Below are 72,089 nucleotides of genomic sequence, written 5' to 3'. Positions count from 1 at the left end.
CTGATCGGTTGTTTTTAGACCTCTTCTCACGATTTCAGCGTGGCTTGAGTGTCCCCTTTCCTCACACGATTTCAGTGTGTTTGGAATTTATCTCAGGTTACGTCATGCGCGCACCTGGGCGGTTTGTTTTCGGACCTCTTCTCATGATTTCAGCATGGTTAGAGTGTTCCTTTTCTCACACGATTTCAGCGTGTTTAGAATTTATCTCAGGACGCGTGAAACGTGGCCCTGGGCATATTTTATCTCGGCGCGAGCATGAGCAGTTGTTTTCGCACCTCTTCTCACGATTTCAGCGTGGTTAGAGTGTTCCTTTCCTCACACGATTTCAGCGTGTTTGGAATTCTTCTCAGGTTGCGTCGTGCGCACACCTGGACGAAATTTTTTGGGCCTCTTCTTACGATTTCAGCGTGGTTTGAGTGTTCCTTTCCTCACACGATTTCGGCGTGTTTGGTATTTGTTTTTTCTCCTCTCATAATTTCAGCATGGTTGGAGTATGTCACCCTTTGCATCTACTGTACTATCTGTTGCATCGCACTATTTTGTGCAGTTTATCACTCGCACTGTTTAGCGCATCGCGCTTTCTTGTGCACTCGCACTATTTAGCGCATCGCACTTTCTTGTGCACTCGCACTGTTTAGCGCATCACACTTTCATGTGCACTCGCGCTGTTTAGCGCATCGTGCTGTTTAGCGCATCGCGCTGTCTTGTGCACTCGCGCTGTTTACCGCATCGCGCTTTCTTACGCATCGCACTTTCTTGTGCAATCGCACTATTTAGCGCATCGCACTTTCTTGTGCACTCGCGCTGTTTAGCGCATCGCGCTTTCATGTGCATTGCACTTTCTTGTGCACTCGCGCTGTTTAGCGCATCGCGCTTTCTTGCGCATCGCACTTTCTTTTGCACTCGCGCTGTTTAGTGCATCGCACTTTCTTGTGCACTCATGCTGTTTAGCGCATCACGCTTTCTTGCGCATCACACTTTCTTGTGCACTCATGATGTTTAGCACATTGCGTTGTTTACCGCATGGCACTTTCTTGTGCACTCGCGCTGTTTAGCGCATCGCACTTTCTTGTGCACTCGCGTTGTTTAGCGCATCGCACTTTCTTTTGCACTCGTGCTATTTAGCGCATCGCACTTTCTTGTGCACTCGTGCTGTTTAGCGCATCGCGCTTTCTTGCACATCACACTTTCTTGTGCACTCATGCTGTTTGCCGCATCGCACTTTCTTGTGCACTCACGTTGTTTAGCGCATCGCGCTCTCTTGCGCATCACACTATCTTGTGCACTCACGCTATTTTGCGCATCGCACTGTTTTGTGCAGTTTATTACTTGCGCTATTTTACGCATCGCACTATCTTGTGCATTTCATTACATGCTTTCATCTTGCATTGAAAATTCTTGTATTCTGTTGCGTTGAACTTGCATCATTCGCGCTTTCTTGCACACCTTACCTGCACTTGTTAGTGCCTTGCATTGTTCGTGCTTTCTTGCACACCTTACCTGCACTTGTTAGTGCCTTGCATTGTTCGCGCTTTCTTGCACACCTTACCTGCACTTGTTAGTGCATTGAATTCGCGCTATCTTGCGCACCTTACTTGCACTTGTTAGTGCATTGCATTGTTATGCGCACACTTAGGTTGCATTGTCATGCACCCCTCCATCCGCATTGTTATGCGCACACTTCGGTTACATTGTCATACACCCCTTCACTCGCGTTGTTGCGCATACTTAGGCTGCATTGTCATGCACCTCTCCACTTGCATTGTTATGCACACTTCACCTGCATTGTTATGCACATTCTTCACTTGCGTTGTCACGCACTATTCACTTGCATTGTTATGCACCTTCACCACTCGCGTTGTCACGCACTTTTCACTTGCATTGCTATGCATGTTTCCATCGGCATCATATATGCACGCGTTTATCTCGCATTAGAATTGTACCATGTTGTAACGTGGGGCATGCGTTTCTAACTATATTGTACCTGTTGAGTTTCTTTCTTAAGCAGGCACGATATTGTATGTGCGGTTCATTTGAGGCTGGTGCGACCAGACAATATTGTATGTACGGTTCATTTGAGGCTGGTGCGACCAGACGAAATTGTATGTACGGTTCATTTGAACTTCTCTTCCTTCTCCGCGTTCCGACGCAGTGAGAATTGTATAATTTTCTTACATCCTTTCTGTATGAGATGTAGTTTGGTTCGTATTCATTCGCTTGTTTAAACAGTTGCATTTATTTTGCTTAAATTAATTCATTACAGCTTTCTTTGCATGTTCATAAGTTATGCTTGGCTTTGTGCATGTCATTTGCATTTTGCCCCTACCTGCAGGTGCATCTCTTTATTATCTTGCCTGTTTGTCTAAGTCTTTGGCCTTGTCAAAAATAGGTCGTCTTTGGGCTTTGACATTCACTCCCGTCACTTCTTGACTTCTGAGTTCTGTCAAAGAGGGGCAACTGTAGACACCCCATTTTTAACCAACCTTAAGACTTAGACATCATCGATTGAGCGCTCGGTGATAGTGCATGTTGTGCTCGTTCGAGTTTCCGGAGTTTTCGGCTGAGTGCCTTGCCTCCGGGCCTCCGAACTCTTTGTGTTTTTGCTCGGTTTGCAGACTAAGCCTTGTTTCCCTTCCCTGGAGGAAGGGAGAGGTCTTGTAGACCACCTCTTTGTGGTCATAGACCACTTTTCTCGCTTGGAGACTAGTTTTCGATTTTCGGAGCCTTCGGCCGCGCGCCTTGTCTTGGGACCGCTTAACGTTCTCTGTTTGGCTTGGTTTTCGGACCATGCCTTGATGCCTCTTCCTAGACAGACACTGTGGTCTAGAAGACCACTTTTGATGCCGGTAGGCTAGTTTTCAAGGCTCACGGCTGTGCGCCTTGCCTCCCGAACTTTCGTCTTGCATCCTTTTTGGTTTGTTTTTGGCACAAACCTTTTTTTCCTTGTTTGGAAGCTGGTACAAGGGTGGGAGACCAGTTCTTTCCCTTGGAGAGCAATTTCCTCCCTGCCAGCCAGTTTTTTGGTCACCTAATTGGTTTTCTTGGCCTTTAGGCCAGCTTTTCTGGTCGGCCACCACACCACTGCGTTGCTTTCATGCTGTGGACCATCTCCCCCCATGGCCAACCACTTTCTCCCCTAGGAGACCACTTCCACTGGTCAGCTAACCAGTGTAAGTAGCTAGCCGACCACTTCAAGTGGTCAGCGACTTTTCATCACCTTTTTGGAGATATTTTCTCTCTAGCTGTCACAGCTAGAGGGCACAAAAACCATCCTCCATACGTGTATGGAGGGATGGCTTTGAGCCCTTAGCTTCCTCAACAAGCTTGAGGCTTGGTTCTCTATATAAGAGAACCTCCCCCCTCCTCCTCTAGGTTCAGATTTTTATGCTTGAGAGTTATACATACACCTTTGTATCTATCTTTCTCTTTGCTTCATATTTCTGCTTTAAAAATGTAGTTTGTCATACTTTAACACACAAACACACACTCAAACACCATCCTTTTGTTGCTGAGGCTCTTTGAGGTTGGTTTTGGAGTTTTTGGATTGGTTTGAGCTCAGAAAGAGTGCTGGAGTTGCAGCTTTGAAGGTGTTCTCCAAGGGTGAGCTTCTAACCCTTAAAACCCTTGTTTTGGTTTAAGCTTTTGAACCTATTTGCATGCTATTTTTGGCTTGAATTTTTACTGCAAAAAGTTCTGATTTTTAGTCATTAGCATGTTTGTTTAAGGTCAATTTTGTGTTGGGGGTAGTCTACCCCTCTTAGGCCTTGTTTGGCCTTGTTCTTGTGCTATCTTTTTAAGCTATTGGGACCACCTTGTTTTGTCCTTCTCACCACTGAAACTTAGAGGAATTTCAGTGGTGGAAATGGTTTTTGAGGTCCCAAATAGGAGAGGGTCATCCCCTCTCCTTGTGTTTTGAATGCTTGCTTCATTTGCCTTATGTTTGAGCATGTTTTTTAAGCTTATGTTGACTCCATCTTAGCATGTATTTGGGATTATTTCGGGATGGCATACCACTGTTTTGACTTGGTTTTGTCACCTCATGCATGCTTCATACACTTGTAGTGTATTCCTGACAAACTAGTCTTGTATGCTTCATGAAGTAACATGCCTTTGTGTAGCTATAATGCATTCTAGCTTGTTAGCTTTGTGTATTGAGTCCACTAGCATGCATTACTTGGCCTATTTGAATGATTTGGCATCATTTGAAATATGATTTCAGTACATGTAGTGTGGTCACACACTCACATCTTTCACTTATTCCATGCTTTGAAGGGTTGGTCCTTTATACCTTAAACAAGAGTCATTGTGTATGCCTTCATGCCTAAACTTGCGAGCTATCATTTCAATGTGTTTTTGGGGTTATTTTGCCATGATATAACTCTGATTTTGGTTGGCGAAGCCATCCCATGCTTGGTCTTAATAAGTGTAGTGTAATCCTCCTTATTGGCCTTGCGTATTCCATGCTGCATGCTCACCATGCTAGCTTATTTTGGCTTCTTTCCATACTTGTTTTAGCATCATTTCGACATGTTCTAGGACTTTTTTGGGTTTCCTTGGTCATATGCTTCATGTATTGCATAGCTATAGTACAAATGCCTATGCTAGCTTTGTGTTTTGATGCCTCTTGCATGCTATCTTTGAGCTATTTGAATGATTTGACATCATTTAATACTTGATTTCAGAGCATGTAACATTGTCATATTCTCATGCATATCACTCTTTAATTGTCGTTCAAGGGTTGTGCATTGTTGCTTTGTTTGTGGCCTACCATGTATGCCATCTTGCCTAGGCCTTTGAGCTCTCATCTCAGCATATTTTCATCTTTGTTTAGACCCATTTGAGCTCTGTTTGTGGCTGGTTCATGCATTTGTCCCATGTATTGCATGCCCCATTTGTAGTCCTCTTTACTAGCTTTATGCTTTAAGGACCCTAGCATGCTATACTTGTGTTGTTTGAATGATTTGGCATCATTTCATACCTTATTTCAGAGTTTATAGTGTTGTTACACTCCCACATTTGTCACTCTTTGAGCACTCTTGAGAGTTGTGCTCTTATGCCTAGTTGATGGGCCATTGCATTGAGCATGCTTGTCTTGATCTTAATGCCTTAGTTTCATCACCATGGCCACTGATTTGAGCATGACTGAGGTCTGTCCATTTTGGTTTAAGTCTATCGAGCATGTTATGTGAATGTTGTTACATCGCATCATGTTGTTGCATGCTTATGTTACATTGCATTGAGTATGCCATGTTCTTAGCATTGTGCATGCCATATTGTTTGCATGCTTATGTTACACTGCATTGAGTATGCCATTTTGTTCATTGCAATGTGTATGCTAGGTTGTTGTTTGCATTGTGCATGCTTAAGTTGCATTGCATGTTTGCATGTTGTTGCTTGCATTGTGTTTGGATTAGGTGTTAGTCTAAACACGAGAAACGAGGGATGTTTCATACTTGAAGTGATGAAACGTGCTTCAATTCTCGGTGGCCGACACTCTTGATCACACATGATAGAGTTCAAGGCTTTATGTGTTATGTGTGCATTCATTTCATATTGAATTGTGCAATCTCGGCTTCTCAGCCATCATGCATCGAGATGTGTGATTGGTTGCCCGAGGGTCGAGAACCAAACTCCCTTGAGATCATGAAATAATAGGAAGGGTGGTTCTGCATACATATCTTGCGAATACATTGCCATGCCCTTCCTTGCTCTCTGTTGCAGTAAATTGGAGAAGTACAGCAAAACTGGTCGGCAGACTAGTAAAAGTGGCTAGCCGACCACTTTTTCTGGTCTACAACAAAAAAAGTGGTCGGCAGGTGGTTGGAAACTCCAGAAAGTGGTTGGCTATGTTCCTACAGATTCCAGTGGTGGAGTTTAAGCTTTGTGGAGCTTGGTGCAAGGTTCTGAGAACAGTTGCAAACAGAGGCAAATCGGGGCATCGCATTGGATTTCTGAATGAGGCGACCGAGCATGCATGCAGTCCTCATCCCGAGGGCCTCTCTTTACTGCTTTCCTTAGCTAGTTTATGCTTTGGTTCTGTATTTAAGTAGTTAATGCGTTTAGCTGCTTATTTGTGTTGTAATAACTAGTTAGTTAACTTGTTAGTTAATTAGCTTCGTTTTGCACTTAATTAGTTAGCTTGTTAAGTTAGCTAGTTTTGTGATGTAATAATTAGCTTAGATTAGCTAGTTAGCTTCTTATTTGGACCCTCCGTCGAGAGGGCCAATTGTTGTAATAAACGTGCGTATGTGTGATGCATGTCTTTCAACCCCCATTTCTTTCTCCCTTTTACTTAACCGCTTGCGATGGTTAGTTTTAGGGCATATTTCGATTAGCATCCTTATGCTTTGCATGTGTGCATCCATTCATCTGTATTGCATGTACCGGGCTCGGTGCATCATACTAACTACATTGTACTTCAATACATTTACTTGAATACGTGTTCAACAGCATGTTATCAAGTTGCATTCTTATGCCATCTTAGAATAGCCGAGCCTATTTTAGTTGTATTTTTGCATGTGTTGCATTATCCATCTTAACATGAACTAGGATCACGCATGATTTCTAACTAGTTCTCTGTTTTAGCTCAGAGTACACTATGAATGTTTACGCTTTAGCATATTGCATGTGCGTTATTGATTGCCATGTTTAGCATGCTTTCCATGAGGCTAACTACTTAAGTATTTAACTGCCTGAATGCCTATAGATGAAGGCTGGATTGCTTGAATTGGAACAATTCATCAAAATCTACGACTTAGCCTACTTGCGAGTAACAAACTTTCAAATTGTTTTCACAAACGAACATGCAATGTTTTGTTCCAACTCAGGCGATCTAGTCTATTCTTGTATGTTGTGCGCATCACATAGTAATTCTAGGTTAATAACCGGAATTAGAACACATGTGTTTTCAAAAACAAAATATCATGCTTAGTAAAGGCCGATCTTTGATCCGGCGAGCGGGGATGCTTATTGCATGACCTTCCCCTCTCGTACCCAAGTTCCCGAGCCGAGGCAACTTTGGTGATGACGGACACGTGGCCTTAGGCGTGAGTCAGGGTTTCCTAAATTCTCCCAAAATAAAACATTTAGGTGGTGACTCTGTATCGGGCAAAGCAGTCCATGTTTGGCACTTCTTTATAAAATCAGTTTTCTAAAATGATTTGCCAGATTTGGACTCTTTGGTGATTTATCAGTCTCACATTGCACTTTGTGAGATTAGATTCAGAACCATGACACGAGTCTGAACTTGTAGTAGCTAAAGAACAAACTGAATTTGAGCCCTTCGCGCACGGAACCGGGACTTCTCGGGGCAGTCTACAAGTGGCAAATCATGTTTTAAGCTCACTATGTTTGGTGGCAAAGCCGCATCTCTAAGCCCACTTGAGGTGGCAATTTCAAACCATTTTCGCAAACAAACTTGACTTGAAATGTTCCAATTCTTGCGATGTAGTCTATACTTGCTTGTGCGCATCACATAGTAAGGTTAGATTATTAACCAGAATAAGAATACATAATGTTTAGAAAACATCATATCATGATTAGTAGAGGCCGATCATTGATCGGGCGAGCGAAGGTCCTCATTTCAGGACCTTCCCCCTTCGTACCTAAGTTCCCGAGCCGAGACAACTTTGGTGATAACGGACACGTGGCCTTTGGCACGAGTCAGTGTTTCCTAAATTTTTTCAAAAACAAAATATTTAGGTGGCGACTCTGTATCTGGCAAAGCAGTCCAATTTTGGCATTATTTGATTTAAAATCGATTTTCCAAAACTATTTGCCGGGTCTGGTCTCTTTGGTACTTATCAGTTTCACATTGCACTTATGAGATTAGATTCAGAACCACGGGAGACGAAACTATGAGGCCTTTCTTTTCAAACCTTTTCCAAAAGGTGGGGCGCGGAAAAAGGCTAGTCCACACTGAGGTTCACCGTTAAGCCATTCTCTTTATAACATATCTGTAACTCTTAGGTTTGGTGCTCTCTCTTTTCATTTCGCTTCTTATTACATTCATTACATATATACATGTGTATATATATATAAATCTGTTTATTTTGTGGCTCTCGCTTGCAGATCTATGGAAAATTACGGTTTTGATAGAAGAATCTCCTTGGATTTTTCATCATCAATTTCTATAAATTTTGATTCAAATTCGATATTTTTAATTGTTGTTTCGTTTTGATGTGTAATTTTTATCTATCATTGTCTTTAAGCAATTCGACAATAGAGACTTAGAGGATCGTAGAATTTCCTCACAAATCTATTTATTTTGTATACATACACACAAACATATATATACATATATATGTGTGTGTTTGTGTGTATATATCTGTATGTTAATGTGAGAGCCGAATACATGAAACTCCATGACCATTGGGCCGTATAGGATCAAGGCCAGTAGGCCATGACTAGGTTACCGAATAGACATGAAGGCCCATATACCGAACAGTTAATCCATAAGCCAAAGCCGAGTAGTCCAGGGGAGACAGAAGGGCCCTATTGGATCAAATCACTAACCCATCCCATAAAAGCGTGGTGACAAGCAAAAGATTATAAAAAGAGGGGAGGAGCCTGAAATAGAGGCTTGCAAAAAAAAAAAAAAAAAAAACTTAAACCCTAAGTAAGATAGAACACTAAGGACAGATGGATACAACTGAGTAATCTCTCAGAGTGAGAGCTCCGGCACCATTGACCGAAGCCATATACCCATTGCAGGCGATATCCAAGTGATCTTGGAGGCCAACTTGGATCAAAGGAGTATTTCCAGAATTCACTTCTCCATAATTGGCGCTGTCTGTGGGAATACTCAAACCTGTCCATGGCTAATCCACCATAGGATCCTAGGTTCATCGCAAATGATGTTGTACCAGGAATAGTATTCAGTCCAGCAAACAATCCCGCGTGAAAAGCTCTGAATTTTGACTTAGTAAGTCTTGTGCCTTCAACTTCAGCGAAGGACACCATGCAAACTCTGATAAACCACGCAAGACAAAATGCACAGCAACTGGATGATATGGCAACTGATAATGAGCATTTATGCCAAGAGTTGGCAAAGTCCTAGCAGAATGCGTCCCATAGAGACTGAGGTCAATCGCTGGAGAAGAAAGTCACAAAACATCGTCGGTACTAGAGACATGACAACAGTACATCAGATTTATCACCCGAGGAGCCCAGAAAGAAAGGCCGAGTTGGTACCTCTAGTTCATCCGAAAGAAGTCCTTATGTCCAGCCTGGGCATAAGAGAAAAGACGACAGTTCGGAGTCAGACGACAAACACGATCCTTTTATGCGACGAATTGCCAAAGCTGTCTTACCTAAAGAGTTCAAATCACCAACATTTACTCTATATGACAGAAAGTCAAATCTTACAGACCACATTCGTCACTACAAACGAGCAATGATGTTACATGAAGATGATGAGGCACTCATGTGCCAAATATTTCCCAGCAGCTTAGGACCGTTAGCTGTCCGATGGTATTATAAACTCGAATCGGCTTCAATCAAGAGTTTCCATCGGCTTTAAAAGTCTTTCAGGGTGAGATTCATCACTACTAAGATCCAGCCAAAGCAAGCAGATTCGCAGTGGGCAATGAAAATTAAGCCAAATAAAACCTTGCGTGCATATTCGGCATGCTATTAGGAGTGCTTTAACCTGGTCAGCGACAATTGTAACGATTCCATGGCCATTATCACTTTTAAGCTGGGGCTACACCCTGATAGCCCACTTAGAAGTTCGTTGACCAGACAACCCCCCAAAACAGTTTGGGCCCTGATGAAAAAAGCTCAAGAGTATTGCAAAGTGAAAGATGATACGATCGAATTAAGGATGGCGAACAAGTTGTGGAAACGGCAGTACCTACTCTAGTGCCACCATTAAGCATCATGCCTCAAACAAGAACCAAAAGTCCAGAATTAAGAGGTCGGCCAAGAATCGTTGAGAATCTCATCAGCCGACTAAATAATTTTAGGTGGAAGGCAGGCGCCCAAGGCGTTTGAACAGGGTAAACACAGTCCAATTACAATAGTCAACCGCACCGAATCCACAATAATCGGCCAAACGGCCTCAACTGACGAATGAAATTAGTTTCTCTGATTTTGACCTCAAAGGAGTGACCCTCCTACATGATGATTACCTAGTGATCGAGTTGCGTGTAACTAAGTTTGCCATTGAGCGTGTCCTAATTGATCATGGAAGCACTTCTGAGATATTGTATTATAGGACCTTTCACAAACTCAGCCTTAACGATTTGAATCTTCTCCTAGTTGATTATCCCCTGTTCGACTTCAATGCCAATCCTGAATTCCCTTGGAGAGGATTACGTTACCAGTGCGCGCAGGTACCAAAACACTGGATGTGGAGTTCCTGGTTGTCAAGCTTCCATCACCTTACAACGTAATCATGGGATGAACCTGGCTGCACGCGATACAAGCCATACCAAGCACTTACCATCAGCTTCTTCACTTCCCATCTCAGTATGGAATCTAACAAATTCGAGGATCTCAGAAGTCAACAAAGGATTGTTATCTCATTGCCTCAGCGAAGAAGCCCCGAGAGCTGGAGGTAAACTCAATCGAAGTATACGACCGAGAGAGCCTCGGAGATGTGGGCAAGACCCGATCGAGAAGGCAACAGAGGAGTTGGGTCGATTTAATATCAATGATGATCTAGAAAAAAATTTCCTAGTCAACACCTGTCTTAATATAGCCGAGCAACAAGAGCGATATTTTCGAATGGTCACCTTACGAAATGCCTGGGGTGGACCCTAACGTAGCCATGCACAGCTTGCATACTGACCCGAAAGTCAAACCAGTGGTTCAGAAGAGCCGCCGATCTGCCGTTGAGCATGATTTGGTCGTAAATGACGAAGTGGACAAACTCCTAGAAGTTAAGGCAATTCGGGAAGTAACCTATCCCACATGGTTGTCCAACACGGTGATAACAAAGAAGAAAAATGGATCATGGCGTGTTTGTGTGGACTTCACTAATCTCAACAAAGCTTGCCCCAAGGATTGTTTCCCTCTACCTCGAATTGACTAACTCATGGATACAACAACCCAACATTAACGTTTGACCTTTTTAGATGCTTATCAAGGCTATCACCAAATTGCCATGGATCCTGCCGACCAAAATAAAATGATATTCCTCACCCCACGGGGCACCTACTGTTACAAGGTCATGCCTTTTGGACTGAAAAATACCAGGGCAACATACCACGACTAGTCACTACCATGTTCAGAGAACAAATTGGCCAATCCATGGAAGTATACATTGACGACATGGTCATCAAATCTAAGGAAAAGAGTGCCCATCTAGCTGACTTATTAGAGAAATTTGGCATCCTCCGAAAATACAAAATGAAACTCAACACTTCCAAGTGTGCATTCGGCATCGACTCAAGAAATTTTCTCTCCTATATTGTGCATCAACGTGGGATAGAGGCCAGCCCAAAGCAAATAAAGGCCGTTTTAGAACTCGACTTCCCAAAATCAGCTAAGGGTGTATAAAAATTAATGGGGATGGTTGCCGCCCTTAACAGGTTTATTAGCCGTTCATCGAACCGATGTAAACCATTTTTTCAAACGCTTCAGTAGGGAAAAGCATTTGAATGGATCCCCGAATGCCAGGCCACTCTAGAAAACTTGAAAACATACCTCAGCTACGCCCCACTTTTGGCCACCCCATCTCCAAGCGATGTGCCTATCTTGTACCTGGCAATGTCTAAGCAAGTAGTAAGCGTCGTATTACTGAAGGAGGATCTTGGCGAACAGAAGCCTATCTTCTATGTTAGCAAAGTAATGGTAGATGTCGAGACTCGATACTTACCCCTAGAGAAACTTATCTTGGCTCTTGTAGTAGCTGCCAGGAAACTAATGCATTATTTTCAAGCTCATACCATCAAAGTGCCAACCAATTTTCCCCTCTGTTCAGCACTCTGTATTACCGAGTTAGGGCGAGTGTCGAAATGGGCATTAGAGCTCGGCCAGTATGATCTTCAGTTTTCACCAAGAATGGCTATTAAAGGGCAAGTGTTGGCCGACTTTATTGCCAAATTCATTAGATGCCTAGAACCAAACCTTAACCAATCCATCCTCAGACCTCAACCGAATTGGAGAATGAATGGTATGGACATCTGGCAGATATATTGTGATGGATCATCGAACCAACGTCGCAATGGGGCAAGAGTTGTAATTATAACGCCCGATAGAGTAATACTCGAACAATGAAGTCGAATACGAGGCTCAACTAATCGGCCTGCAACACACATTACGACTGGAGGCTAAGCGGTTACAGTTTCTTGTGATTCTAAATTGGTCATCGACCAATTAAAAGGGAAGTATGCGACCAAGAATCATCGCATGGCAGCTTATATGAAGTTAACCAGCTCTTTACTCGCGAAATTCGATACTCATGAATTGAATCAGATTACCAGCGACCAGAACACAAACGTAGATGCTCTTGCCTGTTTGGCTTCAGTCGTTAACTCGAACCATTGAAATGGGCTTCATTCCAGAACCAAGCATTGATATCCCTATTCTCGCTGTTGTGAATTCCATCGAAAGAAGGTCGAGTTTGATGGATCTAATTATTGCGCTTCTCTCTTCAGAAAAACTACCAGAGGACAAAAATGAAGCCCACAAGCTATGAAACAAAGCGTTGCGGTATTATTTGGACCCCCACAACAAACTTTGTAAGAAATCTCTCTCTGGACCTTATTTGGACTGCATATATCCAGATCTAGTTAAAGATTTCTTGGCCGAGATACATGAAGGCAGCTATGGTGTCCATACTGGAGGACGGTCCTTAGCCCATCAAGCCGATACTCAGGGATACTAGTGGTTGACAATGCGAACTAATGCCGAAACCTACATGAAGAAATGTGAACAATGCCAGAAGTTCTCCCTTTTAACCCATTGCCCGTCGAAGAATTGAATTCAGTGACCAGCCCTTGGCCTTTTACTCAATGGGGTTTGCACATAGCTAGCCTGTTGCCAAGGGCCCCGGGAAATAAACGATTCCTCATTATTGCAACCGACTATCTCACAAAGTGGGTTGAGGCAAAACCACTGGCAACCATACGGGACATAGATGTAAAATGTTTTGTATGGAAGAGTATTATTACCTGATTCGACATATCCAGAGCACTTATTTCTGACAACGACACTCAGTTTGATTGCGGCATGTATTGGGAATTGTGTGACACATATGGTATGCAGCCCTATTTTTCCTCTCCGACTTATCCACAGAGCAATGGTCAAGCCGAAGCCTCTAATAAGGTGGTCCTAGACGGTATTAAGAAACATTTGGAGAAAGCTAAGGGCAAGTGGGTTGAGGAATTGCCGATGTGCTATGGGCTCATTGCACTACTCCAAGACGGTCTATAAGGGAAACCCCATTTGCTTTATGTTTTGGCACTGAAGCCATCATTCCTTTGGAAATCAATTTGTTAACCCTCAAATCGCAAGCTTTTGATACCGGCCGAAACGACATGATGCAAGCCTTGGATCTAAACTTACTTAAGGAATGCCGAGATTGGGCTCTCGTGACTATGGCACGGTATCAGCAGCAGCTTGCCAGATCATATAACCAACGAGTGCAGCTACGCCGATATACCCCTGGAGAATTAATCCTTAAAAAAGTACTACTCGCATCCAAGGATCCCGCAAACGGTAAACTTGGCCCCAACTGGGATGACCCTTATCAAATTGACTCAATTGCTAGCAGAGGTGCGTACCGACTCTTAGATTTGAACGGAAAAAGATTGCCTCGACCTTGGAACTCGACTCATTTATGATAGTTTTACTATTAACATGTTCCTTAAATGATATTTTGGCTACCTTAGTTGTACATTCAGTTTAAATGCGCTAAATTATATGTATAACCTCTTGAATGATGTTTCTCTACTTTACAATTTATTATATCATTTCATACCAACTTCTTGATGTTTTTTCACTATGTGTCCTTTGTGTTTGGCACAATCGGCCGACAAAAAGGCTCTGAATTCGAAGCGTCCTTTGTGCTAGACACAATTGGCCAAAAGACTTCAAATTCGAAGCACCATTTGTGTTCGGCACCATTGGCCAAAAGCATCCGAATTCGGAGCACCTTTTGTGCTCAGCACAATTAACCAAAAGACTCTGAATTGGGAGCGCCGTTTGTGCTCAGCACGACTGGCCAAAAGCCTCTAAATTCAAAGTGCCCTTTTTGCTCGACACAATTGGCCAAAACCATCTGAATTCGGAGTGTCCTTTCTGCTTGAGACAATTGCCCAAAAGCCTTCAAATTCGGAGCGAGATTTGTGCTCGGCACCATTGGCCAAAAGCCTCCGAATTTGGAGCGCCATTTATGCTCGGCATAATTGGCCAAAAGACTCTGAATTCGGAGCGCCATTTGTGCTCGGCAGGACTAACCAAAAGAATCCAAATTCGAAGCGCCCTTTGTGGTTGGCATGATTGGCCAATTAAAAGTCTCCAAATTCGGAGGGCCTTTCGTGCTTGCACGATTGACTAAAAGCCTCCGAATTCAGAAAGCTGACTTCAAAGTGGGCAGGCAAACACCTGTAGTTGGAATCACCATTTTTAGCCAACTTTCATTCATACATAATATTGACGATTACAACTCTACAAAAAAATAAATAAAATAAAATAAAATAGAACAATCCTCAAGCTTTGTCCAATGGCGCCGCCTCTTCTTCATCATCTATCTTCTTGGCCTCATAGGCCTCAAACGGCAATAGGAAATTTTGATACAAGGGCTACGCCAAATCTACCCCTGCTGCTTTTAGGGCTCCGACCCATCCGTGTTTGAAACCATGGTTCTCACATCGACAAACATTATCTACCAGCTTTTTCTTTGTGATTTCAATGCCAATTGTTTGGCCTTCAAAGAATCCCTTATTATACGCCCTAGTCTCTATCTCTTCCTTAGCAAAAATATGACGGTGTCAGGATCGGATATTGCATGGTCTATTAAATGTCGCATGATTGCGTCTCTCCCAACCACATCTGTCACTCCCACTGAATAAACCTCGGCCACCTTGGCTTTTCGGGCTTCGCCTTTAGCTCGCTCCTTCATCTCATCCAACCGACGTTCTAGATTTTGAATCCGCCTATCTTTATGTTGAATCTTTTTCTGAACGGCGCGAAGTCGCATGTTGACTTCATATGCACTATAAAGTCCCTTCACCTCCATAAATGCCCTCCTTGAAAACTTCATAGTCACCTCGATTCATCATCAACTGTTGAACTTCTAGCAGGAAGATTTGTCGCGTAAACTCCTCGTCTAAGTTCGGGTTATGAACCACTGAGTCGGCTTTAGTCATGGGTTTGTTCCCAATAAAGACTAACATGCTCAGGGGGCACGGTGATCTATTCAACTCATGTTGCACAAAAGTCTGCACACTAGCAGCATGTGTGCTTCCTCTTTTCTGACCCCCATTTTTGAGAGATCTATTTCCCTCGTCCTTTCTAGGTGACCTGCATCGATGCCTGGGCGATCGACATCTCTCTCGCTCCTCTGACCCCACGTTTCCAGTTCGTGTAGGATCGTCACCAACTCCACGATGCATCTCTGTGTCTAAATCAGCCAAACTCTTCTCTTCTATTGTTGAAGAATGACCTTCCTAACATATACTATTACTCACCTCGACGATGCAACGTTTCCACTCACTGCTAACTTGCGTGACCTTTTTTGCGATAAATACCTCTATTTAAAGAGGTCAAGCCATAAATTTCTAGCTACGCTCTTCAATACTTACGGCTGCACCCTTCACGATGCACCTCTGGAGGCCGCTTTCTTTGACGTCGTCATCTGCGTCTCAACTGGAGCAGGGGCAGATCTATTGATATATTCAGCGCACATAAATATGAGTCCAAATTGACTCGTTATACCCTACTTGAGAACCTAGATCACATTATTATTAGTTATTCGACGTCATACATCCGCGTCTCAACTGGGGCAGGGGCAGATCTACTGATCTATTCAGTGCATATAAATATAAGTCTGAATTGACTCGTTATACCCCCTTGAGAACTTGGGTCACATTATTATCAATTATTTGGCGTCATACGTCTGCGTCCCAACTGGGGTAGGGGCAGGGCAGATCCATTGATCTATTTGGTGCATATAAATATGAGTCTGAATTGACTCGTTATACCCCACTTAAGCACTTGGTTCACGTTATTATCAGTTATTCGACGTCATGCGTCTGCGTTCCAACTGGGGCTGGGGCAAATCTATTGCTTTATTCGGCACAAAATGAGTCAGTTGGAGCATTCTCATTGATAAACGGAACTGAGTACAGATGATTCACTTTATATATGAAGACGACCCTATGAAAAATTCCGCAGGAAAACAACAAACATAAAAAACTAAAATAAAAACAAAAGATCACAAGAAATACAAACACGTTTTTTCCTAGTTTGCCTAATTACAAAACATTGTGTGTTCCAATTGGACACAACGCTCTATTTGGCTTCAGGGTTCTTCAGGGTCTTATTCCAGTGGCTCCACTTCTTTTTGCTCGTACGAAATCGGCAAATCAAGCGTCACCTTCACTATTGCCAAAGCTTTGAGCCAGCCATGTTCGAAGCCTTGATTTTCGAATTTCAAGGTTTCATCATCATACTTCTCTATGGCCGATAGTTCTCTAGCATCAAATGCTTTGGACGACTCTGCTTCCGTCTGCTCCTTTTCCCTTTTAGCCATTTGGAGATTAGCCTTGAGTTTTTCAATCTCTTCTTTCGCCTTTGCCAAAGCGGCATCAATTATATCGGCTCTCTCTTTGGTGGCCCTCCGAAGACGGTCGATTTGTTTTTTCTCCTCCTCTTCTGCAACAGCCTTGGTGTATTCTTCATTAGCCCTCCTTGCATCGGCCTCAACTGTTTTCGTCGCCATCACCAAGTCAGCAATGGCTGACTTGGACTTCATCTTCTCTTCTTCCACCTGTGATTTTAGAGAGTCGATTAATTCGACGATGTCATGGTGACAATGTCCAATTTTGGCAATCCGTTCCGCCGCCTAAAGCCAAACCAAACCAAAACCAAGCCTTAAGTCCCATCAAATGGGGTCGGCTACATGAATCCTTCTTCTCCACGCGGCCCTCTCAAAGGCCATTTCATTAGTCAAATTAAGTAGATTCATATCTCTATTTAAAACGCTAGTCAACATTAATCTAGGCCTACCCCATCCCCTAACACTTCCATCGACCGTTACAGCATCGCATCTCTTCACTACTGCCTCTGTTGGTCTCCGTTGAATATGACCAAACCATCTCAAACGATTCTCTCAACTTATCTTCTATCGGTGCTACTCCTACCCATTCTCGAATACACTCATTCCTAATCCTGTCTTGTCTAGTCTTACCACACATCCACCTTAGCATTCTCATCTCAGCCACACTCATCTTATCTACATGTTGTTTCTTGGTTGCCCAACACTCCGTCCCATACAACATAGCTGGTCTAATAGCCGTTCTATAAAACTTAACTTTTAGTCTAGTGGGTATTCATTTATCGCACAATACCCCAGATGCACTTCTCCACTTACACCATCCTGCCTTAATCCTATGGGCCACATCTGCATTAATCTCTCCCGCTGTTGTGATAATTGACCCTAAATAATGAAAATGTTCACTCTTAGGCAATTCTTGGTTCTCAATCTTCACTTCTCCTCTACTTTCATTGTTATTGTTACTAAATTTACACTCCATGTATTCTATCTTAGTTCTGCTTATCCGGAATCCTTTAGATTCAAGAGCTTTTCTCCAAATCTCTAACTTTGTGTTAACTCTTTATCTAGTCTCATCCATTAGCACAATATCGTCTGCAAAAAGCATGCACCATGGCACGACATCCTGAATATTTATCGTCAACTTGTCCATAACTAAAGCAAAAAGATAAGGACTTAAGGTAGATCCTTGGTGTAACCCTACATTGATAGGAAATTCATTTGTCTCTCTAGCTGGCGATCTAATAGTGGTCACCACCCCTTCATACATGTCCCTAATCACGTCAATGTAACCTTTTGTCACCCATTTCTTCTCTAACACCCACCATATTATATCCCGGGGCACTCTGTCATATGCTTTCTCAAGGTCGATAAACACCATATGAATGTCTCTTTTCATTTCTTTATACTTTTCTATTAGTCTCCTCAAAAGATAGATCGCTTCCATTGTTGACCTACTAGGCATAAACCCAAATTGATTCTCTGACACCTCTGTTATATCTCGCAATCGGCGTTCCATCACCCTCTCCCACACTTTCATTATATAACACATTAGCTTGATTCCTCTATAGTTGTTACAATTCTGGACATCACCTTTATTCTTATAGATTGGTACTAAAATACTCTTCCTCCACTCATCTGGCATGTTCCTAGTCAACAAAATTTTGCTAGACAACCCAGTCAACCAACCAACTCCCTTTTTACCCAAACACTTCCAATCTTCAATAGGGATATCATCGGGTCCTAAAGCCTTATTTAATTTCATCTTCTTAAGTGCAATTTACACTTCAAAGTTCCTAATCCTGCGATAGAACCTATAGTCTTGGTTTATCGTATTACTGGCTATTTCTTCTCTTATTGTCGTACCTCCATGTTCCTCATTTAATAGTTTCTCAAAATAATTCTTCAATCTTTCCTTAATCTCATCATATTTCACCAATACCTTAGAATCCTCACTCTTGATGCATTTTACTTGATTAAAATCTCTTGTTTTCCTCTCCCGTATCTTAGCAAGTTTGTATACCCTCTTCTCTCCCTTCTTACTATCTAGTCTAGTGTATAGGTCATCATATACTTTCAACTTGGGCTCTCCCACTACTTTCTTGACCTCTTTATTAGCCAATCTATAGCTCTTAAGGTTTTTCTCAGTTCTATCCTTCTGCCACTTTTTAAAGCACGCTTTTTTTGCCTTAACTACCACTTGAACCTCTTCCCTCCACCACCAAGTTTCCTTAGAGCTGGGTCCCATTCCTTTCGACTCTCCAAGCACTTCCCTTGAGATTCTCCTCATACAATTGGCCATCAAGTTCCACATAGTGTTAGCATCACCTTCTAAGTCCCAAGTACCTTCCTTATCCATTCGATTCTTAAATATTTCTAGTTTATTCCCTTTTAGGTCCCACCATCTCGTCCTACGACGCCCACCATCGTTCTTAGCTTGGTATTGCCCTCTAAAACATAAATCTAGTACCAAAATCATATGTTGAGAGACCAGATTCTCTCCAAGAATCACCTTACAATCATTGCATTTTAGGCGGTCCACTTTTTTCACTAAGAAGTAATCTATTTGACTATTAACTAATCCACTCTTAAAGGTTATCAAATGCTCTTCCCTCTTCTTATCCATAGTATTGGCCACCACCAAGTCAGAAGTCAACACAAAATCTAAGATACTGTCTCCAGCCTCATTTCTGTCACCAAAATAGTATCCACCATGCACCCTTTCATAACCTAGTTTATCTATGCGTACATGGCCTTTAAAATCTCCACCTATAACCAGGTTCTCTTCTACGAGTATCTCCTGTAAGATCTCATCCATTTGCTCCAAAAAATCCCTCTTAGTCTGATCATCTAACCCTACTTAAGGGGCATATGTGCTAATAATGTTTACTATATTCCCTCCAATAACGAGTTTAACTAGCATAATCCTATCTCCTTTCCTAGTGACCGCCACTACACTTTCCACAAGACCCTTGGCAATTATGATTCCTACCCCATTCCTGCGTCTATCCTTACCACTATAATATAGTTTAAAACCGGTATCCTCAATTTCCCTAGTTTTCTCTCCCATCCACTTAGTTTCTTGTATGCAAGTTATACTAACTCTCCTCCTAATCATAACATCTACCAAGTCCATCGTCTTACCAGTTAAGATTCCTATGTTCCAAGTGGCTACCCTAAACCTATAGTCTTGGACTAGCTTCTTTACTAGCGCTCGTCCAGAAAAGCGCGGAAACCTTTGCCCATTTTTCACCGCACCCAGGCGTCGATGCGGCGCCCCTTACTCACTTTTCGAAACACCCGGAGGCAGGCACAATGCGTCATTTGAGAGGAACGACCTAACATTTAAACGATTCAAAGTAGGATTCATTTTCATAAGGGATCCGAGCGGCTTTTTTACGTGTTGGCTGTCGGCTACCTAACACACAACCCTCCTCCTTAACCCGGGCTTGGGATCGGCGGAGTTGTTAACAACCCCGGCGGAGTTACAAGTGAGAGTCAAGTGTTAGTATACGTGTAACAAGTGATAGTCTTTAAATTCAAATGAGTATTTGGACAAATGTTACTGACCAAAATGGTCGACTGAGCTACCAAGGCAATTGAAAGCAAGTCAAATTTCACGCGAAATGCCACCTTGGTTGCCAAAGAGCCAGTTAGGACTAAAGCACCCTTTATTTTTGGTTGTATCGTAAACGGCGCAAAAAGATCAAGAGAAATCGAAACTCTTGGCCGTTTATCCATCGGCTGCTCTGTTAATTCGACGGCGACCACAGAGGATTTGGTCAATCCCTTTTGCCCCCTTGACTCAACATGTGTTTCTTCAATCGCTGGCTCCTGGAGTTTGGCCACCCCTTTCAATCGGATCGGCAACTGACTGATCAACCATTGAAGGAGCCTCTTGGCTTCCACCAACATCCATTGTTCTCCTCATCACCGCCATCTTTGCGGCGTTCTTCTGCCTCGTAAATTGGGCAAGCAATTCGTCGGCCATGTTTTCAGTTCCAGACCCAGGCAGATCCTCTAAATCAATAAAGATGTCTTCTTTTCGGGAGAAGTCCTTTCAGCCAATTGGAGATGGGCTATTCCTTTTGTCAAAGCCAATTTGGTCAAAAGCTAGATCGACTTCTCTAGTTAATTCTTGTTCCTCTGCTTGATGGATAGTCGAGTCGGTAGAAACGTCTGAATCAACACGTTCTAGTTGGACTTCTTTTATACCTAGATTAGTGCCTCTTGCACCTTGTGCGATGATTTTGCCTACTTGTTTGCCGACTGGAGGACCTCCAAGACCAATATCCCTAAGGTTAGTAAAGCTAGGGAATATTAGAGCCGTGAGCTGCTGTTCACCTCTTGGAATCAAAATATGATCCACTGCCACAAAGGTCGAATATATAGGGTCGTATCTCAATAATATGTGAGCAGCGTGTCCCTGCCCTTGGAGAGTCGGACGACCAACGTAGTCAAAAATGATCTTCACTTGCACAAGAACAAGTTTGTCTGTTGAAGAAAAAGCTCTCTTAAGATCGTTACCTATGCAAAAAACAAAAACAATCAGCATGCATATTTCAGGCCGAATCAAAATCAAATTGGTAAGAGACCTAGTTAGCCACCTGGCTCGCTTTTCTGTCTAGGCACTGAGTGTAGACATTCTTCTTTTTCGTCGAATTTCCAATTGCCTTGGACGGCGACCATGACGTCGTCGACCCTCTTGCCAGAGCTGGCAAGCATCATAACCAAGTGGTGGTCTACATCATCAACCTTGCTGACCAGACGATTTAGCCAAGGCATAACAGTGCTGAATCGTGGAGATTCCTAGGTTAAGCCCGAATCAGCGGTTTAGTTCGATTATGCTCATTATTATTTGATAGAAGTTTACGTTAGGCTGGGAAGGCATCAAACCCTAAGGATGAAGAATGGACCTAAGAAGGGGATGGATGGAAAAACGGACTCCACCCTCAATGATTAACAGTAAAGGGAATACAATTGTGTTTGTATTAGCCCTTTCCATGTCAACCACATCATCCCCAACAAGGGTCAGTCAAACATCATCTGGGATCAAGAAGTGGCGGTGAAAGGAAGCTACTCGATCCTCAGAAAGAAGAGCTTTCTGGTATTTAGCCATGGCAGTAAATGGGAAGGCCAAAATGAAAGCAAAAAGAGATAGGAAACGATTGGATTGAAAATACTCAAGAAAAATAAAGGGAGAGACTTCAAGGCCCAATGGATCATGACTAGGGCCGTATAGGATCAAAGCCCAATGGGCCATGACTAGGTTGCCGAATTGACATGAAGGCACATATATCGAATTGTCAGGCCATAAGCCGAAATCGAGCAGTCCAAGGGAGACAGAAGGGCTCTATTGGATCAAATTGCTAGCCCATTCCATAAGAGTGTAGTGAAAAGCAAAAGATTATAAAAAGGAGAGGAGGAGCCTGAAATAAAGGCATACAAAAAACAAATAAGAACTTAGACTCCAAGTAAGACAGAACACTAAGGACAGATAGATACAGCTGACTAATCCATCAGAGTGAGAGCTCTGGCACCGTTGACCAAAGCCATATACCCATTGCAAACGATATCCAAGTGATCTTGGAGGCCAACTTGGATCAAAGGAGTATTTCCAGAATTCACTTCCCCACAGTTAATTTATTTATTCTATTGTAACATCAGTGAACTTGGCTTTCGAATGTTCTTATTGTTTTTTTATTTGACTTACAAATTCGGATTCGATTGATGCAAAATTCGATCTAGTTAGTTACTATTTTTATAATATATATATATATTCCTAAAATTGCTTTATTTTGCTAGGTGTTTGATTTGAGGGCAACCAGAGTTTGTGAAATCTACTATAGATGTATTTCTAAAAATTGTTCATTTCAATAAGAGTTTTTAAATATTTTGTTTGGGACATTTCAATAGATCATAACCTCTTGTTTCAACATATAACAACTCTATAATGGCTCAGATCTGAACATATTTATTGTTGAATAGATCTATAATAACATTGAAGAGATCTGTTCAAAATTTGAATAGATAACTTTTTATTTCAACCCACCCCCCTCCCAAAAAAAAAAAATAGTTTGGTTGAACAGATAGTTTAGTGTATTTGAACAGATAGTTTGGTTGAATAGATAATTTTCACTCTCTAATTTACACAAATAAAAAATTAAAACATATACATTTAAAAAAATTCAATAGATAAAAAAATTAGATAGACAAAAAAAGTGAAGAAATTTGAATAGATAGATTTAATTTGGAGAACAAAATTTAGATAGATAAAAATTAAAACAAGAATTTCAACAGATAATAAAAAAATGGACAGATATTTGAATAGATAAGGGAAAAATTGAAGAGATAGTCAAAAAAAATTAAACAGATAAAAAAATATTTGAACAGATAGTTATAAATTTGAACAAATAGTCAAAAAAAGTCAACTAATAAATTAAAGGATAAAATTGAAAATAAGATATCCGTCCAAAATAACAAAAAGATTTCTCACCAAATTATTTCGTAAGGGTAAGGATTGTCTCAAGTCCGGTTTTGGACTAGACCGTATTGTTGGGTCTTTGTGGGCCCACCACGGAGCTTGCATTGCTGATCCGAACTATTCAATGTGTAGGGTTCATAGAGTACTTCATCCTTAAAAACAATAACGTTGATCAGATATTAATTGCTACTTGATCAAATCACATTTTTGTTAACAATTTTTTTAAAATCATATTGAACATTGACATAAATGTGATCTAATCAAATGACCATCAATATTAGATCAACGTAATTTTTTTGTAGAAATGAAGTATTCAGCGAGCGTTATACATTGAATGGTTTAGATTATTGATACGGGCTCCGTAGTGGGCCCACAAGGCCTAACAGTACGGTCTAGTCCGATTACAGACTGGACACAAGCCACACCCCACTACAACAAAAGTAACCTATGGTGACGAAAAGTAGTGAAGAAAATAAATTTTGTCACTAAATAAGAATAATCTGTGACGAATTATAAAATTTTCACGTATAATAAAAAAAAATAATAGGTGACAAAATTTATTTTTGTCAACAAATACTTCTTTTTAGGTGAAGAAAAATTAAGTTTCGTCACCGAAGGTTTTCCCGCTAATATTTTTTGAGTGGTGCCAAAATTTTAGACTTTTGGTGGCAAAAATTTTTGTCACAAATTATAAAATTATTAGCGAGGAATACATTTTCGTCACCAATAATTTTGTATATATGTATATATATTTTTTTGAGAAACTTGATTTTAAATGTTTTAAGACCATTTGGTGGGAAATATATTTTTGCCACTAATAATTTTTAATATTTTTAGACATTTTAGTGAGGAAATTATTATGTCACCAATTTTTGAGGAAAAATTTTAACATATTGGGTGGTAATGGAAAAAATAAACTACTAACTTTTTTTCCCCATTTTATTTTTGTTTATCAATTTTTCTCTCTCCTCTCTCTCTCTCTCTCTCTCTCTCTCTCTCTCACACACACACACACACAACAAAAACACAAGTTAATTAACTCTCTAAACCTATGGTGACGAAAAGTAGTGAAAAAAATATTTCGTCACTAAATAAGAATAATCCGTGATGAATTATAAAATTTTGTCACATATAATAAAAAGTAAAAATAATAGGTAACGAAATTTAATAAATACTTATTTTTAGGTGAAGAAAAATTAAATTTCGTCACTAAAGATTTTCCCTATATTTTTTTTTTTTTTGGGTTGCGTCAAAATTTTGAGATTTTTAGTAAGAAAAAAAGTTGTCACCAATTATAAAATTATCAGTGAGGAATATATTTTTGTCATCAATAATTTTAAATATTTTTTTAAAAAAAATTAATTTTAAATATTTTAAAACTATTTAATGAGAAATATATTTTTATGGTCAATAATTTTAATATTTTAAAATTTTTAATGACAAAATTATTTTATCACTAACCAATCTTGAAGGGGGGAACTTTGAAATTTGACGATAATAAAAAAGAGGAATCCTAAAAAAAACCATACCCAATGGCTACCCATGGATACCCTACCCGAAATACGTGGGTTTCCCTATTTTTCTATCCATCGGGTCAGTCGGTGATCTAGTTTTAATTATCCATCGGGGAATGGGTCACGAAATGGATATTGCTCATTTCTCCATATGTTTTGACACAGCTTGGGATTTCTCACTCCCACTTCACATACTGCTCATTTGATTTCTCACTCTCTCTCTCACTCCCACTCCAGATCAGAGTTCCAGCGTGGTGAGTTCTATCATTCTCCGGCGATCTTGTTGGCGCTTAACACAATTCTCCAGATTGGTGAGTTCTCTCTCTCGTTTCTCTCTCTCTCTCTCTCTCTCTCTCTCTCGTTCTCTCTTGTTCTCTGGTTATTCACGACCCCTCTTACAACGACGTGTGTTTGGGGACTACAAACCACTCGGAGGTCGTTAGGGTTCAGTATGATCCCAAGGAGTGTAGCTATGAAACCTTGCTTGATGTGTTCTGGTCCAGGCATGACCCTACCACGCTTAATCGTCAGGTGGCTTTGTTGAATTTTGTGGTTTTGGTTGTTTAATTTTAATGGGTTTTGGTTAATTTTGATGGGTTTTGATTGATTTGCTATCTAATTGAATTGGTACTTAGCTTCTTGTGACTTGTAAACAAAAGGGCTTTATCAGGTTTTGCTAATTGTTAGAATAGTAATTAGTCATTTAATTTATAGGTAGATGCTTGAATTTTGAGGGCTTTCGATTTTTAATCTTTGGGTTTGATTTTTTGATGGGTTTTTTTTTTCCCCATCTTAAGAGGCCTTTTTTTCATGGCGTTTACTTTGATTTTCAACTAATGTAGCACAAAAATCTATATGTATATACCTGTATATATATATAGGTTTCCTACCCATTTTCTTTGGAGCTGAATCTGGTTCTGGTTCTGTTTCCAGATTCACTGCCATTGTAGAGTCCAAATAATCAGAATGGGTATTGCTCCTTGCATCTATACTTTTGCCATCATCTTTTTCATTAATAAAATGGCCATTACTACATGGACAAAGCAATAACAATTACAACCACAAAGTTCTACATGGCTGAGACAGTTCATCCCAATCTTTAATATCAGACAAGTTGTCCTCATTTTTCCAGAAGCATGTCATTTTCATTTTCTTTCATTGTCTTTTGTTCAAAGAGAACCTTTTTTACTGCAGACTTTAGATCATAATGAGAGTTGGGAGGGTATTTTTTTCCCAAGATTGTAGACATGTAATTGATTTAGCCACATTCTCATTCAGTTAGTTTTTTTATTTTTATTTTTTTTAAAGCTCTTTTGCTATGTCAGGTGTAAACACTATTAGGAACATAGTTTTCAATTGAGACACTAATATTCAGAATTCCAGTATCCGTATGGCTGATTCGGAGGTACTTGCATTGGATAACACTGTGCCTGATGGTTGTATCAACTATTTTTGAGACATTTAGAACTTGTTCCATTAACATATGAACCCGTTCTCAGAATGTAATAAACAGCAGCTCAGCATTACTGATGTACTATTACTATTATCATTAGAACAAGGGTTTTTGATTTATTTTGAAGAGTTCATTAGTAAATGACTAACCAATCAAACATGGCCAAAATGTGAGGGAGACATTATATTTATCATCACTTATCTGGTCTAGAATGAGAATTACTATTACTATTATCTTTCCTTCATTTGTCTTTGTGAAATGTCTTTGCTTAATTCTAATTTTTTTGGTACACCAAGTCAGATTTGAGTTGGAACATTTAGATGGCATCACTGATTTGATCTAGTTAAGATGAATGATAGAGGATGTGTTTTTTTCCTTAACTTCAATGACGTATATTTTTTGGAATTTTTTTTCTAATGTTTAGAACTTGAATATGAAAATGTCTTTATGTTCCGTTCAGTCATTTTGTTAGTAGGAGAATCTATTTTGTACTAGGAGAATCTCTTGCACTGTGAGCATGATTTTATCTATTTTTGGTTTTTATAATTCTGGGTTTTTATATACTATAATTAAAAAATAATCCTAACCGTACATTACCTTACCATATGAGAGTGTGAGAGGAGAGATAATGAGTTAAATACATAGTGAGACTAGAAGTGGAGAGATAAAAAAGGGAGAGACTTGATGGTTAGTGATATAATTCCATCTATCAATCAAGTAACATATTCATCTTAAGTGGTTTGAAAAGAAAAAAAAAGAAATCAGAGAATGAATTAATACATTTTTTTAGACTTTTTTGGGAATACAAAATGTGACGGAGCTTCAAAAACATGCTTCACCACCAAGTGGGAGTGCTGCCTTATAATGTTAATAGTATAGATTTGGTGCAGACAGATCTTGACAGGGCTTATGCACAGATTAGTCTTGATGAAATGCTGCTGTTGCTAGAGTGTTGCTACTGCTGTTGGAGTGTTGAATTGGAATTTTTGTTGAATGTGCATTGTTGTATTGGAATTTTTGTTGCTTTTAACTTTTGTTTTGTTTATTTTTATTTTTTTATTTCTTTTGCTTTTAGTTGAATTAGTGTGTTGTAAATATAGATGTCAATGAAATTCGATTGAAAAATTTGTACGAAATTTGGGCATGATTACATTTGAGTTATTTATTTAATTTAATATTAAATCTCCCTTTTACATGATTCTTGTAAGATTTTGTTTTTTCTTTTATCGTCTTTAAAATGTTCTGATGTGGCGTGATGTGGCACCATCAGATGAAAACAATTATATAATTTTTTATTTTTTTTTCAATCACTAAAAACTTATTTGATTGTCTTAAAATTATATATTCGGTTACTTTAAAACTAACTTCTTAATTAATTAATTAATTTGTATTTGATTTTGTTGTTAAGTCAAAAAAATTAAATTAAATGTATATTTAGCTTTGGTTAAAAAAAAAAAAATAGGGTCAAGTTAGGTTGGGGAAAATTCAAACCGATTAGGGGATGGGGAGGGTAGTATCCATAGAGGATGGGGAATGGGGAATGGGTAAAAAGAATTATAAGGGAATGGGGATGGGGAATTAATAACCACCCCATTGCCCTCCATTGCCATCCCTAAACCCTATTGATTCTCCCCCACCTTTTTTTTTTTGGTGCTCTAGTTTTCGTCTCATCCCTCTCTTTCAAAACACACAAAGGTATGGCCTCTCTCTCTCTCTCCTCTCTCTCTCTCTCTCTCTCTCTCGTAGTTGTTTAATGGTGGGGTAAGGGTTTTCGGTAACGTGGTGGCGCTGTGGTGGGGATGGAATAGTGTAATGGAGGTGAGGTGTGAGAGGAGGGCTAGCGGTGCTATAGTAGGGAGGGAAAGGGCAGGCATTTTGGATTTGTGGTGGAGAAAAAGAGTAGTTTTGTGGTTGTGGATAAGAGGGAAGGAGGCAATAGATCTATGGTAGTAGGGGGTTGGAGGGGCTGTTTCAAGAGGCAGAAGGGGAAGTGTAACCAGCTGGGATAGGGGTTCCTAAGGGGAATGAAGAAGTTGGGGAGCCAAAAGAGGGTTGGGAGAGGGAGACGGTGTAGAAGCCCTTGTGTTTGATAAAATACCTGTGTGAAACATTAGCATATTGTTGGGTATTTTAGAGTTGAAGGGTCATTTTAGTTCACCAGCTTTGAGTTATGTTTGAAAAAATTTCCATCACAAATCCAAGACTTGCATTTTAATTCTCCTTCATTACATTGTAAAATTGATTTTTTTTTTTTTAAATGTATTCTATGGGTTAACATTGATTTCTTCTGTATTGTCACAAATTGCTACTATTTGCAAATTTTGAAAGTAATGAGGTATGATTGCTAGACAATCTTCGTGTTTAGTCTTACGAGTAAATGCCAAGACTGGGTTTTTAGCCACATTTCATAAAGGATTTCCTTCTTGTAATGTTTGATGAGCAATTTTCTTTGCTTGCCTAAATAATATGTTTGTAGTCTGTACTCTGTACTCTGTACTCTGTAACACATAGTAATGTTGCTAGTCTTAAATTTGTGAATTTGTTGATATCTTACTATCACAAGGTAAGATTCTAGGAAGTGGGATTTACCCTATATCTGTTTGCCTGAAACTACTTTTGTGAATTAGTCTGTGTGGGCAGGTGATGTATACAAAATACCTTCAAGAAAGAAAAGAATTGGTCCAAGCATTGCACAAGGATATAAAACTCTCTGATCTTCCCAAGATAACTCAGGTTTTTGTATCTCTTATTTTGTCTGTCACCATATTATTTAGCTCCTTCTTTGTTTCTCAGTTACTAGTTTGATTGGCTCGCTAACAGCGTAATTTCTCTATGATGTAGCCCATGTTAATAATCTGTGGAAATCAAGATCAGATATTTCCACTGGAATTGGCGCACAGATTAAAAAGGTCAATACAAAGAATTTTATAATTTTAGTAACATTTTTTAGTTGTAAGGTTTTGTATTTTGGCCCTCTCTGGTTTCCAAGAGGTTGGAGGAAAAGAAAATGACAGCTTGTAACCTTTTTTATTTGCAAGATTTCTCAAGTTTTAATATCATTTGTCTTCTTGGCAACCAAGTGGGGCTTTTGCATTTTCTAATGCTTTGAATTGCTTTAAAGCCTGAGGCTTGATTCATTTTCATTGAATCATGTTCCATTTATTTTTTCAGCCATCTGGGTGAGAACACACACTAGTGATCATAAAGAATGCAGGTCATGCAATCAATGTAGAGAAGTCGCAAGAGATGTTCAAACATTTGAAGTCATTCCTTGTCGATTCTTCCTCCTAAACTCAAAAGCAATGGCAACAACGGCAAGACAGACTAAAGGATTTAGGAAAAAAGGAAATTCGAATTAGGAGCTGTTCTGACCATCCTCATGTGGGTTATACAGAATGTTTCAGACAACACAAGTTATTTAGAGATTTGAAAGTTTTCATTATAGATTTTTAAAAAGATATGTATTTTATACAGTAAACAGTGCATATAAAATGAGTCTCACTGGACCTGTGCACGCATGGTAAATTACTGACTTGAATTTAGGTTTGATGACTGTTGCAGAGGCTCTTTAACTATTAGTTGGATAATGAACTATTCGCCTTAATATCATTGCAGAACCTGGCTCCAGCCATTGCAGGCACCAAAAGAATCTAAAACAGTTGAGAGTTCGGGAAATAAGAGGATTAATGTTAGTGGATCAAGTAGTTCCAGCAGTGACTCTGGTTCTTCTTTAAGTGGTAAATGTTATCTATTTTAGTTATTATGCAGTATTTGTATATCTATATTCACCGTAATTCGACTTCCCTTTAAGGGTTTCTGTTTGATTGTGAAATACATTTATTAATTGAATCTCATACACTACTTACAGATTCCGATAGTGATAGTTCCTCTGCATATGGATCAGATGCAGGGAGGTTACCTAGGGATTGAGTGGATTCTGAATAGGAGATAGCTGCACTGCTATGTTGGGTACAAAAATAGAGAGAGAGGGAGAGAGAGAGAGAGAGAGAGGGAGAGAGAGAGAGTGGGTACATGCACCAAATATCCAATAGATGCTCATATAAAAGAGGGTCAAAGATGTTCTCATTAAGTTTATTTGTGAGAAAACTCTTAAGGTGCTCTGTATGTGGCTCTATTTCAAGAGGGATGGAGAACAAAATTCATAAACTTGACACCAAAATATTTTCTCACAAGTCTTGTTCAGTGACATCTAATTAATGCCAATGTGTTTTTATCCATTGCAGATGAAAGCTTGGGCAAAAGCACAGGATATTAACAATTCGAACAATGAACTCCTTATCCATAATATTATTGGTTGCATTCCATCTCCAAGTATGATTATTTTATCATGTCTCAGTGGTACTGGACAGTAGTGAAAAGGTCAAAAATTTAAACATCGAAATGCTTAGTATTAGTAGATTATGTACAGGACATCAAGGTTGATCATTTAACAAGAATGGCTTAAGTTCTTAGATCGGGAGTCATTTATCTATCATAGATAGTGAATGTTGTAGTTTCTGTGATTTTTTTTCTGAGTTCTTGAATAAGTTGTAAATTTTCTCACGCTTCAATGATTTTTTCCCCCCTTCTTTTGTACTTTCCTAAGCAGCTTTCTACTGTGTTCAGATTGATGCTAGTCATAACACTTCAGTTCCTGGCTATTTTGTGAAAAATTGATATAGTTTTCCTTTTCTGCCAGCTCTCTTGAAATACAAGAGCAAAAGGAGGAAATTCAATCACAAAAAGAAGAAATTACAACGCAAAAACATGAAATTCAAGCACAAAAAGACGAAGTTAGAGGAGGAGGTATCCCATGAACTCGTAGATTGCCTTTTTGGTAAGTCTTGCTTGTTTTATCTTTTTATTTTTCTCATGTTGATTAGTATATACTAATTAAAGCACAGTAGTTTGACTAATTAATAACTAAGATTTAACAAGTTTCAAGATGTATTTAATGAAAATAGATTCATTAGTTACTTCTTACTTAGCATGACCCTAGTGAAAATACACACTAACCAAAGTAGAGACAAAACTATGTGTTTACTTTTTTGTGTATTTTTTCTAGGCAGTGTTGGAGTTACTCTAAGTTAGTGATGTGATTAATAGGACCTTGCCATGTAGAAAGGACCTTCTGGTTGTTAAGCTAGATTTATTGTGTACACAATTTGTATTTACATGGATAGAGCTATTATTTGCTAGCTATTGATGTCTCTGTAACCCAGCTTTTGATGTCTCTCTAATCTAGCTTTTGATGTCTCTGTGGATAATTTTCACTTAAGAACCTTTATAGAGATATGCAAGCCCCTTTGCCATTCCCAATATGATGTCGAACTGCTACTTCCAGCTTAGAATTTGAGTCTTGTTCTTATCCGCATGGAATAAAAGAGTGTCGCCACTTAAAGATACAATTGAAAGAAGGTGCAAGGATATCTCAGATTTTACTTTATATGCTTTTGTCAATTATAATATAGCCACACCAAAAAAAAAAAAAATTACAAGTTTTGGGTCATAGTAATGTGAAACTCCATCAGGGAGTAGGATTAATCTCATATAGACAAGTTGATAGTAAAAGCAGTATTAGTTAAGAGTTTTTTGGAAACTCTTAAAACATATAAGTATGTTTGCCTAGTTTTTTGGAAAGCATGTTTGCGTGGTTTGTTATGTGATATGGTTACTTGAATACATCTGTAATTGCAATTTTGAGTGAATTTAGTGATCCTTTAATTTGTGTAGTAATGCAAGTTACACAATTAACTTCAATTACACAAATCTAATGATACATGGGTTCTTCTAAATATATGAAGAAATGTAAAAATGTGTATTGCTCCCATTTTATTGCAAAAAGATGAAAATAAGAAAAAAATTTAAACAATTTAGTATTTTATCTTTAGCCAAAAGCAGCCAAAATTAAAAACCAAAGTAAGAGCCAAAAAAACATGAGCATGTTTATAAATAAAAAATAAAAAATTACAATGATTCCTTATCAAAGAAGATTTGATTAAGGTTTTTGTTGGGTACAAATTCATAAACAAGGCGGTCTGGACCTTCAATGGTACAACCCAAAAGTCTTACAAGGTTCTTGTGTAGAATTCCACAGATCAAATTTACCTCATTGAAGAAGTCATCGACCCATTGTCATGAATCAAATGTATCTCAATGCTACATTATATTTTCAAGCTATTAAATATATTCTGGCATTAGTGATAGTGATATATGGTATTCCTACAGTCTTTTGGCATCTTCTGTTATCTGTGTTGCTTTATCATCAAGGATCACCTCAACTCTTTGAAGTTTTGGATTGTTATATGCATTTCTACCAAATTAGTTTATAAAAAAAAATTATTTATATATGAGTTTAGATATAATTCATAATATATTAATGTTTTCCTTATTTATTTTCTTTGCAGATTGGTTTTTGATGACGTTTATTAGAAGCATATATACTTGCAAATCAAGATCAAAGTGTTGAATTTTTTTTCTGAACTGATACTTAGTTCTAGTTTTAAACCTAGTTGAGTGTTATTTTTTTTGGTAGACTCCACGTTAGTTCATTTTGGAATTTGTTATGATGGTTTTTTTTATTGTACTTAATGGATTATTATTAAATTTGTTTGATGGATATATTTTCATTTATGATATAAATTGTTTAGTGAATTATTTTGTGGAGTGGTGTATAATAGCTAGTAGATTTCTTAGTACATTTAAAAGGCTATTGCGATATAAGTAGGGATATTTGTGAAATAATAATTTAAATTGAAATACAAAATATGGAACAAGTTCAGTGACAAATTTTTTTCGTCATTTGTACTTGTTATTATGACAAAGTGACCACTCGTCACTAATAAACATTTTTTGTGACAATTTATTGTAATTTATATATGAAACATTTCATTGATTTTGTTGTTTGGTGACTAAAAATTTCGTCACCCATGTATGACTTTTGGAGACGAAAAATTTCGTCACCTTTACATCTTACTGTGACGAAATTATTTCCTCATCAATGATCAACATGTGTGACAAATTTATTCGTCAACTAAAGTTATAAATATGGTACTGAATAACTATTTGGTGACGAAAGTGAGAATTTTTGGCGACAAAATGTTGTTATATTGGTGACAAAAAATTTCGTCACTGAAGTAAATTCATTGGCGACGAAATTATTTTTCGTCACGATGGTTTTTAGTGACAAACATTCAATGATGAAACAGGTGACGAAAATATTTCCTCACAAATATCTATAGTGATGAAATTAGCTCTTTGGAGGCAAAAAAATTTCGTCATTCAAGACCCAACTTGTTGTAGTGCCCATTTCATAAAAAGTGAAACTCTCACCAACAAAAAATATTCATTTAACCTAATACCTTATACTTTATTTAGATTAGATTTATCACAATTTTCTCATTTGCTTTTTTATTTACAATATAGGAACTAAATGGTGTGATATCTTAATTCTAATGTATTTTTCAGTGCTTTGTGTTAATCAATAAAAATCATCTTAATTTTAGTACATCATTACATGAATTAATTTATTGCACTTGGTTGTAATTGAAATATTTTAATTTGTTTAATCATTAGTTTAATTTTACTATTGTAATTTGTTAACAGTTTATCAATTCATTACCAGTGTAAAAGACAACTTTATTTTTTTTGATAATGTATTTCAACGGTTTCAAATATTTTTCACTGTGTAAGGCAGAGATTTTCCCTAGTTCATAACTAATAGCACAATAGATAGTAACATAAGATATCACAAAATTTCATAAATTTGCTCACTATAAAGTCTCGTAGCGAAAACCACAAAATCTCATAAGAAGTTTTTGTTTTTGTTTTTGTTTTTGGGTATGATATACATCCTTTGGTAACTAAAACCACAAAACTTTATAATTTATTTTTTATGGGAAACTTACTGATAAGTCCCATGTACCAAATTCAAAACCCAGCTAATCCCAAAACAAAATACTTGCACCAATTAGTGCAATACATTTTTAATTGCTACCAAAAAATCCTTTTTTTTTTTTTTTTAATTTACAGACACTGTTCACATCTTACTACTGTAGGACTTCCGTCAAACGATCGCCGGATACTCGTCGGAATGTTCAACATCGCCGGGAAGTCGCCGGAGTTTCGCCGGAAGTTCGCCGGAGTGTTAAGAACATTAATGGAAGTCGTCGGAAGGTTCAGAACGTTCACTGGACGTTAAGAACATCACTGGAGACTCACCGGAATGTCTAGAATATTGCCGGAAAAAAAAAGAATAAATAGATAAATTATAGCAAAAAAAAAAAAAAGCAAAATGTGCTAAATATTGATAAACTAAAAGAAAAAAAAAATGAAACGACAAAAAACAGCAACAATGGAGAAAACATATGTTATTTTTCAATATTTGTAAGGTTCAAGCAAATAATCTCTAAATAGTGATCAAACTGAAAAGTAAGTTTTGAAACTGTAAAATATTACAGTTTCAAAACAAAAATCTATTAAGCATTTATCCTTATTAATCAAACTGAAAAACATGTTATGAAAGTGTAAAATTTTACAGTTTTATACCATGAGTCATTCCAGCACCAAAAAAATTTGAAACTGCAAAATTTTACAGTTTTCACCGCCTGTAACTAAAACTCGAAAACTACTTTGTTCAGAATTCGAAAATTTTCTCCATTAGAACAGAAAAACAGAAGTATATAGCAGAGAAAAAAAAAAAGAGATCGAAGGAGAAAGGCGCATGTAGAGAGAGGATTGTACTCCGGCAACTATTTTTTGTTTAGATCTAGCCAAATCTGATGTAGATCTACTCAGATCTGATGTAGATCTGAGTAGATCTACATCAAATCTAAGTAGATCCACTCATCTTCCTCGTCGGAAATATATCATCTTCTTCGTCGGAAATATATTATCTTCGTTGTCGGTGAGAGTGAAGTCACGAGTTGATTTCGATGGTTGGCGGTTATTAGTGAACCCCGATCAATGGAGAAAGACATGATCACCGGTCGTCGTTCATGACAAAGACGATGAGAGAAAAATACAGAAAAAAAAAAACGAGAGAGGAAGGGAAGCAAAAAACAGAGACAGAGAGAGGAAAGGACTTTTAGGTGTACTCAAAAAGTTATGGGATTAAATGGTATTCACATGTTCCACATGGGACCTGTAGGTAATTTTCCCATTTTTTATTATGATACAGAATACGTACGATAGATTTTCTTATTATAATATGATAATAAAATAAAGCAATGGATCTTCGTTGTGATTTATACAATTTCATGAGAAAACTATTAAGGAGGGAGTAAGATTAAGAGCACAAGCAGGGGCCTAGGGAAACACAAGCATGTTTTCCGTTTGATAATGGAAGTTGTTTTCTGTTGATTCTCATTATATGTTATACCAAACGCTAGAACAATGCAAAAAAAATATTTTTAAATAAACAGAGCATAAAAGAAAGTAATAATTTTATCTTCTAAAAATATTATGTTAATTATGTGTCCATCCAATAAGAGAGTTATGTGATTTAAGTAGTCTACTGGTTCACATGGTTCTCACCAACTTGCACAATTTTTTTTTTTTTTTTTACACACTATTTATTTATATTCATCAAATACTTTGTTAAATTTAATTAGACGTTAAATGTAAATGAACCATATAGGCCTTATTCTTAAAAGATAGACCCCAAAATAGGATATCCAAAGTATAGGCCATAATTACAGAATTTGCATTGTACAATTTTTTATTGGGGAACTTACTGATAAGTCTCATGTAACAAGTTCAAAACCCAACTAATCCCAAAACAAAATACTTGCACCAATTAGTCCAACACATTTTTAATTGTTACCAAAAAATCTTTTTTTTTTTTTTTTAAATTTATAGACACTGTTCACATCTTACTACCGTCGGACTTCCGTTTAACGGTCGCCGGAGACTCATCGGAATGTCTAGAATATTGCCGGAAAAAAAAAATTAAAAAACATGTTATGAAACTGTAAAATTTTACAGTTTTAAAGAATGTTATAAAACTGCAAAATTTTACAGTTTTAAACCATGATTCATTCCAGCACCCAAAAAAAAAAATTGAAACTGCAAAATTTTACAGTTTTCACCGCCTGTAACTAAAACTCGAAAACTGCTTGTTCAGAATTCGAAAATTTTCTCCATTAGAACAGAAAAACAGAAGTGTATAGCAGAGAGAAAAAAAAAAAAAAAGATCGAAGGGGAAAGACGGATGTCTAACCAAATCTGTGTAGATCTACTCAGATCTGATGTAGATCTGAGTAGATCTATATCAGATCTAAGTAGATCCATTCATCTTCTTCGTCGGAAAATATATCATCTTCTTCGTCGGAGTTGATTTCAATGCTTAGTGGTTATCAATGAACCCCGATCAATGGAGAAAGATATGATCACCGGTGGTCCTCTTCCATGACAAACACGGTGACAGAAAAATGTAGAAAAAAAAACGAGAGAGGAAGAGAAGCAAAAAGCAGAGAGAGAGAGGAAAGGACTTTTGGGTGTAGTGAAAAAGTTATGGGATTAAATGGAGATCACATGTTTCCCATGGGACCTATAGGTAATTTCCCCTTTTTTATTTGAGTACGTAAATAAATCACGAATATGGTCCACGTAATAAAGCCCAATTCTCACTCGGATCTCAATTTCAATATGATCCCCATGCTTTCATTAACCCATACTCCTAAAAAAATACCTATAGTTAAAAAGATGAACCTTACACTAATAACACGATAACTCCAATGATCCAATTACTGAATCAATTGGATGAAAATATACAATTGATATTGTTCAGGCACACGATCACGTAGTGTCAAAGACCCTTACGATAATTTTTGCTTAGTAGGACAGAGCACGAGATCTACTAGTGCACAAGTCTATAACTTCAATTAATATAGAAGATTTGAATGTAAATACCCTTAATACAAAAACTTGGTACCAGAGCTATGATAAGAGAGACGAGATTTGAACGCATGACGTAATCAGAACTATGATACCATGTTAAATCATCAAATTCTTCTAAAAACTTAAAGCTATTATGAAAATATCCGATAATAATTATGAAGCTAACAAAAAATGCGAGACAACAAAGGGCTTTCAGTGGATATCCAATCAAGTATTTGAAACACGGTTTCAGTGGATATTCTACCCTACAATTTAACAATCAAGCAATTGAAACTTAAATTCCAAGCAACAACAGGTCTCTTTTGATGTCTAGATGATAATTATATATATATATATATATAGAGAGAGAGAGAGAGAGAGAGAGAGAAACATCCAGAAAAGCAACTAAGTAAATGATCACTACAAATAGAGTAGGCAATAGTATGAACTATATGAGTGTGCATTACAAAAAAACAATTTACAATGACTCCCAGATTATCTGGTATAAAGTTTTGATCAACAAAGAACTAAATCGTAATTTAAAGGGGCAGAGAGATTATTACAAGAATTGCGACAGAAACAAACAATTCTACAGCTTGCAGATGGGAGATCAACAAAACCCATCAGCAAAACATCGAATCCCCCAAGCCCCGATACAAATCTTGTTTTCTAGTGTATAAGAATCATTTTTTCCTTTTCAAGATATCAAAATGAAAAATAATGAAAGAAAAAATAGAAGGTAGGAAAACTCCTAACAAAGCAAAAAAAAGTTCTACCTTTGACTCTACAATGATGAGGTTACAGTTCAGGAAGTTGAAAGTATTGAGATTGCATAAAATTACCCAGAATTGAAAAGTACAAAATTTTAACTCGTGACACAATCTTGGAGATATGGGTGGGTCAGATTCACATACCGTTCCCATAAAGGCTTATATTGGGCAATAGCTAACTTCAGCCACGGCTTCATGTTCCCATTGAAGTGAATGACAGCTGCGCTCTCAATCAAACGGTTATCGATATTGAGATCATAGCCCAATCCTAACACATGCCATCTCCGATCAAGCGGCTCTGTCAGTCCGTAGAAAGCTAAAAGCCCAGGAGGAAGTGTGCCGAGCTTCCAAATTGACTGATCCACATTCTGTTGCTGCCAGTAGTGATACCGAGCAGTCACATTTGCTTTCCTCCACGCAATCAAATCGAAAACATTCAAACCGAATGCCCAACCACAAGCCTGTGGGTCAAACATTGAGCTAATGATTGGATTTGAGAAGTTGAGATATTTGTAATAACGATGAAATGCTTCGAGACAAGTTTCGACTGCTCCGTTCACATTTCCGTGCAAATCCAGCGAAAAGAGAGGGGTCAGTTCCTTCTGGACAACAACATCATCGTCAAGAAAAACTATCTTCTCCAGCTGGGGATAGATCTCTGGGACGTAAAATCTAAGGTGATTCAACAATGATATGTGCTTTGGATTCTGGAACTTTGGATCAATTTTCATATCTTGGGACCCTTTGAAGTAGTAGGCTCGTGAATCCATTTCAAGTAGCTGTTTCGCAATAGGAGAGTAAAAAGCATTCAACCAAGTGAAGTCTTCTATGTTCTGCACTTCTATTGTTGACCCTTTAAAGTCATTGCTGAGGAACCAAGCCTGCATTGCCCCATAGGTCACTCCGTTTGTCACAATGTGGAAAATAAGCTGCTTTGGATGGTCAGCATTGCAGACAGTTGAGTTGATAACAACTGAAACAGCCAATAGATTGTCTGAAAATATGCAGAAATGGTACAGATTGTTGTCCACAAGACGGAGAGAGTTTCTTTTCTCGTCTGCAAGCTCTTGTAGAGGCTTCTTTCTAAGCCAATCAGCCACAAGTTTGACATGTAAGCAGTGGAGATTCTTAGGTAATGCTGCGGCAGCCAATTGTCCAAACACTGTGCTTTGAACTGTTGCTGCATTTGCACGCTCTTCAAGGGCTTGAATATGAGACTTCATTGTCATCATTGTGGTTGCAATGTCATAATGGGCATCAAGGGCCTTAAAAATTAGAGACGATAAGCCTTTAATGATTGGTTCTGCTTCGTCTAGTGTGATGGGTTCCTCCCTCATAGCAGCCTTTGATAGCAAAAATTGGCAACTTCTGATCTTTTGACTGAGCTCCCAAGCAAGACGAAAGTTATTGTGCTCTTTAGCAATAATGACATAAGCTTTTGCAAGTGTCATTTGCTCTGTTAATTGTCTAGCATATGAATTGGCACTCGATATTTCTTCAGTAATATTTAGACGCTTGTGGGTAACCTGTTCAAGTAGTTCACTTTTATCCTGGGAATGAGAGGACATCACGTGCTGGGTTAGTCCTACGAAGACAATTGAAAAATCGCGAGCAAGCAATCAACAAATTTGGTAAGCAAAGCAAAGTTATTATATGATAGTGTTACTGAATGCCCTTATTCTATGAAACATTGAGATTGAGCTGAGAGGCAGAAAATTTGCTTTAACTGAATTTAATAGTTACTTATGTTGGTAAACTTTTTTCTTTTTTCCAATAAAGTTAGTCATATGAGCAAACTTGCCCCTAAGAAGCACGGACACGAATATGGATATAGATACGGGACACGGCGATTTTAAAAAAATAGAGACACAAACACAACGGGGACACTGAAATAAAATATGTTTTCATATATTTTTATTTACTATCTACATTAATATTACATCCATAAACAATCAATATTAACAAAAAATAACTCAAATTCTTTTTTTTTTTTAAAACACTTCTAAATTAACGCTTACAATTTATATCTTTTTTTTTTTTTTTTTTTTTTTTTTTTTATGGATGATCTATTAAGGCCTCGTTTGGAAACAGGCTTTTTTAGTAACTTTTTGACTTTTTTAGCTAAAATATGATGTATAAAAAACTAATATATTTGGGATGACTTTTTGCTTTTTTTACGAAAAGATGTGCAAAAAATAGAAAGAAAATGAAATCTTTAACTTTTTGGTATAGGTTGTTGGCTTTTTGATTTTTTTAGGGACATTTTAACTTTTTGACTAAAATCACCACTTTCCAAACGAGGCCTAAGTATTTAAATTTAAGAAAAAAATAATAAATATTCAACATTCATCAAAAGTACTAAATAAAATAGGAGGAAAAGACAATTTGGCATGTCCCTAGTATGTCCCCGAAGTGTTCCCGGCATGTCCTCTGAAAATAAATTAAAATTAAATATGGGAACATGCCATGTGGTGTGTCCCATATGTGTCCCCAAAGTGTCCGTGTGTCCGACACGGACACGACACTTGTTTTTAAGTGTCAGTGCTTCATAGCTTGCCCGTAGTTTATCACAGACCCAAAAACTGACACCCACACTCAACATACAGACACATGTATGCAATAGAGGAGACACGAGCATTACAGACACTTCTACAAAAGCACCATTTTCCGTGTTGAACACTGACACTTTACAAGCATTCCTAAAAAAGTGTCCAAGGCTACAATATTTCTTGAACATGTCCTAATTTAAAAATGAAATTTCATAATTTTAGACACTTTGAAGACACCTAAGAAGCACCGATACGGACACAGACACGGACACGCAACATGACAAGGACACATAAACACCAAAATTTTTGAAAAATGCACGACACGAGACATTGGGGACACATGTACCAAACATAAAATTTTACATATTTATTATATGTCTTATTTATAAATATTTAATGTATTTTATGTCAAATATTTAAATTCATCAAATTTATCGATCTAGGGTATGCTATTTTAAAAAAATAAAAAAATAAAATTTTGAAAAAAAATAATCCTCAGCGTGTCCCCAGCATGTCCTTAGTGTGTCACAGCGTGTCCCAACATCTCTGACATGTGTCTAGAGTGTGTCCTGCTCGTGTCTGTGTGTACGTGACCTTCGGAGAGATGTTCGTGCTTCATAGGAAGATACTTTCGATGCAATTTACGTAGTGACTCTTTTAATAGAAATAATGTTCAACATTCTTCGGGCTTCATGAGAATTTCACAATTTTAACTAAAGATAATTAGATGCCAAAACAAATTACTGTAGAAATTTAATGTATAAAGAGAAATAGAGAATTGTATTATTGATTGATTTATATTGATATCTATTACAATGATTCATGATTCCTATATATAGAAGAGGGTGAGTGTGTAGTAGGTAAGGAGTAGGTGAAGTGGAGGTGGTAGTGGTGTAGTGGGTTAGGTTTAGTGGAGTAGGTGAGGTGGTAGTGGTGTAGTGGGTTAGGTTTAGTGGAGTAGGTTTAAGTGGGTGAAGTAGGTGGAGAGTAGGTGGATTTTAACAATTACATATTTTCATCTATAACATGCATAGAAGATGCACAATATTTAAATGTTGTTATCTCCGGGCTGTGTCCACATCCTAGCTTTTTAGGATTTTCCATGTCAATGTGTCTGCATCTTGTCGTGTAACCTATCCATGCTACACAGAAGAGGACTTGGTTTCCATACTTTCTACTATTATGTGGTTCACTAGAAGAGATGCATACAACTCAACTGGCTAGGACCACTTTTATTCATCATTTCAGGTTATAAGACAACTTTAAACCAAGAGTGGGCTCTTCATCTTGAGAAAAGGCATTCTTTGAAAACAATATAAATTGCTCCCTTCAATAAACAATGAATGAATTCCACAAAAAATGTGTGGAAGAATTGGAATTAGCACTAAGTTTCCAATAGGGCAAGAAATTTTCAGAGTTTCTTATTTGTATAAATGAAAATATGTCAAGTCAACTTACACTTTGCTAATTCACTATAATTCCAATTCTAGGAAGCTGAATTATTTTATAATTAAATTTAGGATGACTTGATACATGTCTATGGGTGTGACTGGGTGTAGGTAGCACACTATGGCCTTCTGATTATAGCAATTGCCATTGAATTGTTACGTAGTCTAAGACCCAAAGGTTGAGATAATTGCAGTCTCTGGTGGTGGGGTTCACTAGTCAACAGTGTTGGCAGTGAAGAATGATTGTTGAAGGTGAAGCACTATTGGTGATGGTGACAGGCTGCTAAGATATGTCTTTTATTGCTCTAAATTCCATCCTCCTTTTTACAAGAAAGATGAAATATAAAATGAATCCATTAAGAAAAAAGTTAGAAATTGCATCAATTGAAGACAAGATGAGTTGAAGTCGTTTGAGATGATATAGTCATGTGAATCATAGATTAACAAAGATGAGTAGTTTGATCAACATTGCGGACAGTAAAAGAAATAGAGAAAGGCCTAAGAGAACTTGGGTTGAGTTGATAGATGTAGAATGTACTAACCCGTGGTGTTAGGGGTTTGCTGGAGAATGGCTAAACACATTAAAGCTTTGTGTGATTCTTATGCACCCTTCCTTACCTTAATAAAGTAATTCTTAAGGTATTCTTAATGGAATAGCTAGCATCTTCCTCTTCTCATTTTTCTTCTCCTTCACAAGACACAATTCATTAGGATGTTATTCACAGCCTTAAAAGAGTCGCAATTTCAACCCAGAAAAAAATTCATATTATCCTAAATCAACCTTAAACCCTTCCAACTACCTTTCACTTTCAAAACCTAACCAATTTAGCCCCTCTTCCCTCTAGAAACCCTAGAGCATTTCCTCTAGCTTATACAATCATAACACTAAAGGCTCCTTCGTCTAAACCCATCACAATTCCAGTTGCAGACAGCAGAAGGCTGAATTTCCTAATATGTCCTACATCAATTCTTATCCTAAGTAAAAATTTGCAGTTCATGTTCTTGACTTTTCCCACCTACAATGTGTTGGGCATGATGTGTCTGTAGACACCTTCAAAATTTTAACAGCAACACCACGATGAAACCTCAAACCAGCATTAAATAAATCCAAGCTCTATTTAAACTGTGTCATATATCAAACTGTCAGTAATCCAGAAAGAGGCATAATTATTCTTCCCAATTGTTTAACCCTAAATAAGGTCCAGAAGAATAAAATAAACCATAAAGTATTTCAATTTTATATAGCAATTTCAATCCAAAAAAAAAAAAAATTTACCAAGTAATGCTTCATGTAAGAATGACTATTTGTACTCCTGTAAATGTAAGCTATTTCACAAGAACTCACGTTTCTCCATGCCTCCAAGGTCCCGTGTTGACACAACAAATCATGGGTATGAGTATAGTTGTCAAAATTTTGAAATCCTAATTCAACATGACACATAATTGGTATTCTTACAATTGATAACGGAATCTTACAATTTGATTGTGGATTCCATGGGTTAAATCTCTTATTTTATAGATTTTGACTAAGCGTAAGTGAATCATTAAAGAATCCCATAATTTGCGACTTGGATACAATTCTAATAGCCTTTCAACTGTGACAACCACAAAATCTCTCCTCTATCTTCCCCCCCTCCCGCCTTTCCAAAATAACTTTGCTATGACACTTGTACAGCCTATGGTTGAATATAGTATTCTTTGCCTCTCTTCTCTATCTTAATTATTGGATATCTCTAGACTCTCATTTAAGAAAGGAAAAATTGATCAACCCTTCTCTCTAAAAAGTCAATTTAAAAAATTATTTTTCCCATTTTATGTTCCTTCATGCAAAGAGATTGTTTTGAAGTCAATCTTTTTAATGAGGTTTTTGCACTTTGTCCTAGGTACTTGCTTCAATGAGATATTTCAGTAGACTTCTCCTATTATGTAATTATATGAGAAACTTATGCAAAGCAGGAAATAGGAAATTAAAGTCAAGAAGCTATGAGAATTAGCAATGACATAAAATACATAAGTACAGGGGAATCGTTAGGTTGTTGTCTACTAGAGTTGGAATAAACAACTAGAGAGTTATAATTTAGTAGGAAACATATGCAACTAGAAATCTTACTGGAAGGGTTTCAAATAACCACTCTCACCTTTATTTCAAATCTATCCTTATAAGTTATAACAACCTTAAATCCATTGACGCATCTTGTTGAAATCTAATCTAAAAAGTAAATACATTTAAATCTAAGCCATACTACTTTAAATGGTTTTATATCTAAGATATACTCCTTTAAAACATGAATGTTAAATACATAATCCCAACATCAAAAAAAATTGCAAACTCTTTAAGTCTTAATTTTTTTAAACAATGGGTTATATTCAAACAACCAATCAAGGCAACTGCAATGTTCCATGTATGAGCACAAATGAGAGAGAGAAGGCCTGCGAATGATTATATTATCCATATTCAGTCAGAATTTCAGTCATTCTTGTAATTCAATAGTATTAGTTGAGAATCTGAGATTAGTTTTAAAAAAGGTGAAGACTTCAAATTTTAAAATATTGAACTAAGTTTTGAACAATGTTCCAAAACTGCCTTGGCAAAACCTAGATCATCTAGCATTATGTTCCAAGAAGGATAGACGAACCGCAAACAAGACATCTTTTGCATAGTAGTCGCAGTTTACCCTCTAAAATTATAAAGACAAGTCAAAGGTTATGGATTGCTGTTCTAATGTCAGAGAAACTTCATATTTTGGCTTTCTGGACAAATGAAAGGGACAGAAAGACTTTACAAGAAAGCCAATGGAAAAGGGGGAGGTGGAAGGAGAGGGCAAGGTTGCAGGAATGCCTTCACTTAGATGTCAGCAGTGGAACCACCTAAAACAGGATGGGGCAATATCCCTATAGTGAAATAAGACCAACAGATCTCTCGTCTTGTGGGCTTAAAAATCTTCGATGTATATCAAACGACCAGTAGAAAATACAAGCTCATAGTTGACTCTCAATATCCTGCCTCTGTTTTCACTTCAACAACTGTGCCTAGATGTCTCATTGATATTCTTCTAATTAAGAGTACTCAACTCGGTCCAGGCATCCTTTTTTAAGGTTCAGAAATATGAAGAATGTAATGCCTATGCAACCATAGAAACATTTTTTATAGTGGAGTACAGTGAGAAGAGGAGAGATCTTCATATTAGTTTTATAGATTTAGCACCCCACAAAAAAACTTATAATAAAATGCCTAGAGATATAATATGGTGCGTGTTCAAGAAAAAAGGTGTGATCAAAAATTATATTGATGCAATTAAGGACATGTATGTTAGGTTTGTCACTACAATTAAATCACTTGTCAGAGAAACTAATAAATTTTCAATCACTGTAAGGTTGCATCAAGAATCAACTTTTAGTGCTTACATATTTGCTTCGTCATGGATAAACTAACTATACACATTTAGGATGATGTCCCACGATGTATGTTGTTCGTAGTTGATATTGTTCTAGTAAATGAAACTAATGAAGAAATTAACACAAATATAGAAATTTGAGATTCTAGAGATAAGCACTTGATCAAAAGGGTTTATAATTAGTAGAACTAAAACTAGATACTAACTAAAAATATTAAAACTGAATATATGCAATGAAACTTTATTAACAATAGAAACATAAATAAATGAAGTAGTGAATATTGAAATTAGGAGATAGCAAAAAGTGAACATTTTCGTTGCCTAAGTTCAATTTTGATAAGGATGGAGAGGAAGGAAAGGATGTAATTCATAGAATCAAAATAAATTGGTTTGAATAAATGAATGCTTCTAACATATATTATATAATTGACGAATACAAATAAATTTGAAATAAATAAATAAATAAATAAATTTGTAGAACAATTATAAGGCTAGCAATGCTTTACCAAAGAAAATATTAAGCAACTAAGAAACAACACTTCTTATGAAATTAGTGTAGCTGGGATGAGAATATTTAGATACATGGGTGGGTAAGGCTAAGAAATATAAAATTATAAATGAATATATTCGTGAAAGGGTATGAATAGCACCAATTGAAAATAAGTTAAGAAGGAACAGACTAAGATGTTTGGTCCTATACAAACCAATAAATATAGATGCAATCGCCATGAATGGAAATCTTAAGAGGGATGGAGAAACCTAAACTGACATGAAATTTAATAGTAAAAAAGATATTAACTGAGTGCATAGCCCTCAACAGAACACAAAAAATAGCAGACCCAACTGATTGAGACACAAGGTTTAGTTTGGTTTGGTTTGGTTTGGTTTGGTTTGATCAAATTTTATGTACCCACATAACAAACATCACTTTAAAAGAAAAACCAAAGAGAACAAAAACAATTAAACGTAAAACTGATATCCTCAGTAATCCTTCGCCACAACAAATTGTGAAAAAAAAAAAAAAAAAAAAAACATAAAGAGAGTTGGTTTTTTTTTTTTTTTTATGTCCATAATTCACATAAACAGAGCATCCAACCGACAGTATCACATATCAGATTGTGAAAAAACACTTATACCAATAGAAATATATCTAATTCAAGAAACAAACATGACAATACAAGCAACATACAAGGAACCCAAAAAACAAAATCAAAATACGATCTGTAATATGTTACCAGTATTGGCTGTTCATCCCGATCTTCATGGGGATGATGATGAACAACAACAAATAAAACAAATCCAACAACTGAGATTAGCCCAAGAAGCCCCCAGATCCACCATGAAAACCTCCTTCGAACCGGGCGCCGGTAATCGACCGCCCGCCGCCGCATCTTTTGTCGGTTACCGACAAACGAATTCAAAACGACCCATCATTCAGATTGGATCGAGGAATCATTGAAATAGAGTCTCAAATCGAAAATTCACAACGACCATCACTCGATAAAGAAGCAAAATCAAGAATCGGAATAAAAAAAAAAAAAAGGCAATGAAATGAAATGGGTATTCCTTGGATAGTTCTTGGTACCAATATATGAAGTCAGACTAATAGAGAAATTTGAACCAAGTAATGCGTGATTTGAGAGGTGATTGAGATTGAAAGAAGAGGGTATTTGTGATACGTATGAGAGGGTAGAGAGTGAAGGAGAGTGAAGGAGAGTGAAGAGCTAGCTTTCTCCACAGGAATGTCAGCTTCAAGAGGGAAGGAGGGAAAAAAATGGGCAAATGGGGGGAGAGAGAATGTGAGTGGGAACTAATAAAGAGATGCAATAGGGGCAGCTTACAATTAAGGAGTGGGCCAACAGATGTTAGCATGTGCCATTGAATTATTATTATTTTATTTTTTTTGAGAAATAATAATAATACGTTAGGTTTGATCCTTGTACCAAACAAATTTTTAATTTTCTTATTAAAGAAATTTTTAATTTATCAATTTAAATCTTAATTTTTTTTTTTAAATTTTCAATCTAAACTATCTATCTATTTTTATTAAATAAAATCATAAAAAAATACTTTTATTATTAAACTCAATATAAGTGTACTTAAAATGTCTAAAATATTTTTTTTCATTGATTTTAATGATTCAAATACTATTTTTCCGTTAGTTTTACTTAACGAAAACAGGCAGATGGTTTAAATTAAAAAAAAATTAAAAAATTTAGTATTTAAATTGGCAAAATAAAAAATTCAGAATTTATTTAAGACATTTATTCATAAATCTCTTTTTACCTACTTATGTTCTACTTAGTCCAAATTGTTTTATTATATTCTAATAAATTTTATGAGTGGCGTAATTATCAAAATACCCCTCCTAATAATAAAGTGAAGCATGCATTAATGTTCATATTAACAATGTAAATATTTTGTGATGTGAAACATTCACACTGTCAAATATTAAAGTTCACATCACCAAATTATTAAGGATTCAAAAAATATTTATAAGGGTAAAATTGTCTATAAAATACCTTAAATATGAGAATTAGAATTTGATAGATCAAATGTCTAAATAATAAGACTTCTTAGGATACAATAATATATTATGGACTAATTGGAATACATATAATTAAAAAAAAAGATTTCCTAATAAAATACTATGATCAAATCCTAAGGAAAGAAAAGTATGATAGAAAATGAAAATGATATAAAGTGAAGTAAAAGAAAAGAAAATGAAATGAAAATTATTTTCATGCATTCATTTGAATAGACGAAATTTTTTGTAAAAAAATGATGGGAAAAAAAATATAATCACGGCACAACATGGAGTTGTGGAGAGAAACATGGACAAAAAGAAAAGATTTATGGGAAAAAATAAATTTTCATTTATATTATGCAAGAAATTGTTAGCTTAACTAACAAGCTAATTTTAGTTGTACATGAAATTTTAGTTTCCATTATTACTTTATAGGACTCTCTATCTAAACAAACACACACACAAACACACAAATTAGGGTTGTCCTAATTTATTTAGGGTTGGTTTAGCATAAACTAAATAATACAAAAAGTCAAAAAGTCACTATCCTATTTAAGTCACATCATCTTATTTAAATCACATCACTTCTCTAATACATCACATCAAACCCAACCCAAACCCAACCCATATAAGCCAATAAGTCAAAAAGTGCACTTTTTTAGAACATCCCAAACCAACCCTTAATTAGTGTATGCTTTGAATATCTAGCTTGTTGTGTTGTAAGTCCTCCTAATTTTAGTTCTTCTCTCTCTCTCTCTCTCTCTCTCGTTTGAGAGTTATTTCAAATGATTGATGGTTATTCAAGGCATGGGAAAGAGACCTATGCTCAATGGCTTGATCTCTACGGAGGTTCATGGTCAAGGCATAGGCTCTCTATCATGCCAAGAATCACTTCTCGTTTGATATTTCTTCTCATTTAGTGGACTCAACCATCACTTTGAACAAATTGATTAAAGAATAGAAAGGACTAATAAAATCAGCTTAAAATGAACTAAACCGACATAAAGAAAATGATTAGAGTTGGTTGGATTTGGCCGAACATTATGCCAAGTCCACTACTCTAAGAATTGTCACTTATCAATCCATGATACAATGATGAGACTTGGGGCGTGTCTACTTCCCTCTTTGAGCCTTCATGATAATAGGGAGGGGTGGTTTTCCATTACATTTATTCAATTTTGTCCAAACGTGTTCGAAATCATCAAGCCATCAAATTGTGCTTGTTGGTGGTTTCGGGATCGAAATCGTTATTCTCTTGAGTTTCCCATGACAGAGAAGTGCAGAAGGGACAAATCGGGCCTAGAAAGGCTCTGTCTCATTGTTCTCACCTCAAAGCACAAAACATTTTTTGGCATAAAATTAGGGCACGACCGGCACTTTTTTGACTGAGCCGGGTCTCATTTGAGGCCGGCCGCCTTCCAATGTTTGGTAAGAAGAGACCTTTTGACAGAAACAGAGGGCAGTGGCTGAGGGTGAGGCAAAACAATCTAGGCAGACAGAGCAGCTTCTAGACACTGTGCATGCAATCATTGTGCCTCCTAATTGTTTGTATTAATATTATCATTATAATTATAATTATCATTCATGTAAATATTATTGTTGTTGCAATTTCATGTATTGTTGTTATGATTAGTATCGTCATCATACCCTTGTTGTAAATAGAGCTAGATAAATAGTTAATTTAGAATTCATTCGAATATGTAATAAGTAGTTACTTTAGTTCAATTTATTTGTTTGGTGTTGTAATAGTTAGCTATTAATTCAGACACTTAGACACTCATTCGGACCCTCTTGCACGAGGGCAAATATGTAATAATTGTGTATGCCTTCCAATCCTCACTTCTTTCTCCCTTTTATTTACCCACTTATAATGGTAACATCATATTTACTTAGCATTCTCATGTTTGCATATACTCATCTCATGTACATTTGTGTTCGGCTCATCATACTAACCAATGTCAATTTTAATTTCATTGCTTGAAATCGTGATTTATCACATGTCTTGAATTGGATCATATACTATGCTCATAGCCAAGCCTGTAAAAATTGCACAAATGTGTGCGTTGCATTAGTCACATTGTATTGTTTAGGAACATGCATATTTTCTAATCATTTCTCTTTATTTGGCTTGCCTTGGAGTACTAGGTGAGAACTTATTATTTTAGCATACCGCATAAGTGTGATTGTTGCCTTGCCAAGCATAATACCATGAGGCTAAGTGCTTAATTGATATACTTGTTTTAATGCCGTTAGATGAAGGCTAATTGCTAAAATTGGGATAAATTGATTAATGTACATACAAACTCACTATTTTAAGTGTCGCGTATTCAAAACACTTTTTTTTTTAAACAAACATGAAATCAAATGTTCTAACTTTTGCAAATTAGTCTATACTTGTGTGCATCACCTAGTAAAAATAGCATATGAATGTAAATAAGAATCACATCATGATTAGTAGAGGTCGATCTTTGATCGGGTGAGAGAGGTGTTCAATTCATGACCTTCCCCTCCTATACTTAAGTTCCCGAGCTGAGACACATTGGTGATGACGGATAAGTGGCATTTGGCAAGAGCCATAGGTTTTCTAAATTTCATAAAAATATTTAGGTGGCAACTCTGTAATCTGGCAAAGCAGTCCATTTTTGGCATTTGATTCAAACATCAATTTTTCAAAAGATTTGCCGGATTTGGACTCATTTGTGTTTATCTATTTCACATTGCACTTGTGAAATCAGATTCAGAACCATGGGAGTCTGAACTGTAGGGCTAATCATATCCGAAAGAAGTACGAAAAGAAAGCTACAGTTTCTGGCGACTCTGCTGGGACTTAGAGAACTTGACTTAAAACTCATTATGTGAAATTTTATCTACATGTATATGTTCTTTACATAGCATTTGCATTGTTACTTTAAGTCACTGTGTTCTCCATTTGCTATTCTTGGACGGCTTGCTGGAGGTTTGCCTAAAAAGCTTGCTAAAAGGCTGGCTAGTCATGGTCTCTGCCATGTTGGAAACACAACCCTTGGATCTGGATTACCATTGTACCGCTTAATCCTCCTTTCATTTCTCGGTGTTAGGTGTGAGAGGTATATTAGGTAATCTTGCTGAGGTACCTTTTGGACCATTTGGCCTAGCTTCATATAGTAAGCCATAGCAACTATCCCAAATTAGGACAGGATGCTATCCATATACAGGTTGTTGTGAGACTCGTTGATTGAAGTAGTGCAGCTTAGATCATGTCAAAAGTCTAGGACAAGGTAACCCTACCCCCCTTGTAAGGGTGTTTTGGTTCTTTTACTCGGTATGTGCTTTTACAGTGAGACTGTACAAGATGGTTCATATCAGTATTAGTTTGAGAACAGAGTTCAGTGGGGATTGTAGTTCTTCAACTGTGTTTTTATCTACTATGAATTGGGCTGAAGTGCCATTCAATTTTGATTGATGGTTTTTCTTTTATATATTTTGCTAGGTAGGTAGCTTACCATCATAGCTTCAGAAAGACTTGATATTCCCCAAGTTGTGTGGACTCGCTCTGGTAGGCTTTGCAAAGCTCAAGACCTTGCTGGTGGTCAACCAGTGTTAGTCTCACTTCAGCGAGTTGTTCGATGAAGACGAAACAGACAGTCAGTAGCACCCGTACAAAGCATTCAGCAAACACCTATCCATTCTTACTCAAGCAGTTCACCAGCATCTGACACACCTAGACCAGTAATGGCAAAGAATGCAGAAGAATTTGTTGCCATGATGGCAACTTTCTAGAAAGCCATGGATACCGTGAACCAAAGGATGGCTGCACAAGATGAAATCATCGTTGATCTACGATACACATCTGGGGCATCCGCGTCAACTGTACATCCAATCCCAACTGCTCAGCTAATCCTGGATTCACCTCCACCAGTGGAAAATCCCCAAATCGTAGATCCTCAGGAAATGTTTCCCCCGGCTTCGGCTTATAAGCCTTTGGCTCAACCCCCTATGGGAATTCTCCCATTTGATATCAATGAAATTGATTCGGCCATGATCAAGATTGCCAGGCTAGAGAAAGTGCTGAAAAAATTTCAAGGCTTCAACTCCATTCCCGATATTGAAGATGGGTACACTGAGGTTTTGGTCAGATTACCGGAGAAATTTAGAATGCCCCACATTGACAGATTCGATAGAAGTAGGGATCCGATTGTACACCTCCGCTTGTTTTCAGATGTGCTAAGACCAATGGGCCTATCTTAGGCTCAAAAACTATCGTTGTTCAGGAGAACTCTGTCTAATGTAGCGGCCATCTGGTACGCAAAACTGTAGGATTCTATGAAACGGAATTGAGAAGAGCTATCTGAGGTGTATGTTAACTAGTATTCTTATAACACTCAAATAGAGGTAACCATCAGTGAGCTGGAGGTTACTACGCAGAACCCCAAAGAATCATTATTGACTTTGTTGCCAGATGGAGGGCAAAAGCAGCACGAATGACAAATAGACCTACTGAAATAGAGCAAGTTCGGCTGGTGGTCCAAAATCTTGAACCAGATATGCTGCAGAGAATGATAGTGGCACCGTTATCTACCTTTGCTTCCCTACACGAGTTGGGGGTCCAGATTGAGAGTGCATTCAAGAAGGGCATTATTCACAGAACAAGTGAACCTGCAAGAAGGCCGTTCTCCCAGGGTACCAATGCTAGCAGTAACACTATTGCCGCGGCCTGGAGATGTCAGTACAGTTGTTACAGCAACCAAAATGGCCGATCCTTTTGCCGTCGCAACCTCGCAACCTTCACAAACCACCGGCCCACCCCGAAACCGAAGAACCTCTACCCCCTTCATATGAGCCCAGCCCGCGCCCTCAAATTGTTAATGGAAAAGAGGCATCTTAAGCCCCTCGATCCTCGACCACTTCCTGACCCATTACCACCCAGACACAACCCTGCCCAGTATTGCATCTTCTACCAACAACATGGTCATCCTATAGACCTGTGCTACTGCCTACATCATGAGATCCAGGATCTCATTAACAACAAAGTCATCGCCCTACCCTCCAAACCAAACGTAACTACCAATCCACTTTTTACACATAACCAAGTCCCCCTCACCCAGAAACATTAACCAAATCCATACACTACCACTCACCTATAATCCTAGTGCATATATTACCCCATCCTATCTGCCTAAGCCAGAGGTGATTATTTCAGAAGGCATGAACATGTGCATGATGGACTTAACACTGCAAACCCAACCTAAGTCCGTGGTAGCAGAAGCAGAGTAGAAAGAGAGTGCACTAGAGAAGGGTTTTCCTGATGCCCAAGTCATAGAGAAAGGGGCCTCACTCGTAGAGGAGTACGACCCCAGCTTATATATCTGTAGACACCCCATTTTTGACCTTCCTCAAGACTTGGACGTCATCGTTTGAACACTCGATGATCATCCATGTTCATGTTCGTTTTGAGTTCCCGAAGGTCTCGGCCGCACGCCTTGCCTCAGGATCTCTTAACTTGCTTGTTCTGTGCTTGGATGTGGACCAAGAACTTGTTTGTTTTTTCTTTTGAGGGCAGAGAATGGCTTGTTGGTCATCCCTACACCTCACCGGCCTTGGCTTGAGACCATCGGCCTTGTTTTGTTGCTACCGGCCATTGGTGAGGTCGGTCGGCATTGTTTTTGGTCGGCCGGCCGTTTGTTTGGTCAATCGGCCATATTTTCTGGCCGGGACTTCTTTTTTGCCTTTTTCAGGCATTTTTCATGCCAGATGTGCCAGCTGGAACACACATACTTGTCCTCCATACACGTGCATGGAGGATTTGCACCATTTGCACCCTTTTGCTCTAATTTCTTGAGGAAGCTTGAACCTTTTGCTCTAGCTTCCTTAAGAAGCTTGAACCTTTGCCTTAGCTTCCCCAAGAAGCTTGAACCTTTGTTCTAGCTTCCTGAGGAAGCTTGACCCCTTTGTCTTGGGTTCTCCAAGAAGCTTAGGCCATTTTTGTTCTATAAAAGAGGGCCTCCCTTCTCCTTTAGAGGGGTTGAGCAAATCAAAGGTATATATTAGAGATATATATCACATATATACCACTCCCTCTCTATATCTTTCTCTCTCTCTCCATTTGTGTGTGGAATAGTGTTCAAAAGGTGCTTTTGTTCTTAGTTTTGCACTAAAACACCTAGTGTTGCACTATACTTCGGTTACTAAGGTGTTAAGGGATTGATTTCAGAGCTTTTAGGTTGGTTTTGATCAGAGGAAGGGGCTGGGGTTGGTGTTCTTGAAGTGTTCTTCAAAGGTAAGAACTATTTGCTTTATATTCTCCATTTTTGTACAAGCTTTTAACCTATCTTGCATGTTGTTTTAAGCTTAGTGTATAACTAATAAAGTTCTATATTTTCATGCTTAAGATGCTTGTTTAAGGTTGCTTTTGGGTTCGGGGTTGTCTACCCCCTCGTAGGCCTTGTTTGGCCTCTTTTTGTACTTTTCTTATTGAGCTTTGGTACCTTCGTGTATTGGCCTTCTCACCACTGAAATCTAGAGGATTTTTAGTGGTGAAGAAGTGGTTTTGAGGTCATGTATAGGGGAGGGACAGCCCTCTCCCTTGGTGTCTCCTTTGCTTGTGTTTTTCGCTCATAAAGGTAGCATGCATGCTTAGTCAAATTTAGCTCCATTTCAAAGGGCTTTTGGTGTTATTTGATCATATTATACCTTTGTTTTTGGTCAGATTGTTCGTCTATTGCATGCATAATACACTTGCCTTGCATTCCTCTATTTTGCCTATAAATGCATCATGCAATTAGACCACCATGCTTGCATGTTTTGACTTAGCTTTGTGAAGTTTTTAGTCATGTTTTACCATGTTTAAGCTCTGATTGGTATCGATTTGGTCATGCTTGCCATGCTTTGTATAGCCATCTTACATTTTGGCTTGTTAGCCTTGGGTGTGTGAGTCTTGAGCATGCTTCATTTGGGTTATTTCAGTGATTTGGAATCACTTCTCATGCCATTTCAGTCCATGTTCCATGCTCGTATGCTTGCATTTAACACCCTTTTAATGCTTTGAAGAGTTGTTGTCTTATACTCCATGTTTAGGCCATTATGCATGCCTATTTGTTTAAGCCTTCGGGCTACCATATCAGTGGTTTTGGGGCTTATTTTGATTTGTTTTAACTTTAACTTCCTTAGTCTAAGTCATGCCATGTTCGGTTATAAGAAGTGTAGTGCATTTGCCCTTTTAAGCCTTGTATGCGTTTCATTTTGTGTCTTTCTTCATAGCATGTTTTGGCTTTGTTCCATATGAGTTTTAGCTTCATTTTGGTCTGCCTCGGGACTGTTTTGGGTTGCCTCGACCATTTGGGGCTTGGTTGACATAGTCATGGTTTAAGTCCCGTAGCTAGCTTTGAGCTTTAACTCCATTAACATGCCATGTTTGCATTGTGTAGTCGATTTGGCGTCATTCTTCATGTGATTTCAGAGTTTATTTGCAATGCCATATCCTCATATTTATCACATCTTGCTCATGTTTGAAGGTTGTGCATCGTGGCCTAAATTGATGGACTAACATGTGTGCATGTTTATCTTGCATTTTGGTGCCTTAATTTTGGTATTTTGGCCACTGTTTTGGGATTGGCTGAGGTCTTCCCATTTCAGTTTAAGCCCATCTTTGCATGTAGTTGCATGTTTGACATGTTGCATTTGTGTGTTGTTGCATGCTTGCATTATACCATGTTTGCGTGTTTATTATATTGCATGTCATTTAGCTAGTTGCATCACATAACCTTGTTGCATACTTGGTGTGTTTGTGCTGCATTAGCTTAGCTTGCATGTTAGGTCACATTGCATTGCATCTTGCATGCTTAACACATTGTACATTTGCATGTTTAGGTTGCGTTACATTTGGCATGCTTTGCTAACTTAGTCTCATGTTGCATACATGAGCCATTTTGCATATTTGAGCCATATTGCATACATGCATTGCATTGTGTTTGGTTTGGGGTGTCAAACCAAACATGAGGTATAAGGTGTGTTCGTACTTAAAGTGACGAAACACGCCTCAAACCTCGGTCGCCGACACTCTTGATCCCAACATGATAGAGTGTGTAGCATTCATTTGTTTTCATTGCATTCATTTTATATTTATTTGCAAACTTGGCACCTTTGGCCATCATGTATCGAAATATGTGATTGGTGGCCTGAGGACTGAGAGCCATGCTCCCTTGAGTTCATTGCATGATAGGAGATTGGCTATGCACACATTGCCTTGAGAATACCTTGCCATGCACTGTCTGTCCTTTGCTGCAGCAAAACTAGTGTTTTGCAGGAAGAAATGGCCGGTCGGCAACTTTCATTGCCGGCGGACTACAAAAGTCTAGCCGGTGGTTCCACTTTTGGTCAATAACTATATTTCAATGGCCGATGGACTTGAATTATGGCCGGTGACATCCCACAGTGCTATGGGAGTGTTCCAAAGGCATCACAAGTATTTTCACAGTTCTCAGAGGTGCAGAACAGTGCTAACAGAGGCAACAGTGGCATGGCGACGGGTTTCCGAGCAAGGCGAATCGAGCATACATCATCCAAGCATTCCGAGGCGGGGCTGCAGTGGCCTCCATTTGTAACTAATTTGTAAATTAATTTAGGGTTTTGTAATATTTAATTAGCTAGAGTAGTTAATTATTTATTTGTGTTGTATTATTTATTCAGACCCTCTGCAAGAGGGCAATGTTGTAATAAGCGTGTGTGCGTGTGATGTATGTCTTCCAACCCCACGTCTTTCTCCGTTTTATTTACTAGCTTATGATGGTTAGTTTAGGGCATGTTTTAATTAGCATACTTATGTTCGCATGTTTGCATTCATTCATCTGTCTTGCATGCACCAAGCTCGGCGCATCATACTAATTACATAGCATTTCAATTACGAGTTGAATACATGTTAAGTGTTGCATTTCACATGCCATGGTAGAATAGCCGAGCCTATTTTAATTGCATTTTGCATGTGTTACATTAGCCATCTTAACATGAACTAGGATCATGCATGATTACTAACTAGTTTCTTGTTTTGGCTCGGAGTACACTGTGAGTACTTATGCTTTAGCATCTTACATGTATCTGAGTTTTGCCATGATAGCATGCTTACCATGAGGCTATGTGCTTATGTGATATAACTGCCTGAATGCTCGTGGGTGAAGGTTGGATTACTTGAATTGGAATAATTCATTGAAATCCGTGTTTTAGCCTATTTGCGAGTAGTAAATTTCAAACTATTTTCAAACAAAACGGATATGCGATGCTTTGTTCCTAATTAGGCGGTCTAGTCTATACTTGTGTGTTGTGCGCATCACATAGTAATTCTAGCTAATTAATCGGAATAAGAACACATGTGTTTTCAAAAATGAGATACCATGTTTAGTAGTGGCCGATCTTTGATCGTGCGAGTGAGGGTGCTCATAGCTGACCTTCCCCAATCGTACCCAAGTTCTCGAGCCGAGGCAACTTTGGTTATGACGGACACATGGCCTTAGGCACGAGTCAGGGTTTCCTAAATTCCCACAAAATAAAATATTTAGGTGGCGACTCTATATCTGGCCAAGCAGTCCATGTTTGGCACTTCTTTCTAAAAATCTGTTTTCAAAACGATTTGCCGGATTTGGACTCTTTGGTGATTTATCAGTCTTGCATTGCACTTTGCGAGACTAGATTCAGAACCGTGACAATTTGAGTCCGAACTGTAGTATGCCCAAATGAACAAAACGGGATTCCCTCCCGGGATGTTCGGGGACATCTACAGCTTCTGCCGACTCCGCTGGGGAAGTTAGAGAACTTGACTCGAACTCATGATATCTTGTTTTGATTACACTTATGTGTTTATTTGCATTGCATTTGCATTGGTGCGCCTAGGACACCGTGTTTGCCATCTGCTATTCCTGAACGGTTTACCGGAGGCTCGGTTTGAGAAGCGTGCCATAAGGCTGATCGGTTATGGGGTCTGCCACTATGGGAACACAAACCTCGACTGTTACCGAGGCACCCTTTTTAACCATTCGGCCTAGTGCATATCGTAATCCATAGTGACTATTCCAAACTAGGACAAGTTGCTTATCCGATTGTAGGTTGTTTGAAACCGCTGCATGCGTAGTGAAACCCTAGCTCTTGACAAAATAGGACAGGGAAACCCTACCCCTCTATAAGGGTGTTTTGGCTCTCATTTGCTTGTTATATGTGCTTTTAGAGTTGACCTCTACAGGGAATGCATGTACCAGTTTGCAAGTCTGGGTATCAGGCCTGAGGGCATCAGTATTTTGGAATCAGTTTTACCTGAGGGTATCAGTTTACAGGCAGAATTTTAGGCAGAATTCAGTAAAGAGTACAATCATTCAACTATGCTCAAATCTATTCTGGTGAAATTGGGCTGAGATGCTGCCTGTTTTCTCTTTTGCTAGGTAGTCCTGGAACTATAGCTTCAGAAGGCTCCAATATCCCCCGAGTACACCGGACTTGTATTGATAGACTTTGTCAGGTCAGAGATTCAGTTTAGGGGCAAATCAGTGTTCCTTCGCCAGAGGCAGGGTAAAAAGGCCAGTCAGGCACAGGTCACTAATTCAACAGTGTCCAGCTCAACGATCATTATCTACCTCACCTGTGCGCAGTTGGGGCTGAGATATCTGCTTCCACCTCAGAGAGGGAATACAAACCTATCCAGTAAAATCCGCAGTTTTCAGTTAATATGGAGGACATGATGCGTCAGCTCCAAGAAACCATGCAGGCTATGCAACAGGATGCTGCCCGCCAGACAGAAGTGGCTGCACATCAAACAGAAGTAGTGGCCTAACAGACAGAGTTAATTGCCAGGCTGCAACAGTAAACCGGGGCATCTGCTTCGCACCCAGCTCCTCCCCCACCAAGAGTTCCAATACTCGGGAAGACAACTAACGTCCAGGAAAATACAGATATCCCAATGGGCCAGGTCCCACCCCCAATCCTACCCCAGCTGTCCAAAGCACCAGCGAATCTAGTGGACACACCGTCTGAATCTGAGGTGGATCCAACAGCGCTGAAAGTGAGCAAGCTAGAAAAGCTATTCAAAAGAGCTTATGGCGTTAACGTAATTCAGGATATAGAGGATGGTTATACCGACTCAGCGGTGACATTACCGAACCGGTTCAAAATGCCACATATCGATCGCTTCGATGGCTCTGAAGACCCTTTGGTGCACGTCCACCTGTTTTCTGATATCCTGAAGCCAATGGGTTTGACCACCGCCCAGAAGCTATCACTATTCGGCCGAACCATGTCTGGGATAGCCGCAATCTGGTATGCGAAATTGGAGGACTCTATGAAACAGAACTGGGAAGAGCTGGCTGAGGCCTTTATTGCTCAATACTCCCATAATACACAGATCGAGGTCACAACTCGTGATCTCGAAGTCACCCGCCAAGAGCCAAAGAAGGGTTTTTCAAAGTTCGTGACGAGATGGAGAGCAAAGGCCTCAATGATGACTACAAGGCCTTTCGACAAAGATCAGATCAGGATGATTGTTCGGAATATGCATGGCAAGTTGCTGCAAAAGATGGTCGTTCTACCTCTGTTTACCTTTCCAGCCCTTCATGAAATGGGGGTTCAAATCGAGGATGCCATCAGACAAGGAATCTTTTTGGAAGATAATGAGCCTTTGAAGAAGAATGTTGCTCGCAGTTCCAATGCTACTACTGATGGTAGCACAACCGCAAAATGCTCAGAAGTAGACTCTATCACCACTTCCCTCAATGACAAAAAACCCGCCACTTCAACTTGACCCAAGCCCGAAAATTCCATCCTCTTTACATGAGTCTCTCTCAAGCTTTGGAAATGCTGCAAGAGGAAGGGCACCTATAGCTCCTAGAACCTCAACCCCTTCCAAATCCTCTTCCGCCAAGATATGACCCAGCTAAATACTGTGCCTATCATCAACAACATAGTCATGATACGAACCGTTGCATCCGCCTCTGTCATAAGATTCAGGATCTTATTGACGAAGAAACCATACCTCTACCTAAGGGACCTCGAGCCAGTACTGACCCGTCATCTCTGCATCTCAATCAGATCCATATACTGCCATCCGGCTACAACCCCGGCATATACATCACCCCAGTTCATCTACCAAAGCCTGAGGTGTTCATTCCAGAAAGCACGAACTTGTGCATGATGGATGCACCTGGACCCCAATCATCTCAAACCCGTGAACCCACTACTTCTGAGCTAATGAGAATGATTGAAGATCTTCAGAGAACTGTGGCAGATCTGGCCTTCGGAATATTGGCTCCGTCATCGACTACATCATAGACTAGAAGTTTCAGCCCAAAAGGCTCCTTGATCTTGGGGCAAGTGGCAATTGAAAAGGGCCAACCTGAAGCCATCTCAAATCTGGGTGTTGGCATGTTGACAACAACTGGGCCCTGCTCTGATATAGCGACTTGATCCCTTGGTAAAGTGGAGGCGAGTGGAAAGAACAAGGTAGGGGCAGGTATTGGTCCCTATGAACACCTTTAGTGGGCTGTTGAGGCTTTGAAAGCTGAAGGACTGAACAAACAACAAGTGATTGCAGTTGTTGCAAAGGCTGTGGATGACACTTTCGCCACTCAAGTTGGGGGCAGTTTGAATCAAGGGGCAAGCCGGGAGAAGGGCCGTTGTACCAGGAATGTTCCTTTCAGCTCTAATCCCGTGCTCGAAAAAGATCAACAAACCCAGTCAGCACCTATTAATCCCTTTGCTGGTGCATCCAGCAAAACTCCACAAACCTCAAAACACCCACCTCGGGGCTAGAGGGTGTTCACCCCACTGTACATGTCTCTATTAGCGGCCTTGAGGGTCTTGATTAAAAAGGGGGATCTGAAACCCCTAGAGCCACGGCCACTGCCAGATAAACTTCCTCCCTCCTATGATCTGGCCAAGTACTGCGCCTTCCATCAACAAACCGGTCATGGCACTGATATTTGATACCGTCTTCGCCATGAAATACAAGATCTGATTGATAACAAAGTCATTGTGGCACCAGGCTCTGCAAAGTCTATCGGCACTAGATCAGTGCACTTAGGGGGATAATGTGAATTTGTGATTGGGGGATGAACCACCTGCGGATGGCACCCAGTTTACTCCAGATGTGGCGTTTGGCACGCACTGTTTTGAGCAATGTACAAATGCTGTTAATTTTGCTTTCTGACTTGAGTATTGGGTCAGTCTTGTTGTGTTGTATAGAGTCAGTCTTTTTGTGCTAAGTTAGTCGGGTCTGTCTTGTTGTATCGAGTCAGTCCTATTTTGTTAGAGTCGGATGATTTTGGGGATGTTCCCTCGGACATCACTTGCTTGTTTTGTGTCTGTCTTTTCGTTTTCTTTTGAGTCTGTTTCTGCCTTGGAGCCAGTTGTGCCAACAGATTTTGAATGGAAAAGCAGTAATTTTCACACTCTTGTATTTGCTTCTGCCTTGTGCCAGTTGTTCCAGAAGTTCTGAATGAGATGGCAGTATTTGACTAGAAACTGTGTCTTTTCTGTGCCTTGAAATCATTGCATTGACCTAAGCTTTTTCAAAACTTTTTGAACACTGCGGTGAAAACAAAGAGGAAGAAATTCCTTGGGTTTTGTAAAATTTGATCAACTGAGAGAAAGAGAGGCATGCTAAGCCCTTAATGAATGAAATCATGTTTGTTGATGTGAGTATTGAGAAGGATCTTGGCTTGATCCAGATTGGTTCTACGCTGTCTTCAGCGCGAGCGATTTGTCCCTTTTCTTAAAAGATTTCAAAAAAATGTTTTGCGTGATCTTGCGAAGACCTGTGTTGAATCGCTCTTGAGATTCTGCAGCTTAGGATCGCTCTTAGTCTCGAGACTCAACCCCTTTGCTTCCAAACCTTGAACCTTAATTCAGAATGTTCAACGGTCAACCACAATGTAAGGCCCATGTGGCTAGATCAAAAGCAGCCCTTGAACTAGGGACAAAAAAAAAATGTCAGATGCGCTCGAAGAGTCGAAGATGGATCATTCTGCAAATCAATGAAGACTGGCAAGAATGCCAAATCCCAGCAAGGAGGAAAGAACAAAGTTTGTGCTGATGGACTCCTACATCATCAGTGAACATCAGCCATTCTCCTGGATTCAGATGACTTTAGGATCTCAAAACCATTTGACATGGACAAAGCTAAACTTTTATCCTTGAGAGGCTCGCTGGGCTGAAAACCCGGAAGAGTGACCCAGGCAAAGTTAGAGCAAGAAAAAGAAGAAAAAGAAAAAAGAAAAGAAGAAAAATGAAGAAAATGAAAAGAAAAGATGAAAAAGAAAAAAGAAGAAAAGAATTGAAAAGAAAAGAAGAACTTAGCTCGCAAGGTTGAAAACCCGGAAGGGCGGCCTTGGCAAAAGTTAGAGCGCAAAAGGAGAGGTTAATACCCGAGTGTACTTTAACCCCGAACTACGTAAGGCTTGATTCCCATCTTTGGGATACGTAGGCAACTTCATTCTGAAGTCCAGCCATAAACACTTCAAATTGGATTGTGTCCATGTAATGGTTTTTGATCATCTTTGTCATTCCTGCATCCGAGAGTTCGGTTGTGACCATCGCTATGACAATTGATTACAATGCACTACGGTGCCATCCAAACAAGGGGTAACTTTTCATTGTCAATGCGCCGCGACGCCGTTCAAACAAGGGGCAACTTTCCGTTGCTATGCAGTGCTGTTCAAGTAAGGGGCAATTTTCCATTATTATGGATCCGAGGTTGCGCATCTTGAGAGTAGGTTCCATGCTCGTTGAGCAATGACCGTTTGCAAAAATAGTTTTTAAGAGTTTTTACTAAGGTTGACTAATTCTCTCGAAAATTATTCCACTTTTCCAAAACTGGACCATTTCTTGGACCCAAAAAAGGAAAATTTTCAATGCTCATAACCTAACTTGCATGATTTTAAATCAGAAAATCAAACAAGCATGTTAATCTAACTCTCATATTGATCAAAATTATTTTAGAAAGCCAAAACAAAAATTGGACAAAATGATGAACTAGGGGCACAGTTGAGTCAGGCTTCCTGTCTTTTCCTCGTTGTCAATGCACTTGCCAGAAAGGGCACTCTACTTGTCGGAAAAGGCACCGTATTTTCCAGAAAGGGCACAACTGAAGCTAACAACAAAGGGCTGAAAGCTCTCTCATCCTCCAATCAGCGAGGTATCAAGCTAAGTGCGAAGCATGAATTGGAATGGATCAAGATATTCCATTCCCTAATCTGGACAGATCTGATCACATCCAAACGCCCCAACAGAGCATTGTCAACCAATGCCAGCTGCAGATTTGCTACACGTCCAGTTGTAGTGCAACCCCTCTATGGGAGAAACTCACTGGTTTGAACAAGAAGAAGAATCTAACGGAATGCTAGGGGCAAGAGCCTGTAACTTCTTGTTTATCCATCGACTACCCAGGGGAGGGATAAAAAAAGAGAGATTGAAGAATAGAGAGATGTGCGCTGAGAGAAAAGTGAGGAAAGGACTTTTGAGAGAAAAATCGAGCTTGAGGGTCAAGTGATGTGAGGATCACAAATAAGAAAGGGTGGGAAACAATACCCGGAGAAACAGGCTCCCTGTGCATATTTGAGTCTTGTGTTTTGTTGTGTTTTGTCTGTCTCGATTCTTGTTTTGAGTCGTTTCGAGTGTCAATAGGTGTGTTTAGGTTGTTTACCTTTGTTTTCCTTTGTTGAGTCGTGATGCGCTGTGTCTAGTCGTAGACTCTATACCCAGTTGAAAACTTATTCTCACTCTCATTTTCAAAAATAAATCATTTTGTACTCAGAGTGCTGTGCCATTCTCCACATTTGTGCAAAACAGGTTTTGTTCTTCCATAAAACTGCAGGGTTCAACCCAGGTCATATGAGAACAGTAAAACCAGGACCTATCTGAAGCTATATTAGGTTCCGGACTGCAAAGCAAAAGAAAAGAGGGAAAATTTTGAGCATCTTAGTGTGTTTCAACTTCGGCAAATTCCGAGACTGTATTCCAGGTGCATCTTGTCAGGCCTCACCTTTCTCTGGAGTATGAGTGTATCTCGACCCCAAGCTTAAGCCTGCTTCAAGTCAGAATGGTAATTAAAGCAGCAGCAAATGTTACCCCTCGCCAGTATGAACAAGGTGTACCCTTTTCAAGCTAAGTGTGTTGCAAAGCCCCCCGAGAGATAAATCAGAGGCACCAGAGTGCATGTTTAATGCGCCTCTTTTACATAGAATGTGCACTTTCGTATACACTTCTGTTGCATGCGTGCCGCGCATTGTTATGATTCATGCATAGAATATGCTTGTTTTCGTTTCTACATAGAATATGCTTTCAATATTGCATAGAATATGCTTTCAATGTTGCATATAATATGCCTGTCTCTTGCATAGAATATGCTTGCTTTCAATATTGCATAGAACATGCTCTTGTTCCATACTTAAAAAAAAAAAATGCCCTCATACTCGCACAGAAAATGCTCGTAGCTTTTGCATAGAAAATGCACTCTTCCATACTTGCATAGAAAATGCATTTCATCACACGTATTGCATTTATTTGCATCTTGTGTCTGTTAAACTTTTACGCTGAGCAGCGTTTAGGATTGTTGTCCCCCGGGACTTAACTTAGGATGCGTGGAACGCGCTCCCGAGTTGTTTTCTTTCTCTTTTCACGCTCTCAGCGTGGTTAGAGTCTGTCCTTCCTCACACGATTTCAGCGCGTTTGGAATTTGCCTTTCCTCTTCCCACGAGTTCAGCGTGGTTAGAGTCTGTCCTTCCTCACACGATCTCAGCGTGTTTGGAATTTGCCTTTCCTCTTTTCACGAGTTCAGCGTGGTTAGAGTCTGTCATTCCTCACACGATTTCGGCGTGTTTGGAATTTTCCTTTTCTCTTTTCACGAGTTCAGCATGGTTAGAGTCTGTCCTTCCTCACACGATTTCAGCATGTTTGGAATTTGCCTTTCCTCTTTTCACGAGTTCAGCTTGGTTAGAGTCTGTCATTCCTCACATGGTTTCAGCGTGTTTGGAATTTGTCTTTCCTCTTGTCACGAGTTCAGCGTGGTTAGAGTCTGTCCTTCCTCACACGATTTCAGCGTGTTTGGAATTTGCCTTTCCTCTTCTCACGAGTTCAGCGTGGTTAGAGTCTGTCCTTCCTCACACGATTTCAGCGTGTTTGGAATTTGCCTTTCCTCTTCTCACGAGTTCAGCGTGGTTAGAGTCTGTCATTCCTCACATGATTTCAGCATGTTTAGAATTTGCCTTTCCTCTTCTCACGAGTTCAGCGTGGTTAGAGTCTGTCATTCCTCACACGATTTCAGCGTGATTGGAATTTGTTTCCCTCTTCTCACGATTTCAGCGTGGTTAGAGTATCTCGGGGTGCGTGAAATGTAATCTCGTAAAGTTTTTGATTCTTAGTCTATCCTGAGCGATTGTTTTTGGACCTCTTCTCACGATTTCAGCGTGGTTAGATTGTCCCATTCCTCACACGATTTCAGCGTGTTTGGAATTTATCTCAGGTTACGTGGGACGCGCTTCTGATTGGTTTTCTTTGTTGGACCTCCTCTCATGATTTCAGCGTGGTTTGAGTGTCCCGTTCCTTACGCGATTTCAGCGTGTTTGGAATTTATCTCAGGACGCCTGATGCGCGAGCCTGGGCGGGTTTTATCCCAGGTTGCGTTGTAGACACTCTGGGCGGTTTGTTTTGGACCTCCTCTCACGATTTCAGCGTGGTTTGAGTGTCCCTTTCCTCACGCGATTTCAGCGTGTTTGGAATTTGACTTAGGTTGCGTCGTATGCGCGCCTGATTGTTTGTTTTTCCTCCTCTCATGATTCCAGCATGGTTGGAGTATTTTCCTCTTTGCATTCACCATTGCATTTTGCATGCACTTGCTCGTGCTTTCTTGCGCACCTTACCTGCACTTGTTAGTGCATTGCATTGTTATGTATACTTCACTTACATTGCTATGCATGTTTCTAACAATATTGTATCTATTGAGTTTCTTCCTCTTTCAGGCATGATATTGTATGTACAGTTCATTTGAGGCTGGCACGGCCAGACGAACCGCACAGGTATTATACATTCTCCGTGTGAGACGTAGCGAGAGTTGAATAATTCTCTTACATCATTTTTGCATTGTAATGTAGTTTGGTTTTTGCTTGCTTAAAACTGTTGCATGATATGCTTCGTTACAGCTTTCTTTGTATGATCATAAGTTATGCTCGACTTTGTGCATTGTTCTTGCATTTTGCCCCTGCCTTCGGGCGCATATCTTCATCTGTAGCTTGTATGCTTTGTCTAAAGTCTTCGGCCTTGTCAAAAATGCGTCGTCTTTGGGATTTAACATTCACTCTCGTCATTGTTAGGACTTTCGAGTTCTGTCAAAGAGGGGCAACTGTAGACACCCCATTTTTGACCGTCCTCAAGACTTGGAAGTCATCGTTTGAACACTCGATGATCATCCATGTTCATGTTCGTTTTGAGTTTCCGAAGGTCTCGGCCGTGTGCCTTGCCTCAGGATCTTTTAACTTGCCTGTTCTGTGCTTGGTTGTGGACCAAGAACTTGTTTGTTTTTGCTTCTGAGGGCAGAAAATGGCTTGTTGGTCATCCCCACACCTCACCGGCCTTGGCTTGGGGCCACTGGCCCTGTTTTGTTGGTACCGGCCATTGGTGAGGCCGGTCGACATCGTTTTTGGTCGGCCGACCGTTTGTGTGGTCAGTCGGCCGGCCGTTTGTGTGGTCAATTGGCCATATTTTCTGGCCGGGACTTCTTTTTTGCCTTTTTCAGGCATTTTTCATGCCAGCTGTGCCAGCTGGAGCACACATACTTGTCCTCCATACACGTGTATGGAGGATTTGCACCCTTTGCACCCTTTTGCTCTAGCTTTTTGAGGAAGCTTAAACCCTTTGCTCTAGCTTCTTTAAGAAGCTTGAACCTTTGTTCTAGCTTCTTGAGGAAGCTTGACCCCTTTGTCTTGGCTTCTCCAAGACACTTAGGCCCTTTTTGTTTTATAAAAGAGGGCCTCCCTTCTCCTTTGGAGGGGTTGAGCAAATCAAAGGTATATATCAGAGATATATATCACATATATACCACTCCCTCTCTATATCTTCCTCTTTCTCTCCTTTTGTGTGTGGAATAGTGTTCAAAAGGTGCTTTTGTTCTTAGTTTTGCACTAAAACATCTAGTGTTGCACTATACTTCGGTTACTAAAGTGTTGAGGGACTGATTTCAGAGCTTTTAGGTTGGTTTTGATCAGAGGAAGGGGCTGGGGTTGGTGTTCTTGAAGTGTTCTTCAAATGTGAGCACTATTCACTTTATATTCCCCATTTTTGTACAAGCTTTTAACCTATCTTGCATGCTGTTTTAAGCTTAGTGTATAACTGATAAAAGTTTTGTATTTTCATGCTTAAGATGTTTGTTTAAGGTTGCTTTTGGGTTGGGGGTTGTCTACCCCCTCTTAGGACTTGTTTGGCCTCTTTTTGTACTTTTCTTGTTGAGCTTTGGTACCTTCGTGTATTGGCCTTCTCACCACTGAAATCTAGAGGGATTTTAGTGGTGAAGAAGTGGTTTTGAGGTCATGTATAGGGGAGGGACAGCCCTTTCCCTTTGTGTCTCCTTTGCTTGTGTTTTTCGCTCATAAAGGTAGCATGCATGCTTAGTCAATTTTGGCTCCATTTCAGAGGGCTTTTGGTGTTATTTGATCATATTATACCTATATTTTTGGTCGGATTGTTAGTCCATTGCATGCATAATACACTTGCCTTGCATTCCTCTATTTTGCCTAGAAATGCATCGTGCATATAGACCACCATGCTTGCATGTTTTGACTTAGCTTTGTGAAGTTTTTAGTCATGTTTTACCAGGTTTAAGCTCTGATTGGTGTCGATTTGGTCATGCTTGCCATGCCTTGTATAGCCACCTTGCATTTTGGCTTGTTAGCCTTGGGTGTGTGAGTCTTGAGCATGCTTCATTTGGGTTATTTCAGTGATTTGGAATCACTTCTCATGCCATTTCAGTCCATGTTCCATGCTCGTATGCTTGCATTTAACACCCTTTTAATGCTTTGAAGAGTTGTTGTCTTATACTCCATGTTTAGGCCATTATGCATGCCTATTTGTTTAAGTCTCCGGGCTGCCATATCAGTGGGTTTTGGCGCTTATTTTGATTTGTTTTAACTCTGACTTGATTAGTCTAAGTCATGCCATGTTCGGTTATAAGAAGTGTAGTGCATTTGCCTTTTTAAGCCTTGTATGCGTTTCGTTTTGTGTCTTTCTTCATAGCATGTTTTGGCTTTGTTCCATATGAGTTTTAGCTTCATTTTGGTCTGCCTCGGGACTGTTTTGGGTCGCCTCGACCATTTGGGGCTTGGTTGACATAGTCATGGTTTAAGTCCCGTAGCTAGCTTTGAGCTTTAACTCCATTAACATGCCATGTTTGCATTGTGTAGTCGATTTGGCGTCATTCTTCATGTGATTTCAAAGTTTATTTGCAATGCCATATCCTCATATTTGTCACATCTTGCTCATGTTTGAAGGTTGTGCATCGTGGCCTAAATTGATGGACCAACATGTGTGCATGTTTATCTTGCATTTTGGTGCCTTAATTTTGGTATTTTGGCCACTATTTTGGGATTGGCTGAGGTCTTCCCATTTTGGTTTAATCCCATCTTTGCATGTAGTTGCATGTTTGACATGTTGCATTTGTGTGTTGTTGCACGCTTGCATTATACCATGTTTGCGTGTTTATTATATTGCATGTCATTTAGCTAGTTGCATCACATAACCTTGTTGCATACTTGGTGTGTTTGTGTTACATTAGCTTAGCTTGCATGTTAGGTCACATTGCATTGCATCTTGCATGCTTAGCACATTGGTCGTACCTCGGTCGTACACACTCTATCATGCTACACACTCTATCAAGCTTAGCACTTTGGGGTGTCAAACCAAACATGAGGTATGAGGTGTGTTCGTACTTAAAGTGACGAAACACGCCTCAAACCTCGGTCGCCGACACTCTTGATCCCAACATGATAGAGTGTGTAGCATTCATTTGTTTTCATTACATTCATTTATATTGATTTGCAAACTTGGCACCTTTGGCCATCATGCATCGAAATGCATGATTGGTGGCCCGAGGATCGAGAGCCATGCTCCCTTGAGTTCATTGCATGATAGAGAGATTGGCTATGCACAAATTGCCTTGAAAATACCTTGCCATGCATTGTCTGTCCTCTGCTGCAGCAAAACCAGTGTTCTGCAGGAAGAAATGGCTGGTCGGCAACTTTCATTGCCGGCCGACTACAAAAGTCTAGCCGGTGGTTCCACTTTTGGTCAATAACTGTATTTCAATGGCCGGTGGACTTGAATTATGGCCGGTGACATCCCACAGTGCTATGGGAGTGTTCCAAAGGCATCACAAGTATTTTCACAGTTCTCAGAGGTGCAGAACAGTGCTAACAGAGGCAACAGTGGCATGGTGACGGGTTTTCGAGCAAGGCGAATTGAGCATACATCATCCAAGCATTCCGAGGCAGGGCTGCAGCAGCCTCCCTTTGTAACTAATTTGTTAATTAATTTAGGATTTTGTAATATTTAATTAGCTAGAGTAGTTAATTATTTATTTGTGTTGTATTATTTATTCGGACCCTCTGCAAGAGTGCAATGTTGTAATAAGCGTGTGTGCGTGTGATGTATGTCTTCCAACCCCACGTCTTTCTCCATTTTATTTACTAGCTTATGATGGTTAGTCTAGGGCATGTTTTAATTAGCATACTTATGTTCGCATGTTTGCATTCATTCATCTGTCTTGCATGCACCAGGCTCGGCGCATCATACTAATTGCATAGCATTTTAATTCCGAGTTGAATACATGTTAAGTGCTGCATTTCACATGCCACTATAGAATAGCCGAGCCTATTTTAGTTGCATTTTGCATGTGTTGTATTAGCTATCTTAACATGAACTAGGATCATGCATGATTACTAACTAGTTTCTTGTTTTGGCTCGAAGTACACTGTGAGTATTTATGCTTTAGCATCTTGCATGTATGTGAGTTTTACCATGATAGCATGCTTACCATGAGGCTATGTGCTTATGTGATATAACTGCCTGAATGCCCGTGGGTGAAGGTTGGATTACTTGAATTGGAATAATTCATTGAAATTCGTGTTTTAGCCTACTTGCGAGTAGCAAATTTCAAACCATTTCCAAACAAAACGGATATGCGATGCTTTGTTCCAAATTAGGCAGTCTAGTCTATACTTATGTGTTGTGCACATCACATAGTAATTCTATCTAATTAATCGGAATAAGAACGCATGTGCTTTCAAAAACGAGATATCATGTTTAGTAGTGGCCGATCTTTGATCGGGCGAGCGAGGATGCTCATAGCTGACCTTCTCCAATCGTACCCAAGTTCTCGAGCTGAGACAACTTTCGTGATGATGGACACATGGCCTTAGGCACGAGTCAGGGTTTCCTAAATTCCCCCAAAATAAAATATTTAGGTGGCGACTCTATATCTGGCAAAGTAGTCCATGTTTGGCACTTCTTTTTAAAAATCTGTTTTTAAAACGATTTGCCGAATTTGGACTCTTTGGTGATTTATCAGTCTTGCATTACACTTTGCGAGACTGGATTCAGAACCGTGACAATTTGATTCCGAACTGTAGTAAGCCCAAATGAACAAAACGGGATTCCCTCCCGGGACGTTTAGGGACATCTACAATATCATGGCCATCGGTCAGCCGAAGCCAGTAGTTATATTGCCAGACTTCTTCAGCATTAATGCTATTGGAGAGGACAAGTTAGGGCAGAATCAGAATGATTGGCCGAACTAGAAGAAGACCTGGCCGAGCTAGAAGAGGATCTAGACAACCTCTACTTCTTTAAAGTGGAGGATGCAAGCAGTGTACAACTGGGGTGGTGGGATCTAAGCCAGCCAGAAACAAACAATAGGTGGTTGAGTGAGGAGGAGTTAGATGTAGAGAAACAGATAGGAGAGATTGGAAAAGAAGAGAAAATTGGTGGTAGCAGCAAGATTGAGGTTGCACCTCTGACCGAGAAAGAATAGGCATTGGAACAATTTCAAAGGGAAAGAATAGAAGAAATCTAGATGAAGATAGCCCTAGAGCAAGGAAAAAGAAAAGGGAAAGAAGAAACTGAGGCAATGGCAGGTGATGTCCAAACCACCAAAAGGATAGAATGGGAGCCCAGTGATTAGAAAAGAATGCCAAGGAAGCTCAGAAAGTATTGGAACGCAGAAACCAAAGCTGTGGTGGAGGAAGAGTGGTATGATGATGGGAGGCATAACGTGAACATGCTACAGCTAGAACATGATAGTAGCCCGGCTATGGCTGCCGACGAGTGGTGGGAAGATAGTGACTTAAGTCATGCGTATACCGATGAAGGGTGGAAAAATGATACCCCTGATGACACTTGGTATACTGACAAGATTAACCACATAACCCAAAGTGGTTGGTACTTCAAACTCGCGGCCTTAGATCAGGCGGAGTCCTCCAACAAAGAGGCCAAGAAGTTAAAGAGAAGGATGTTAAAGAAAACTTGGTCTTGAAATAGCTCAAGAAGATTCAGGAAGACATATCAATCTGGGGCCTGATAATGGCATCTCGGGAGCATAAGCAAGCACTGCTAGAGGCAATGAATCGGACAAAACTGCCTATTGACACCACTATTGACCAGTTGGTGTCGTTGGTCACATTAGGAGACGTTACGCCAGTGATATCCTTTATGGATAAAGAGTTGCCACCCGAGTGTGCAAACCACAACAAACCCCTGTACGTGACCTTGGAAAGTCGAAAAAAGTGGATTCCAGTGGTGCTGGTAGATACTGGTTTAGCGATCAACGTGTGCCTGGCCAAGACCGCCTATGCCATAGGTTTGAGGCCGGCTGACTTTACGCCCACAACCCAAGCCATCCGAGCCTATGACAACACTAGCCGGGACGTAATGGGGACATTCAAAAGCTAAGTGCTAATTGGCCCGTCTGAACATGAGGTAGAATTCCAAGTAATGGATGTACCAGCAACCTTTAACTTACTCCTAGGAAGGCCTTGGCTGCATTAAATGAAAGTGGTGTCATCAACGGTCCACCACTTGGTGAAGTACCACTTTAAATGTGGGATTGCTACTTTGTACGGTAATTCTGCAATCCATCCTCCCCAAGGAACTACCACGCCCATGCTAGAAATCATACATGGGGAAAAGGACGTATTCCTCTCCAGCTTCTCGCTAGTAGATGCCTGGTTGGTCCAATCCATCATGGCAGAAGACGATGGGACTTACGTGAGCACTCAGTCCATCTACATGATGAACAACAGAGGCATATTCCTAGATTAGGACTAGGCAAGACTGGCAGGTAGAGAGGTAGTATTACTAAAA

The 72,089-nt window shown here is 39.1% G+C and overlaps 1 protein-coding gene across 3 annotated transcripts; it reads right to left on the bottom strand.

The window, feature by feature from the left end:
- Positions 1-37,466: 37,466 nt before the first annotated feature.
- LOC114291830 (hexosyltransferase GAUT11) lies at positions 37,467-47,048 on the bottom strand. Of its 3 annotated transcripts, none has more exons than XM_028235704.2 (2): positions 46,450-47,048; positions 37,467-39,372 (listed from the first exon to the last, which is right to left on the bottom strand). In XM_028235704.2, exons 1-2 carry the CDS (start codon positions 46,603-46,605, stop codon positions 37,918-37,920), a joined length of 1,611 nt encoding a protein of 536 aa, XP_028091505.2. In that variant the 5' UTR covers positions 46,606-47,048; the 3' UTR covers positions 37,467-37,917. The 3 variants fall into 3 exon arrangements, with proteins under 3 accessions (XP_028091505.2, XP_028091506.2, XP_028091508.2); XM_028235705.2 differs by having other exon boundaries at positions 37,467-39,407; positions 46,450-46,570; XM_028235707.2 differs by lacking the exon at positions 46,450-47,048 and adding an exon at positions 42,362-42,494.
- Between the last annotated feature and the right edge of the window lie 25,041 nt (positions 47,049-72,089).

Source organism: Camellia sinensis, chromosome 15 (assembly GCF_055761805.1).
Source record: "Camellia sinensis isolate YWXY chromosome 15, ASM5576180v1, whole genome shotgun sequence".
Lineage (NCBI taxonomy): Eukaryota > Viridiplantae > Streptophyta > Magnoliopsida > Ericales > Theaceae > Camellia > Camellia sinensis.
This window is presented reverse-complemented; position numbering and strand designations above follow the sequence as displayed.

What these genes read in the sequence shown, in the direction of transcription:
- LOC114291830 (XM_028235704.2), bottom strand. Translation starts at nt 46,605, where the DNA reads ATGCGGCGGCGGGCGGTCGATTACCGGCGCCCGGTTCGAAGGAGGTTT. An exon ending in GGGATGAACAGCCAATACTG is followed by an intron (nt 39,373 to 46,449) that starts GTAACATATTAC and finishes TCTCATTCCCAG; the next exon opens with GATAAAAGTGAACTACTTGA.